The sequence below is a fragment of the Thermobia domestica genome, chromosome 13 (genome assembly GCF_964235325.1).
Source record: "Thermobia domestica chromosome 13, izTheDome1.hap1.1, whole genome shotgun sequence".
NCBI classification, from domain to species: domain Eukaryota; kingdom Metazoa; phylum Arthropoda; class Insecta; order Zygentoma; family Lepismatidae; genus Thermobia; species Thermobia domestica.
The window spans coordinates 201,025,212-201,097,300 of NC_137466.1; the positions used below are offsets into that span (position 1 = coordinate 201,025,212).

Sequence of the window (72,089 nt, forward strand, 5' to 3'; positions counted from 1 at the left end):
ATACGATACGTTTTATGTCCTTATAGAAGACTAATGTATATTGCTTGCTATTAATATTTATATGCCTATGGTATTATACATATCTCATAAAAAGAAATTTTAAAAAAGAGAAAAAAATAAAATTCAAAAATGTATTCTATTTATACCAAAAGTCTCTCTCCTTCTCGTTATAGCAAATAGCTTAGGAACATTAAATGTTTTTTTTTCTTTTCTCAGGGAGGGAGAGCTGTTTGGATGAACCCTTAAAATTAAGTCACTATTTTTAGTTGTAAATTCTGTTGAAGGTAAATATAATTATTTTATATGATAAAAGTATTATCAAATTAAACTACATTGTATCGTGGTGGACATAAGTCTTTGACCAGAAAAATGGCGATTGCTTTCAAACAAATGCAGAGTATGAGAATTAAATCTGTCATATCTGTAGTTTCGTGTGGAGAAGAAACAAACTTGTGAACCAAAGGTTTAAGAACAACTCATGTTATTAATATAAACTTTGCAGATGATTAATAACTTATATCATCATAAAAGAATTACGAAAGACTTGTTTTGAAACGAAGTAAAATAACATATAACTTTGGAAAGGGGGGGCAAAGAAACCTAACGTAACCAGACTAAAGACGAATCATTTACAGCGTAGTGATCGTGGTTCAGAGGTCAAGGCGTTTGACCAGTAAACTAAAGGTTCAAAGGCTCTCCCACCGGGAATCGAAACTGAGACCCCGCCTACTGAACTATCTGATGGGTGGGTTGCCTGGTTCGTTCCCAACGCAAGTAAGCTTGAGACGGACAACATCGTGCTCGTGGGTTTTGTCGGAACACTCCCACTTTCTCATTCCACCAAATCATCCATTATAATTCACTTGTTTCAATCATAGTCTTCCTCAACGTAACAGCCATAATCGTTGGACATTAAACGTAAAGATTTCTTTTTCAAGCTGTTAACCCAAGCCAATACGGATCGATAAACAGTTGTATTTTCTATTGCTCATTAACGTGTTTTCACAAAATATATATACACTCACAATATATATACACTCACAATACCTTAACCTTCAGAATGGAAGGGCAATTTGCGTACAGCTTTCAGTAAATTAAAAAGAGTGTAATTTGCTGTATATTCCAGCCATACCACCGTTATTAACCAATTTAATTGATAATTAATAAGTTTTACCAAACGGAAAGAACTTTTGTCGCTGATGTACTTAGGTGATTTGATTTGTACCTAGATCATGATATATAAATGCATTTTTAGTTCCTTCCTCTCACTGCTTGACTGAAAATGCATTGAGAATCTAGCATACATTACATGCCATATTAGATTTCCTGGGCGTTTTGAGGTGTGAAATACTCTGCATTTCATCAAGTATTAGAGTTATTAATGTGATATGAATTATGTAACATTCGCAATGACATATTTAGTCAGTAGGCTGTTCTATGAAACTGACCTTGTCTCTGTTTCATTGATAATCTGTTGTCAAATTTTTGTTTAGTAAAAAAATAAAAAAGGTCATAAATACTTCATTTAATTCTGAAATATTCTCAAAATGGAAGAAATTGTTAATGAAATCTTTTAAAAAAACTTATTCATTAACTGATATTTAAATTTATATTTAAAGTTATGGAACCGATATTTATTCGGTTATTCGCAAATATCTGGAACAACTCCATCACTATAGATTAACCTTTAAACTACGGAGGTAAATTCATTAACCTTTAAACTACGGAGGTAAATTCTTTAACTTTTAAACTACGGAGGTAAATTCTTTAACCTTTAAACTACGGAGGTAAATTTTTTAACCTCTAAACTACGGAGGTAAATTCTTTAACCTTTAAACTACGGAGTAAATTCTTCAACCTTTAAACTACGGAGGTAAATTCTTTAACCTGTAAACTACGGAGGTAAATTCTTTAACCTGTAAACTACGGAGGTAATTTATTTGACCTTTAAACTACATTTAAAGCGTTTTCGTAAGGGTTTACAAAGAAGTCTATTTCTTCACTACTATTTAATCAAAGACACATGAAACAAAAAGTGTTAGAAACTTTATTGTAGTACCATTTCGAAATCGAAATATCTGTAGTTAAGGCAAGCAACAGGGTATAATGATTCTTTCTTGTGAAGCATACTGGATTAAAAATTCAATTACTTACGCAAAGGGAATATCAGAAGTAACTGGGTATTCGCATAGCCCCTGAAAGGAACATAATATTAATATTAGTACACAAATTGAAAAGAACTGGATCTGTTATTAGTGAAAATGGCACGCATCGTAAATCTTCACTATTGCTGGTTGATAATGACGTCATAGCTCGATGACCTCATACAGCATGATGGTGACTATCACTGGCTAGATACTGATGGTCAATGTGCTAAAAACCAAGCTGTGAGAAAAAAAATCTTATAGCTAAAGGTGTTTAGGATTTTTACTGTCCAACGAATTGTTGATCTAAGCAGAAATGTCTGAAACACTGCCATTGATTTCAGTAGTTTATCATGAGAACATGAGACGACTCTTCGAAACCTTCACCTACGGCCTTCACGACTGCTTTCGTTCATCTTCAGACGAGTTCTAGAACCGTTGGATCCATTCTTTGTCCGAGATTCGGAGACAGGTTACTGTTACCGATGGGGGTTTCTGATTTTTCAAATCATGTTATCGCTTTTCTCTTTGTAAGGCCAGAATCCGATAAAAATTTTCTGGGTAACTTAGTAAGTGACCTCCCAAATTTTGTTCAGACCGGTCAAGGCTGAGGTACTAATTTGGTCAAGGTAAAGGATCGAAATCAACTTAAATTGTATTTATCAGGAACATTTCGATTTATAGAGAAGACATTCATGAAAGGCATATTGTGTGGCAAGGTTAGATGAAAAATTGGTCAAAATCGAAACCGAAAAACGACAAATATCTAAAAAAAAAAAAAAAAAAGAGTACAAAATGTAGAGATTATAGTACTATACAGTCTTAAACATTCTTTATGAATGATAAAGGATGATAGATTAGAAAATAGCATATTTGGTTAGAGTCAAACCAGAAATGAACTAAACTTTCAATTCTCAGAAACGCTACTACCAATTTATAGGTAGCCTAGTTAGCTGGACTGCCAAATTTGATTGATTTTCTTTGGGATCGAAGGCAACATTTAGTCAGACCCACAGGCTAATAGAGAAGATAGTAATAATTGAAACGGTAAACGAGTTGATGGTTACATATTTTGCATTGCGTTGCAATCCGCAAATTTTTGTAAAGACTTAACACTTAATGGATCCTCCAGGATTTCAAGTCAGAGGGACTAGTCGATCACCAATACGTAGAGGCACGAGTTTTTCGCAATGCGCGTAAAACTAAATGTGTCAGAATTAAGTAATTTTCTGATTCTTGACGTTTTATGATATTCTATGGTATTTTCATTGGTTTCCGTTGCGCGATAAAGCGCGAAATTGGCAGTTTTGCGCGAAATTTCTATCAATACGCGATATAACGCGAAATTTTAAAAATATGTTTTCATTAATTTAAAAACTACAGTTTTCCGCTGACGGAACAGTAGCACGTGGCATGAACGGTGTATTTCTAGTGGTTCGGACACAGCTATAGAGAACATATTGCGCATTAGCTTCATCGTCGCAGCTGGATGGGAAGGAGCCGTTTTAATTAGCTAGCCAACGGCATCATTGCAGGCACCTTTTGTCTTCTGCTACTCAAGGTCATCCGCATAAAACACATTGTCTGTCTTGTCATCGGCACTGGCACTAAACTGAACCTTCGTTTGAAAGTCGGGATTTTTAGAATGAGAAGCTGAAGCAGCTGACGCACACTGGACGAAATGCAAAATCTAGCTGTACAAAAGTCCAAAAAGGAAGTTGCTTTTAATTGCACCCATTGTAACCGTAATGATGAAAAAAAAATCACAGGAAGAACAGTAGAAAAGATATGACGTTCTGCAGGAAAATGAATTTGCACGTATAAAAGACGGGTTATGATACAGCAGTAGGTATTACTAAGGCCTGTGACAAACCTCTTGGCATTTCAGCTAAACGAATAAAACACAAGCTCTGGCGTGACGTTGCCAAGTGGTAAAGGGGTGTGGCTATGGGTAAGCAGACAAACTACAGCGCGATTAGGTGACAAGGGATAGACGTGGATGTGTGCAAAATAAACGTGGCAATACCGCTGACCTCTCATTTGCTAGCAGCATTTAAAGGGAACTTGGAGCGCCGCCTTCAAATGCCAAGATGTTTGTCACGCCGTTTGATAGTGGTCAGATTTAGAGGGTCAAGGCTAACCCATCGTGCTCAACGTTTGATCGATTGTTAGGAATCGAGAACTGCTCGATTTGTTGTTGCAGGGATGTACTGTGATTGAAATACAAATTGACTGAAAAATTAAATGAGTTTACCACAAGTAGCACGTGTATAACATCGGAAGCTGCTGTTCGCACAAAAAAAAAGTATGTGATGTTGCATTTTAATGGAAAATAATAAAGATATTCACTTATATCAACCTCGAAATATATTTATGTGCAATACATGAATGTTCTCGTATGCAATAATAGTGACATTAGCTGCAGCAAACTGCAACCTGATAATGTGTTTAATCATTTCAGATATGATGTCTATATCCCAGAGAGAGCTGTTTCATATTTAGCGTGAAGAAAGAACCCTAACTGCCAAAAATGCTGTAGTTCCAACATATGTCTGGAGCAGACTGTGACTGGAGAAGACAAACACAGATGAAAACGAATACATTCAGCAGCAAGTAAACAATTTTAATAGCAAAGTGTATCAAAAATGGTAGGAATCGAATCGTGTACTGAAAGTATTTTTTATCACTAAAAGGTAAGTGGCTGGTTAACAATGTCAGCTTTGTACCTCAACAGCAGCAAGATGAGGTCTCTAAAAACAATACCCCACAAGTTTGCTGCATCTCTTCTCCCAGACAAACGTAAACTCCTTAGGGCGGCAAATGCTAAGTCTTACGTTGAATGTGTCTTCACTAACGAGGAAAAATTCTCTTCTTCGCTGATACAGACAGTTGTTCAAATTCCTTCGATAGCCTTCCGAATGTGCTCTAGAATGATGACCTTGGTCCTGGATAATCATGTTGCTCTCTCTTTAGTTTTATAGGGTATATGAACTTATACAATCCCTTGATCTTTGATTTATGTTAAGTTTAGAGTTTCCTATTGCTGACATCGGCACGTTTTCGACAATTAACTCAAAATTTTGATTCTAAAAAAAAAAAAAATTACAGTATTACGTTTAATCATAAAAAAATAATGTTTTGTCAATACTTAATATTTACTCAGTACTTCGTATTTGGGTTTCCCATTTCTAGCTTCTCCAGGGAAGAAAACACATTGAATTACAATTCTAATTATTTGAATTGTTTTGGTAATAGGATTTGTTATTGGCATTTAGGAAGTTTTGCATTATATGAATAAGAAATTTTGGTTATTGATTTGCCTAGTTTCAACCATCATTCTATCGTATCATGTAGATATTTGATTTATATTATTTTAGACTTTCAAACTGTGCTCTACATCAGTGCTGTTCAACACGTGCTGCTTTCTTTCTCGCGTACCCCTAGACACAGTTCGCCATCCAATTGTGTACCCCTGAAGCTGTTTAAAAAAAAATTAAATCGAAACTAACTTATTAAACTTAACATGGATGATTTGTTGATTAAAAAGGGAGGCAAACAAAGACCCAACAAAAGGACAATCAGTGTGCGAATCAAAAGACTATTTACAGGGAGATAAAATGCACATCCAAAAAAAAAAAAAAAAAAAATGGGAAATTTCAAAACATATAGAAGACATCCAGTTCTACTGAGGTGGATTTTCTCCTCATCGTTCCTGATAATTCCTGCACTGAGGGCAATGTTAAAAATTCAAAAACTAAAAGTAACTTTGGAACTAACCTGTTAATGAGATGATAGAACTCGTTTCCGGAACGCCAACTGGTCGAATCTTCGAAAGTTCGAGAGTCAGAGTTGTTCTGGATTCAAGCAATTTCTGTACTTCGTTTTTATTGATGTTAATGCAGAGAAACTCTATTCACAGAAATATGTTGATGGAAATGGAAGAAGTTGTGAAATAGTACTGTTACTAACTTCAATTGTGCTCTTTTCGAGCATAAATACAAAAGTCACAAATTGACAAGTTATCGAATTTCATTTGCAGTGAACTGTCAACAGACATTTCCAGCAGACCTCCAGAAATATCTTCGCGTACTCCCGGGGTTACGCGTAGCCCCGGTTGAATAGCACCGCTCTACATCAGAGTGAAAATCTCTTAGAATAGTTTTGTCATCTATCTGTCGATAGGTATTAGAGCGAAGATTGCAAGGGATAGCAAGAGGCAATGTTTGATGTGGATGCAGTGTCTAAAAAATAGGTAAAATAGGTTCAGTTTCCTTCCTTAATCATCTATTGAAACCGGAAATGGAAGAAAATAACCATTTCCGGTTTCTACTTTAATTACTACACAGCATCATAGATAATATAGATTTCTGAAACGGATTCAGTGTAGCAAGAATTTGTTCTATCTCCACTCTTATCTCTCTACTTAAACTGAAGTGGTAGATATTTACATCTAGTTCCAATTTCAATATTCATCTTCACAGAGACAATGATGGCGTTGCATAGCACTACGCTGATATAAGGAAATATTACAGAATGAATTGAAGGACAAAGGACTTAATAATACACTGAATATTTACATGTAGGAAATGGGAATATTTTTATTCATAGTGCGTGTGTTTGTATCCTGCAGATGGACCACTTATAGAATTATATTTGATGTAACTATTCGATATTTTCTAAGCTTCAGAATCACGCATAACTTGTGTGCACATATACCTTTACAAATCAATAGTGTTTCTCTTAAGCGCGGGGCCCTTCCATGCGCGGGACCCAGAATGATGTGCCCGTTTTCCCCTACATTTACCTAGGTATACTGTAACGTTTGGCAAGTACATTAACTTCGAATCTAAGTAACTGACATTGAGAATCTGCATTAGTTTTTTTTTTGAGCTATGAGCAAAGATTCATGTTTGTATATTTGACATTTATACCAAGTAACAAACGACGTATTATATTTTCTGTAATCTTTCACAAAAAAAAACTATCTTTGTGAGCATACAAATTTTCTGTTACATGAGCACAAGTACTGACATTTGTTTTTCATATTCTTCCCCTTGATCTCGGTGGATTTCAATCCAAAAAGACTCTTCGAAATCGCTCTAAGCCAGAAAGTTCGACATTGTGTTTGATTACTGTACTAGTGATTTCCAGATGGTCTCCTTTCATTCAGGAAGCGTCGTTGCCAGATTGGAACATTAAAGTGCAGAATGTTTCTATTTCTCGTCAACTATTTTTCGTTCCTCGTAAACACATATAAAGAATTTATGTAAAATATTTTATTATCCTTCATAATAGTCATACCTTTTTAATTAGAGAGAATTTTTTTGTCAACATACTTTTTTGGCAACTATACACAAAACAACACCAATAGTGTATTATTAAAATCACTTAAAACTACAAGTTACCATAACAGGTAGTTTATGTAACTACTACAATTTCAACAATTTATCCCAGAATCTGATGGAATTTAAGTAGCATCAAGCATGTGTCAAAATTCAACACAGAGCCATTGTACTGAATTAATACAGCCATTTTCTTTTACTGTGTAGTAGCAATCGTGCTTTCTTAACACTTTGTCTAACATGGGGGTCACCTGGGACCGGCACGGAACTTTCCGCTTAAGCCGCGTCGGTCATGTGACCGGCAATTTGACCAACTACCTAACTTCTACCTGATAAATGAGAGGAATAGCACTTTGGTAGTATTTTCTGTAAATACTGTTATTATAGAAAATTTTATAAAATAAACCGATAGTGGAGGTCGATTCTGGACGTTGATATTATTAACCTATCGCTACCTACCAAGAAGTTTTACAATATACTTGTCCATAATATAAGAAGAATAAAAGCCCAGATCTAATTACCTGAAATTTATCATCTACCACCATGTGCCGCTGTTGTGCCATCAGTTGTAGTTTAGAATAATTTTTAAAATATTTATTAAATGAATGCAATAATTGGGGATGAAACTGATGCACAACACGGTATTTAATAGGTGAGAGAGAGAGATAGGTTATGATTAAGAAATAAAGGAAGAGTATTAGTTTGATAGATTTAATTAAATTTGTGTTGTTTTGGTTATTTGGATGATGAATTTTTTTTTTTTTGAGGAGCCTGGATATACTGGAGTTAGTTAATAACTGGAACTTAATTTTGCTGGATTGCCAGGGGCGTTGAGTTTTTTTGTTTTGATGTGTTTTAATGATTTTTTTACATTTTTGTTTTACTAGTTAGATATTGGACTTTATTGAGTTTGCGGCAATGAACTGACAGAATAACACTTTTAAGACATGGAGTTGGTTAACGGTTGAATGAAGCAACGGTTTTTTTACAACGATCCTGCACTTTTTTAAGCCTTGTGTTAAATGACCCTGGTCGATGTGTCCCCCATGGTTTTATTAGATTAAAAAATGATGAGTTTAATGTTTAGTAAACCAGGATGTGTTAAGCTAGGTAAAAAAGAACGCAAAATGGCAAGAGGGGAATTAGTTTTGTTTATTGACAATTTTAAAAGTGATAATTAACAAATACATGCTTATTTAACACGTTAGCCAGGGGTGAATTTTGTTGTTTACCGGTAGAGTGCCAACTGTACGTACTTACATTATATTTGTTTTGTTCATATTTTTTAAACATAATGGTAATGCTCAAACATAATATAAGGCGATTTATTGAATCCGCGCGCGTGAAACTTGGGGGTCCGATCGGACCTACTTGTGTATTTTTTGTTTATGAGCTAGGGGATAAATTACAGTTGAACTGGCAATTCTGTTTGATAGTCAATTGTTCATTATTATATAAAGAAGCTAGCCAACTTTGTATAAGAAGTTGATGAGTTCCTGCTGCTTTTAGTGCTAATAAGTAGTTTCTTTGTGGAATGAAAAACGAAGAAATATGTGCAGAACTTAATGTCATTTGTAGTAACAATACAGTGATGTAGACCTTTATGAAAATTCAACAAATTGACGGTGATTTCACAATACTGGCATCTTGTTAAAATAAATTAGAGTAAGTCATTCAAAAAGCAATACGTGGGTCCGATCGGCCGTACAGAAACAGCAAATGCTTGTTAATTGATATTCAGCGCCTCTAGCGGCGTTAATCAGCAACATCTAACAAAAAAATTACAGCATAAATATCTCCTATATTGTATGTGAAACACTACAGATCATTAACACTAGAGGCAGCACTTTAAAATACAAGTACTGCAAGGACAACTCGACAAATTAAAAATCGTGGGTCCGATTGGACCTACGAGGACATTTTCTTAGACCACTCCAGTAGATCCGATCGGACCCACATGGCAGAAGCTGTTTGGCAATGTACAATTTTAATAAAAAAGTTTTGTTTTATTGCATTTTAAATGTTTATAGTTTTGTTGTTAATAAATATAATTTAATAAAGTAATTAAATTTAGCAAATTAAGTTAAAAGTTTATACAGTTATTTTATAATTACATTATTGGTAATACACAGGTACTTTACAGTAGATCGCGAGATGTGTATTAATATGCATGGGTTGAGGTATAACAGACAAAAGCCATTCTGCAGAGAAGCTTACTGATAAAGATTCTAAAAAGATATTTCGGCCAGCATTATTTAGTAACTCATACATATTCATGATTATATTTTGTGATTTTTTTTATTTCACATTATTAATTAGAGCTTGTATTAGAAATTCGAAGTTATCTGGCAAGCCATCTAGCTTTTAAAGAAATTTTACTCACAACTATAAGTAGGATATTTATACTGTATATGTACCTTGAATAAGGGCATCACTTAGGGCTTGCAGGATGGGGGCAATCGCCCCTTCTTCGAGTAAGGAAAAAGGTGAAACTCTATTTACAACGTAGAGCTTTGCCCCAGCCAAGCGATACTTGAAATGAGGCTACTGCTTAGAATGGAAAGAAAGGTTTCAGATCAGTCAAAGAAACTTCACAGTTCTGTAGTTTAATTGCATTTATTGCTAAGACTAGAGGAGGGCTTTCCAAAATGAGTATGGTCTGTGTACATATTTTTGTAGCAAAGCTTTTATAATTTCATCTGCATGTTTTACAAGTTAGTTTATTATATGCCTTACTGTTCAACGATATTCAGTTATTTTTATTGCAGTTATTTTCCTTAAAACGTATAGTAGAATTCTTTCTAAATGAAACTTTAGTGGAAAGCTTTCGTTTAAATTTGGGTAGAACAGAGGTGTCTCTTGAAGGTACGGAACCGGGGATTTTTTACACCCCCTAACACCCCCTACACCTTCCCTGTGATACGCGATATTCTCCCTGAAAAACAGGTCGATACCCCCCAAAAGAGGGTGTACATTTTTTTTATTATTACTATCATCAGTAGCATAAGTAAAATATAGCCTAATAAATAATCTCATCAAAAATATGTTATGTTTTTTGTCCAAACATGTTACTTGCCCGACAGTTACGAATGAAGGTTGATACGGATGACGTAATTTTGCGTTGTTGGTATTTCACCTGTAAAGGAAGTCGTCTCAACTTTTAGACTCGAGAAATTGAATATTTTTCATGCTAGTATACATCAGAAGAATCAGTTTTGTAGATTATAAGAATTTCCTGAATTGCCACAGCTGGAATCGAACTCGCGTCTTCAACATTACGAAACTAACGCTTAAGCCATTACTTTAAGACATCACTGTTGCGGGAGAAGTAAAAAATAGAGCTGCAGTGAATTCAGTAATTACAAACTTCTACGATTCCAGTGTAATAATGCTGAAACTTTCTGATTTCAGTCATGATAAAATAGTAAAGTATTATGCAGAAAGAATAGACCAGAGGAGTCAACTTTACATTGACAACTCATATGTAAGGAGGCGCTGCCGTATGCTCTCGCCTCGGGTCCTGATTTTTCACGGCACGGCATTGGACAGATACTTATATTGATTGAAATCTGCTGTTTCAGGGCACTAGATTATTTTTTTAAAGTTAACTAATTTAACGAACCTTCCTCAGTACGCTGTTTCCTATTTTGACGCGTTTTACTCACTTTTACAGTTTCTCCACGAACACTTTAAGAACAGGGACAAAACAGAAACATAGAGGACAGTGAAAATCACAAACACTATTCGCGCGTTCTTTCCTTGCCTGAAGTAAAACAATAATATATTGTGAACATGCAATTTTTGGTCTTCAATTTTCTATGTGGTGTCAAATTCAGAGTTGGAGTGGGTCAATGGATCGAGTTTTCTGAGTGGGTCAGTGTATCGTGGGTCAAGATCATGTGACACACTGCGACCCACCGTCACTCACCACTCATTATGACCCACTCTGCTCACTGCATTGTAGACAGCATCTTCTGAACAACATATTTTTTCACCCTCGAACCCAACCATAGAAACTAAAAACACGTTTCTGAGTGGTTGCAGCTTGCGATTGTCTAAATCTTCTGGTGTATGTATTGTGTATTATATTAGTAATAAAAGAAAATTGTCACTTTGTTGGAATTGAAGATGAAGAAAATTGAATAACCAGTTGAGGTTAAATTTACATAATGGCAGTCAAGGTGGAACAAAACGAGCCCTGTGGAGCTTCCAACCCGCTCGTCCTCCTCCTACTACTACTTATACTGTAGATTCGTGTAGCAAAACTGCACACGTAAGATAAAGACGGTTTTGGGTATTATTTTAATCTTATTTTAATGAAAAAGTGTTTTGAAAATTTTAGAAATAAAATATAAAAATAAACAAACCTCTTTGGCTCGAGTTTGAACCCACATCAAAAGCAATCATAATTACTAGCCCATTGCGCTAGTACTTTCGGCCACGAAAACCGTCAGTAACAAACACTTCATTTTGGCTATATTTGTACAACGTGGCGAGAAAGGGATAATTCCAACTTACAAGAACCGCGTATTTAGCTCCTATGAGTAGGGTCGAGCGTGATTTTAAAATATGCTTCTGAACACTGGTCAATTTGTTTACGTTTTAATTTCAAGGCCTCCATTTCCCTTTTTCATTTGTTTCTGTTTACTTACCTGAGATGATTATCTCTAAATGAAAAAAGAACTTGAGGCATTTTTGGATATTAATATTTTTAATTGTAATAATAGCAATAAAACGTATACTACTACTTGGCTTTGGAGACACACAGCCTGTGAGTTTTAGACTAGCTAACTACTAGAAACAATACATTTTTGAATCACTGTAGTATGTAAATTATTATATTTTAAAAAATTCAATGTAACTATGTGTGTCTATTCATCATGACCAAAATGCAGTCAAATAAAATGATTTTAGGTATATAGTTAGATCTTAATCCAAACTGTGATGTTATCATATTGCGTCCATTATAATAATATCCTAAGAGATAGTGGGGATCCGAATATTTGCGAAAAAATTGAGTATCTCACAAGCCGTTAAACTTACTTAGCTGAAATTCAGTATATTAACTCTTTATTGAAAATGAACAGAACGTCTCCTAGCACTTTTTAACATTCTCCTTTATGGGTAGGGGTGCACTTTCTACATACGGTAAATAGATAGTGGATTACTTTGTAAAAATAATCGAAAACGATCGATTAGTTGAGAAACAAGTTGAAAAATAAGAAATACAGCCGGATTCTATTACCGGCGGGAGCTCATGTGGTTCGGATTTACGTTCATTCCTACCTTTTGCCGTAAGCGTCGGTGGACCACCGATGGGCAACTAGCGACATTTCGCCAAAAATTATCGCCCCCTCTGCGACGATCCGTGGTGCCGTCCTTCAGTTTTGAAAATAATACCACCAGAAGACCACCAGTACCAGAGACGCGACAAAACGCCAATGAACCACAAAATTACTCCCCAAAATATGTTAAATTACCTATATGTGTGATTTGTACATTAAGGTGAGTCTAAAAACACTAAAAATAGTACCAAAAAGTACCTCGGAGAGGGCTCGAACCACCAACCTTATGATTATCGGACTGGTGTTCATCCGACTCCGCAACGGAGGCGAAGGAAACGTCTCTTGTAAAGGGATAAATCAGAATGCTCCTTTAACCGTGTATATGAGACGATAACTGTTTAAGATAAGATAAAATGCGTTCGCCATGTAATTTTATAACAAAATGACGCGTGTCTATTTACTTTATTTCACATTTATCCCATACTTCTCCCATGCTCACTTTCTAATGATTGACGACACTTGCCATTTAAATTCATGCAATTATCGCACTTATTTCAAGATTTTTCACTTCATGTTGTTGAGGCAGAGGTTATTCTTGACCCCCGGAGCTCACTTTAGGAACAATTCGCCAGGAAAAAATAATATATAATAATCGCATGCACATGACTGGCGATAGTTCGTGTTGTTCCCTTCGCAATTTTCCGCGGCGAATCGAAGGAGCGCGGACCAAAACGAAGTCCTCGCTGCTACGCGGTGGTAACTTGAACACCCCGACGCGAGATATCTGTTTCGACTCGACGAAACCCTGCCGCCAGTGGGGCACTAGCGGTAATTCTTCGACTCGTCGCTATATTGACGATCGACGGTTACCCGCAAGTGGGTCACTAGGTGTTGGTGACGTTTACGGCATGGGGTAGGTTCACGTCTCATATAGAATCGCTGCTGAAACGGACGTTAAACTCAAAATCAACTCAACTCAACTCAACAAAAAACGCAGTGCTTCGCATCATATGTCCATATATGCGTACCATGCGCTTTATAATAATTGCTGAAGCTTGTTTATTATATGGAGCGCGTAGAGCACAGGGTAATCAACCCATAAAGTTGTGAGAAAAATAGTAGTGTAAGCTTAATTAAAATTTGTAATGTAAGCTTCTGTATGTTGGTCTACTTACCTTGATTTGGTAGTCAGATTTCATCCGTTTTTCCACTGAAAAGTATCGATAATTCAACAAGGAAATAATTAGACCATGATAATTTAATTGAAATTCATAATAATTTTGCCCATGAGAAACACTTTATCATTTTATATCGTAAAGGTCAGATTAATCGTTATTGTAACAGAGCGGTGCTTGAGCGATTGACCGTAGAAATTCAAACTCCGATTAGTTAGAATTTGACAACCTGGTTTTTTACAAGTATAAACTCTTTAGTCGGTAGAGAAGAGGCCATGGATCGTGTGTCAGAGTTGATGACAATGGGTTTTGGTGGGTCAGTGGTTCATGGTGGGTGGTGGGTCGGAGTGGTTCATGATGGGTAGTGGGTCAGAGTGGGCCATGTTGGGTGCTGGATCATGGGTCAGAGAGGGTGACGGTGGGTGGTGGACCAGTGGGTCGTCAAGTTTTCGTTGACCCACGCCATCTCTGATCAAATCTGTAAAATCGAAACAAACAAAGAGCAATATTAATACACAAAACTCTCATGATCTTAGCTATTCATGACATAACTTTTGCGTGATCCGAATAATTCTAGTATATCCACAAATCATCATTTGTCATATTTTACCGAAATACGTCATGACTTTTCCGACAACCTGATATTTTACAAATTGTTAATACGCAAAGCTCATTGATCTCATCACTTATTCACTTACTCTCTTATGATCATCACAACCTTTAGGGTACTTCCCGTAGATATAGAAAGGTGAAAAGTAGTATGCAGGCTTGGTGTAGCGTGCAAGTTAACAAATGAAAAGTAACAGGATAAAATTTCCCTCCCCCAAACCCCCTAAAGCGGACTGTGTTGATTATTCAACAAAAAGACTTGAAATCCAATCAGAAAATTCATATAATATAAAATATGTAGCAAAATCTCGACTTTGGAATAATAATAATAATAATAATAATAATAATAATAATAATAATAATAATAATAATAATAATAATAATAATAATAATAATAATAATAAAGAAATAACAGAATTACAAAATCAATTACGTAAACAATACCTCCCAATTAAGAAAAAAATGATTGCCACGACGCTGGGCCGTAACTTGTGGGGGGCAGGGAGCCACTGCCCCTTCCCCCAGAGAAGCTCCCCGCCGTTCGAGTGTGCCCATTTTAAGACAAAATTGTGTTACTCCATTGACGATATGAACATGAAATTGTAAGTGAAGCATCAAACAGGTTTACTACATTACGTAAACAGAACAGCACACAAAAGGTAAATAAAACAAAAATTAGTCGTGGGCCCATTTCAGTAAAAGTGTCTACTATTAGGGGCCCTAAAAATAATATATATTCGTATATTATTGTCGGATTTGTCAAGATTGTCCCCTTAATTAATTTGTCGTGTATGGTACGGGCCCAGAAGCATAATTAACGACCCCGCAGACCTTGCTGTGCGGGAATGCCCACATTCTCCGGAGGGCCCATAAAGAGTGAGAGAAGGGTGGAAAGAGGGGATCAAGAATTAGGAAAACGACTTCCGAGTGATAATGAAAAACGAAGGATAACCATTTCTCCTGTCTAACTTGTAAGATGAATCTTTATTGTGCGGAGAGTTTTGCCCAATGAACACCATACATCACTGACATTATAATTAATTGAGTATGTAGTGTACAGCATGCAAGAAGAAAGAAAACACTGGTCATACATGAATTAGGGACTGCAACCAGAAAGTAGGCTCAAATCTTGCAAACGGTGCGAGATGTTGACAAAATCTCCCCTTGCCGATTTTTATCGAGACGTATTTCATTTGTGTCTGTAAAGGAACATGTACAGATGTTGTGAGGAATGGCAAGGAGATTCATGCTTATATGTGAATGATGCGCAGTGTAGAGAGTTCAGCTAGTTTTTCTTTAAGCAACCAGTTCTGTAATCTCGGAAGATCTATTTCTGTAATCTCGGAAAATCTATTGGTTTGTTCGTTTCGCTCAGAATGCTGTGAGCGAGTGAGTAGATGGTCAAAAAGAAATCAACTTAGGTTTTGCAGTTTATAAGAAAGAATCAAAACAGAAGAAAGAGACATTAGATACAACTAAGATGTCAACTCTTGTACGTGTAGAAGGAAACAGAGAGCGAGAGAGGGACAAAAACAGAAAGAAAGAGAAAGAGAGAGGACGAATGATATATTTCAAGATATAGCGTATTGCAAGCAAAAAAGAGAAACAACTCAAAGTTAAGCCTTTTTCAAAGAGAGACTGAGGAAATCCAAGGAATGAAAGAGGACTCCTTTCTTTCATTTGTTTTAATGCTACATAATCATATAAAGTGGTTTAAAAATGGGAAAACTTCGCTTCATATACGAACTTCTTTCTACTTCTACTTTTTTCTTTTTCTCAGAACGGTACAGTTACGAAGAATTTTAAGAAAATGCTCATACTCTTAAAATATGAAGAAAATCTTTCTGTCAATGCAGCTACCCACATACTACTGCATGTATGTATATAAGTCAGTGGTCGCCAAACTTGTGAATCTTCTGAGATACCATACCGCTTTTAAATTCTACTGTGAGCTACCAACCAAAAGAACTACCAACATTTTAAAAAATCTTACATTTGTTTATTGTCTATAAACTTAAATTTCTAGTAAATATGAAATCAAAGTATCCAAGTTAGCAAATGTTTAATATACACACGAAAACATAACGTTTAGCAAATGTCTAATATACACACGAAAAACATAACGTTTAGCAAATGTCTAATATACACACGAAAAACATAACGTTTAGCAAATGTCTAATATACACACGAAAAACATAACGTTTAGCAAATGTCTAATATATACACACGAAAAACATAACGTTTAGCAAATGTCTAATATACACACGAAAAACATAACGTTTAGCAAATGTCTAATATACGCACGAAAAATAACGTTTAGCAAATGTCTAATATACTCCCGAAAAATATAACATTTAGCAAATGTCTAATATATATATATATATATATATATATATATATATATATATATATATATATATATATATAATTGTTTAAAGAGAGCATTATTGAGTATCTATGAATGATTATACTGTACTGGGCTCGTATCTTCACAACATGCATTTGTGATTTGATGTTCTGTTATTAATTACTTCAAAGTTATCTAACAAAAACTATGGGCGCGGATATTCATCCAATTTGTGCACCCGCTCCCTTGCACCAGACTAACGACGCCTCTGCTTACGGGAATTTGAATTTGCGACCTCTCGCAACAAAGACTTTCGAAACCAAGGGATTCAGTTTTCATGAATAAGTTTCCTTAAAAATATTTGAGTTATGTAAAAATTGGAACACCAATGACAAGTTACTGAAATCAAATTGTTAAATCTAATAAGGAAGCTGATACAGTTGAAAACGTGGAAGGAAATACACTATAATAAAAATATTACTTACCAAAATGATCCTACTTCACCAATCACCAGTGATTACTCCAACTGACTATTATGTGTTTTTGTGATCATTTTATGTACACTTACGATTACTTTTATACACTATTATTATAGGAATTTCGATAGATTGTGAAATATGTAGTTTAACACGCAAAACGTGAAAATGAAATGAAATGAAATCTTTGAGTTTTACGTCCCACGGTTATGCCGGTTAGGCTAAAGGAGACGGTGATGATGAGTGATGAATGAAATTGTGGAATGAAGAAAGTGGGAGGAAACGGGAGAACCCCGAGAAAACCCACGCACACGGTGTTTGTCCACCACAAAGTTCACTTGGCGGGGGCTGGGATCGAACCCGGGACCCCAAGCACCAGAGGTGAACGCTCTCAAAACGTGAGTTTTGATATTTCTTCTCTAGAAGTTTGTTTCAATTGACACACAAATACACTACAACTAAACTGTATTAGAAGTACTAAACAAGATAATATCGTTTTACGACAACACAATTTAAAAACGTATATGATATACACTATTAAAACAAAAATAAGCTAAAGTTCATAGTGCAGTGCATTGTTCCAAGAAAAGTAATATGCAATTCCGTTCTTTTCCCATCTTTTAGCCTGCATTATTTTTGTTTTCTGCAAGAGAATTCTGCCGAAATTAATTGTTGTAGGTTGAATGCAACTGCAAATATGACTTCTGAACTCTGTAATTTTTGCAGTTTATGCCCTTGGATTGAAAATGTGACCTTCTTATTAAAACAGGATTTAAAGTCATATTATCTATCCGATTTCTCTTCTTCTTCATGCGTAGGATTCTGGAAAGAATGCCACCATCTTTCCTCATACTGCTGTAGTGCTCAGTAACATATCATTTATTGAAAAGCTAAATTTCTCTACATTTTATATCGTATTCGTAAAATTTCCCTTTTTCCCTCCTTAAAAAATCTTTGCTAAATTTCCCTACGCCGTGGGAAATTTCCCTCAGACTAGCATCACTGTGCTGAAATACCAGTTCTTCGCACGGGGTAAATAGTTTTATGAAAAGTATTGGAACTTTCCTTCACTTAGAATACGTATTTCAAAAACGCTGTAACAGGTGTCCGTTTATTTGTAATGGAGGAGTTCATGTACCGAGTTTCATATTCGTAGCTTGTAAGTCTTGCGAGATACTCAATTCAGTGGCGGCCTTTACATAGGGTGAACCACATAACCGCTCTACAGTGTTAAACTTCAGCAATCTAGGTGGAAAAAAATTCAAATCAAGAACTTCTGGTGAGCGCTACATTTCGTTTCTAGGATGTCTAATGCGTGTCTGACGCGTTAGAAATGACTTTTGGAAAATAGTATCCATTTCAAGCTGGTTTCTAAAATCATAAATTCGATTGAATGCATATTATGTGGGGGGTGGGGGGGTGGAGGATGTTTGTGTATCTTCTTATCTTCTGTTTTTTTCTTATCATTAGACTTTAATTGAAATAAACATTCCAACGGGGAAGAGGATTCAAGTATTTCTTATAAATTTATTCTCCCCGTACGAAGAGCCGGCATTTCAGCTGGCATAAAAATAAAGAATAATCTTCATTTTTCTAAATGGACTTTTGATTTCTCATTTTAAAAATTTAACACATTTGTTCTCAATCTCATATCCAAAATTTAATTAGTAAATTTGATGACAATAATCACTCTTTTTAAAGCAATATTCATCCTGAATTTCGTGGGTTCGATTATTGCTGTGTTTCTCGTGGCAATAATAAACACCTTAATCGAGGTGTACCAAATTTCGTTCCTTTGAGTTTCAACAGCTGAAAAGCAGTTGGCATTATAATATCCAAAAGTTCAGAAGTGTTTCTCTTTTCACCTGCATGCGCCATTTTGATTTTCCCTCGGGTGAAATTTCCATATATTGTTTCTGTTCTGAACATTAAGTTTAACTTAACGGTGGTTTAATTTCAAGCAGCTACTTTTGAGGGAAGTCTGTAACATTTACAATTTGAATCACTACGAAACTAAGGGATAGATACTTATCCAACATAGTAATTCTTGTATACGAAAAGTGGCCGCGGTGGCTCAGTGGTAGAGCGTTCACCTCTGGTGCATGGAGTCCCTGCACCCGCCAAGTCAGCTTTGTGGTGGACAAACACCGTATGTGTGTTTTTTTCTCGGGGTTCTCCCGTTTCCTTCCACTTTCTTCATTCCACTACTTCATTCATTTCTCATAATCACCGTCTCCTTTAGCCTAACCGGCATAACTGTGGGACGTGAAACTCAAAGATTTTTGTGTACGAAAATTAGTACCAATTCGATTCGAAGTTTTGTAAATTATCTTATCTTATCTTGTACTGATACTATGTGGATATAACTTCCTTGAGGAGCCACTACCATTTAATTTTAGTCTAAGAATGAAAGTGACTATGTTTGTTAGTTCTCACTGTTTGAACCACGAGACGGATCTCGTTTAAATTTTCAACATAGATGAGATTCGGGCTTGGAATGTTTTTTTTTATCATTTCACTTTTAAGGTGCAACTTCTAGGAGGGGAGAAGAAGGTACACAAAAATTATCGAAAATGACCAATATTAGTGTCGAATTCATAGTTTTCAGGGTCGCTGAGATTAACAATGACACTTCCGATGTAATTTAAATCCAAATTCAGCCCAGCAACTTAGGGGAGGGGGAAATATATGTAAAAATGATCGAAAATAACCGATATTAGTACCGAATGCATAGCTTTCGAGGTTGCTAAGGTGAACAGTAATACTTCCGATGCCGTTTAAATCCAAATTCAGCCCTGCAACTTGGAGGAGGGGGATATATATATATAAATGATCGAAAATGACTGATATCAGAGAGATCTTCAGTACTAGTATAAAGTGATTGACTAACGCAGGGGCATAAATAAGGGCCCCGCAGACCCTGCATTGCGGGGGGCCCAAACCATATGGGGCCCCCAACTCGTGAGGTGGTACCGTACGTAAAGAAGGGGCCCACTCTACCCTGTCTGCGGGGTGGCCCCCCAAGCCTTTAATTACGCCACTGGACTAACGGAATATATTACTATTCTCTTTTTAAATTTAGCCTAGCGAAGCGGGTAATTGAGGGTAGTGTCCAGTGGCGTATTTACGATTTTGTTTCGGGAGGGGCTTTGCTAACTTTCGGGGGGGGGGGCTTTGCCTGAAAATGTGAAAATTCTGCAAGATATTTCATTTACTTTACTATACTAAGTAAGATTTCGGGGGGGGATTAAGCCCGGAAGCCACCCCCCTAAATACGCCACTGGTAGTGTCTAATAAATGTAATTGTTTCTCTTTCTTTTTTTTTTCCTTTCTTTTACTTGATATTGTCAGTTTTCTAATTCAAATTTTGTCTTCTCTTTAAAGGAGCATTTTAAAGTTTATAGAATAGTTAAAACAATCGTTAAGTATGTTTTAACAAATATCGGTGAAACTGACAATAAAATCATGTTTGTTGTTCATAAGCAAGTTAGGTTCGAAAAATGAAAATACAAAATGCGTAGCTGAGAGCACTAAGTTTATTTTTCTTCATATTTTTTACGAACAATTTCATGAATTTTTATCACCTCAAGTTGGCAAAGAAATAAAATAAGTTATTACAAATACTTATCTGTTTATTTTTAAAATCTCGCTGAACGTAAAAGCATTTCAACTTTTTTTTTCTTGTAACGCACAATAAGAAACGTGCTATCTCGCTTCTCCTTTTACCGAATTCCCCCCTCCTTCTCGGTGGGGACAAGCTTTTACGTCAGCGGCTCTTCCACTCCCCTCATTTCATTCATTCGCGCTCTTCTTGTGACGTCAGCCGCTCAGTAGGTCACCGTGGCACAGAGAAAGAATTCAACTACAATAATAGTCTACGAGCACTAACGAGGTGGTTTCCAACTTCCTCTGGTAGCTCAGTTGGTAGAGCGGTGGACTGTAGTTGAGACATGAATACCAGTTATCCATAGGTCGCTGGTTCAAATCCGGCCCGGAGGAGATTACTTTTTTCCTTCACTTATCAACTAAGAATTAAATTTTAAGCAATATAACTTTAATACTTTGCACATATTTCTTTGCTTATTATTATTATTAATGTTCCTAGTAGTAGTACATGGAAATGTGTCTGGACCGTAATACGGCAAATTGTGGATGCATTAAAATAATACTTTTGATAAAGTGGATACTTTCAAATATTTAGGATCAATATTAAAAGACGAAAATCATATTCATGAAGAAATTAAATGTCGACTAAAAGCAGGGAATTCGTGTTACTATTCGGTTCAAAATCTCTTGTCGTCGTGAATTCTGTCGAGGAATTTGAAGCTTAAAATATACAAAACTATAATCATGCCAATTGTTCTGTATGGTTTTCGAAACATGGTCGCTTACTCTGAAAGAAGAACATAGACTGAAAGTATTTGAGAGCAAGATCCTGAGAAGAATATTCGGACCCAAGAGGAACGGGAATGGGGAATGGCGGAATCTTCATAACGAGGAACTACATAATTTATATGGTTTACCCAACATTGTTAGGATCGTCAAGTCTAGGAGGCTTAGGTGGGCAGGTCATGTAGCTAGAATGGAAGAAAGTAGAAACACTTTCAAAGTCTTGACTGGAAGACCAATCGGAAAACGACCATTAGAAAGACCTAGGCGCAGATGGGAGGACAATATCAAGATGGATCTCGCAGAGATAGGAATACAAAATAGAAACTGGATGCAGTTAGCTAAGGATAGAAGTCAGTGGAGAGTTTTTGTGAACGCGGCATTGAACGTCCGGGTTCCATAGGCCATAGAGTTAGTTAGTTAATTAGTAGTAGTAGTAGTACTAGCAGCAGAATTTTTACTTTCTATAAGTGATGTATGCCCTGGTAGCAAAATCGGTTGACCCAACGTTGCGAAAATGTGGGAGTGCGACATACCAACAGTGGTCCAACGTCAAGTTTGGCCACTTTGCCAACCATTTCCCAACCAAAAGAGCGGTTCCGCGACATTTAGCCAACGCTAAAATAACGTATTTCTTGATTGGCAAAACAGTCAATTCTAGTATCATTGCGTGAAAGTTGTGAGCATAGTTGGTTGGCCAACCATACACTTAACCAACGTTGGGCCAACGTAAGTTTTTCCGCTATAGGCTCAGACCGACCATCACCCACCGTTTGGACAAAGTCCCACTCAATCCCCAACAGTGCGCCATTTGCTTTTCTGTCTTAAATACGATGCATTATTGACGGTAGACTATAAACATTACAGGTGACGTCTTAACTAGGGATGGCCAGAACCGGTTCCTGGAGGAACCGGTTTTCGAGTCTGAACGGATCCGGTTCTAGAAGATCCGGTTCCAGAACCGGTTCTTCGGGTCCAGATCTAGATCCGGTTCTTCAAATCCAGATCTGGAACCGGATCCGGAACCGGTTCTTCGAATCCAGGTCTGGAACCGGATTCGGAACCGGTTCTGAAAACTGGATATCCAAGAACCGGTTCCTCGCGGAACCGGTTCCGCTAGAACCGAAACTTTGTAACCATCCCTACGCTAAACCCGAGCTGCTGGCAGGCTGTGAACAGTATGCTAGATTAAATGGTGGAAGCGACAGGCGGCGGCAGCTTGTCTCATTTGGCTAAATAAACTGGGTAACTGGCAAACTCATTGGCTAAACAGGCAAACTGGCCAACTGATTTGGCTAAACACCCACTGGGGGACCAAAATTTTTTCTGGGGGCACAAGCGGGTCTGGGCAGGGAAGGCACAAGCGCATGGTCCTCTTTGCATTTTTTGAAGGTGAACTTTGTGCCTCCTTTACGGGTCTTTGGGGGTTTTCAGATCCAGATCTGAACCGGTTCCTAAGATCCGGTTCAGGAACCGGGTTTTCAGATCCAGATATGGAACCGGTTCTTAAGATCCTGTTCTGGAACCAGTTTCTAAGATCCGGTTCTGGAACCGGGTTTTTGGATCCAGGTCCGGAACCGGTTCCAGAATTGGTTTTGGAAACCGGATCTCCGAGAACCGGTTCCTCGCGGAACCGGTTCCGCCGGAACCGGAACTTTGTGACCATCCCTTGTCTTAACCAAAACTGGAATAAGTAAGTTTTATAAATGCATCAAAAGTAACTGAAGTTATCAAATTCGAACTCCAAATCGATCAATTTTATGTGAAGTAACTACTGACGAGCGATGATGTCACAGTCTTAAGAGTATAGGCTGACGTACTCCAGAAGGGTGTCCGGTATTTCCATTTCCGAAAGTTGGCAACACTAGCTAAAAGTGACTCAAAATGTAGAAGGAATTCTACCCTTCGTCTCTTATTCTTGTTCTTGAGTGTGACCAGTCCTGTGCAAGCCTCTTACTATAAACTTTCAGTTAAAAAAAAAAAAGTTAAATAAATTAATCAAAACAAATTTTGTAGACTTATTTTAAGGTGGATCACTAGGTGCTCTCGGTGCTATGCTAAACACTGCTTGAATAATGCGGCGTTGTCAGATAGTGTCGAGTGTTTACTGATGTAAGATAATAAAGGAAGTAATCATGGAATTTTGCTTGGATACTTACTGGAGAAGTTAGTTTTCGACCTTATCGCAATTCACAGTTAAGTTCCGCTTCTCGAACTGCAACGCTAGAATCCAGGAATCATCTTATTGTGACTACCACAGTAAACGTACAAATTTGGCAACAACGCATTATGGAGTTCTGCGCAAGTTTCTCCTCAAAATCTATTTCCTTAAATGTAAATTAATATCTAAATAAAATGTAAAACATAACACGAAAAACGGTCAAACAATATATTTATTTCGTAATAAGACCGTTACTTTAAAATACTTTACACATACAAATAAACAGTTCATAAAACTGAGCACTTCTAGTCAGATCTAACAGCAAGTGCCATCTTGTGTGCTCATTGTCAAACGAATCAAATATTTTCTTTTATTTGTTACCTTTTTCGATGTCAGAAGCCGCAACCAAATGAATCAGTCTGTTGTGTTGTAGCTGAAATCAGTCTCTATCTTATAGTATAAATTATACAATAATTATAATATGTAACATTTCATTGCGCAATAATTAAGGGAATGGTCTAAAATATGTACTGACTTCCGGGTAGTGATCCACCTTAATAAGTTTCACTCTAAAGTAGGGTGACCAACCGTCCCGTAAAAACGGGATTGTCCCGTTTTTTCACTACCATTCCCGGTGTCCCGAAAACTTCTCCCGGGACGCCAAAACGTCCCGTATTTACGTATATTGGGTACAAAAAAAACTTTCGAATCGCTAAAATTTCCTAATTTATATTATTATTTTCTAAGCTATGTGATTATATTGGAATACGTGTAGTTACTGAGCAACGTCATTACGACGTTTGTAATATTGGATGTAGTGGCTGTATTGTTTTCCCTCCTAAGCCTCCCCACTCCGCAGACGACAGTGCAAGGGGCTGAAAGTCTTATGGAAAACAAATGTAACCTGTTTTTACTCTCTGTCTCGGGCGGTGGAAGATTGAGGAGCTGTCATCAGAACAGGACAGTGTTTTCGTGTACGAAAGGTGATGAGAAGTATAGAAATAAAAGTGAAAGTGAAAAGAAAAACTAGTTGTAAATGAAATAATGTTTTAATGAAATGAAATGAGTTTTACGTCCCACGTCTATGCCGGTTAGGCTAAAGGGGACGGTGATGATGAGTGATGAATGAAAATGGTGGTATGATGAAAGTGGGAGGAAACGGAAGAACCCCGAGGAAACCCACGCACACGGTGTTTGTCCACCACAAAGTTCACTTGGCGGGGCCTAGGATCGAACCAGGGACCCCAAGCACCAGAGGTGAACGCTCTACCACTGAGCCACCGCGGCTCCGAAATAATGTTTTAAAGTAAGAAAATGCAAATAAAAGGAGTTGGAATCCGATGCTGAGAGTAATTATAAATCCTGTAGGGGGATAGATTTGAGCGCTCATATTTTTAGTAATGTTTTCAAATATTTCATTTTTTGTTAGCTGCTGATAGTTACTTATTACCTAATTAATTCCACAACCTTTTCAATAGGTCTTAAAACAAAAAAGTAAATTTACCCTTTTTTGTGAGAGATTCAAAAAGATAGAGAGAACGGAGAGGCTAAAAAGTATATTTAGGGGAGCAACCTATCCAGAAATAAAAGGTGTCCCGTTTTTCTAGTTGACGATTTGGTCACCCTACTCTAAAGTCATTAAAAGTTAAACTAAATGTTATAAACAAAATTAAAGGATTTTTATTATTATTATTATTGTGTGAAGAAGTATACAACAGACTTGGTTAGAAACTTGGTAACAATGGTTAAATGTATGAACATCTGGGGTCGTTAGATATCGGAAGTTCATTGTTTGCATTCCTCTCTGTGTGTTTAAATTCCCAAAGGGATCCAGCAGAAGGGAACCCACCTAATTCCTTGAGAAACTATACAAAGAAGAAGATACTGTTCAGAGCCTGCCTTTGGGGGCCAGTGGAAGACTTGCGAAGCATAGAAACAAACTAGAAGCTAAGAAGAGAATTACTTTTTTCAAATCCTTTCTTTACAGAATAATTTTTTTATTTTTTCTCCTTTTTTTTTTAACCCTTTTCAGGTCACCACAAGCCTCAACCACTACTACGAACTAACAACTATTACCTCATTTTTCTTTTAATGTTCTTTCCTTTTTTGTTTTACGAAGTTTCTCCTTTTCTCTTTTTCAATTACAGTAAAACCTGTCTTCAACGGACCCTTTATTAAACGGAAAACTCTCTTAAACGGAAATATTTCACGGTCCCATGAATTTTGGAGAACAAAACGTGTAAAAGTCCTTTCATTAAGCGGAAACTGTGTTACGCGGACAACGGAAAGAAGAAAAAAACATTTAACGGAAAATTCTGAGTTCCGGACTACAGCGTTTAGACTTTCTCTGAGACATATACATTACACTGTCTGCGATAAAATGTTCGTTCTTTTGTTAAATATTTCTGGACAGTGTTGACCTTCCCCAACTACTACTCATATTCACCCCCACAGATTGTCCTTAATCCCCGCAACTTAATCAAGAATCATACGGAATGTCGGAAAGAAGAAAACGAGATAGAGGAAGAAGAGGAATGCGATACCGAGTTCGAAGAGTGTAGAATAAATACATATCGAGATGCTCTCAGAAGTTTAAAGGAACTGCAAAAATTTTGCCTTACGGAAAAATGATTCTGATTCACTTAGTATAATTTCTCAGGCTAAAGTGTATGCGGAAAGTCAAGCAGCCAAGCAGCAACGTACACAGATAACCCTGCTTGGCTATTAGAAAAATAAAGAAAACGTGTGCATAGTATATTTTGTATTCATTTTAATTTTTTGTGTATTTATTCGTAGAAGAAAGAAGTACTGTAATCGAACAATGTACATACAGCAATATATTTTCTCAGTATGCCCCTTTATAAGCATGTATTAAAAAAAGAAAAAACGAAAGAAAGGATAGGTCTACCTCCACTAAGCGGAAACCTGACTTTAACGGAAATTTTTGCAAGTCCCGCTCGATTCCGCTAAAGACAAGTTTCACTGTACTTCAAAACCATAACAAGTTTTCTCCAGATACAGTGAAACCTGTCTATGTTGGCCACCATCGGTTCTATTAAAAAAATGACCAACTTAGACAGGTGGCCAACTTACAGAAAATAAGTGTGATTAGTGTATTTTTTAAGAATAGGATTTCTAGTATTACTTTATTGTAAAATTTTAATAAGCAATGACACGACAGCTACTTTTAAATAATATATATTAGGTCATTTATTCTTTTATTCTTTTTGACACATATGCACATTCTAATTTTGTAGACCTCTTATTAATGAGCTACAAGTGTTTCCCTCGGAGCAAAAGAAGTTGTGAGAAGATCTTCAGGAATTCATATCTCAAAACCTCCGCTATCGCTCGACAAGCCGTCAGGTGCCAATAGTTGACAATTGAGATGGTGAGCTTGAACCTTGAGAATTTTCCGGACTTACTAAAGCTCTCCATTGATGCAAGGAGCCGATATGACTAATTGTTTGACCAAAACAGATAGAGTAAACAAATATGTAGAACCATTTCCTGAATTCCTGTACGTGCCATTTTTTTAATTCGTATCTTCCTTCACCACCGCTTTATCAGGGTAGTGTTCTGGGCATTGAACTCCAAGAAACAAATTGTGGGAATCCATGCTTCCTTGTCTGCAGTCACAAATACAGAACATCTGCTTCTCATATAGGAATACGAAAGCGTTAAGAAAAATAACGAAACAATATCTTGCGTGGCCAAGATACGCAGCTAAATTTATCATTGTCATCATAGGGTAAACATTGCTTCAATGCGGCCAACTTCCAAGATAGACATGGCCAACTTACAGAATAATAAGTAACGAATGTCTTATGGAAAAATGCAGGTTCAAAACGAACCAGGCCAAGGTGAGCAGCTGGCCAACTTAGAGAGGTGGCCAAGTTGATATGTTTTACTGTAGTTACTATTACTGCTACCATCAATAAAGTAAGCTTCCTAGCGTAAGGGACAAACCACGATCAGCTATACCGACTCATACGATAGATCAACCGAGTGGTATGTGATCAGTGCCTCGTCTTAAGGAGCAACTACTTCGGCCATTCTAAAAGGGAGACAGAGTAACGTTCCCTTTTAGAACAAAACGAAGTCTTTAAGTTTTACGTTTCACAGTAATGCCGGTTAAGCTAAAGGAGACGATGATGATGAAAAATGAAGGAAATGGTGGAATGAAGAAAGTAGGAGGAAACGGGAGAACTCCGAGAAAACTCCCACACACGGTATTTGTCCACTAGAAAGCTCATGTGGCTCGAGCTGAGATCGAACCAAAGACTCTATACCAGAGGTGAACTTTCTACCACTGAGCCATTAAAAACCACCCTTTTAATAAACAAAGCCGCTTCTCAGTTGCCTCACAATCTTATAAGACTCACGATCAGTTAACATCACAGTTACGGCGTCCTCTTCGAGCCGAGAACCGAATCTAAACTCGATGTCAAAAGCATGGGCTATATAACCTCTCGACTTCAAGAAAACGCAATAATAATAATACAGTAAAATATGTATTAAACGAAAAACGAAAATCTGTCTGAAACGGAAAAATTTCACAGTCCTATGAATCTAGGAGTAAAATACCTGTTCAAACGGAAAAATTTCACAGTCCCATGAATCTAAGAGTGAAATACGCGTTGAATTCCCTTTATTAAACGGTCCGCGGCTTTGGCAAGGGAGACCTGGATTCGATTCCCGGCGGGAGCTCATGTGGTTCGGATTCCACGTTAATCAGTAGGTCCACGTCTCATATAGCCTCGCTGATGAACGGGACGTTAAACCCAAAATCAACTCAACTCCCTTCATTAAGCGGAAACTGCATTACGCGAACAATGGTAATTAAATCAAACCTTTCAACGAAAGCTTTCAAGTTGCAGAATGCAGCGTTTAGAAAAATTTGTAAACATCCTGTACGAGGTCAGGTTAAATAATACACTACGTTGTCAGCAGAATAGACGGTGATATGAAAAGCGGAACAGACACAACGGATACAAACGCCTTAAGTGGGAATCATAGAAAAGGAATATGGCATTGAGTTGGACGAAGAATGTAGGATAAAAACCAAGGACGCCGATTTCTCTGTAAATTTCGGGGGGCAAGGGTATTCAGATGCAGACGAAATATATATATGAGGAGTTTAAGACAAATTGCATTCAAACTATGCTAAATATTGTAAATTCACAAATATAATGAGGGGGCCTACATGAGCTTTGGGTGGGCCCGGGCCCCCTGTCCCCCAGGATCGGCGCCTTTGATAAAAACTTACAAAAATACAGTCAAAAGTTTAAAGGAACAGCGTTTTAATATGCTTTATGTGAGTTCTTAGGCTAAAGTGTTTGCGGAAAGTCGCGAACAGCCAAGCAGTACAGAGAGCAGAAAACGCTACTTGACTATTGGAAAAAAATAAAATTAACATATGTACAGTATTTTTTTCTGTTTATTGTACGTTTTGAGTGTATTATTATTTTTTTAAAGTGCAATTTCATTCCCATCCGAAGATAGGTGAACCGCAAAAGGTAACGCTTTTGAACAAAGTGTTCTCAATTAATAATGAATTCTGTCTACAGAAAAGACTACTTCATCTCCCCATTCATTTCTCTCGCGTAAACCATATTTGAATACGACGCTATCTTCCTATTTTTCTCCCACAACTGCATTGAAATCTCCCATTACAATTACGTATCCATCCCTCTTCTCCCTGTCTATAATTTCTTCTACGTAAGTTTCTTCTTGTATTTTGTCATGAGTTTCCTCTGTTTCTTCAGTTGTATGCGAAGCCGTCGGTGTGTAGGGCTGCATCACCACTACATCCTTCTTTTTCCTTTAAGTTTTAACATTATAACTTTCATAAACAAATCCTACTTTTACCACCTTTTCTTTTAAGCTCTTACTCAGAATTATTTCTGCATCACCTTTTTCATTACGTAAGTAAAATAATCTATATATTTTTTTTGGCTCTCAATTTCCCATTACCTTCCAATCTAACTTCAAAAACTCAAACCAAGTGTACATGATTTTCTTTCATTTCTTGTTGGACTCATGTCAGCGTGGTCCAGGGTTCGATTCCTGGCTGGTGCTTTCCCAATTTCCGGCGTCCACCCAGCATCGTGAAGCAAACTGGGGAGTCACGTGAATAAAAGACGTGACGATCACTAGGTCTAGAAAGCTCCCGTTACGCAGGTTAGCGATAGGGCGACGCGGCGCGTCGCTATGCTAGACGTAGTTCCACCAGTCGCTAACAGATGGCGTGGAGCGGCTCAGGCTCACAAATCGGGCCATTACGCCATTTTTGTTGTTGTTAATTTTCCTCCCTGTATGTTCCATGTTCCTATTCTAAACATTTTGCTCTTACGTGGCTTCCTTTCTCGACCGATCTTCTTCACGTTGTTATTCTGTTGGGTAATAAACATATATAATTTTGTGTGCTTTGTCTTTTCATTACTTTAATTACTGAAAAGCGTGACAATCCATTGGGACACCCTATATATAGTTTCTGCTTAGTTTGCAACATTGCTTTTTTGTTTGTATCTTCCCGTGCTGCCATCTGAAGTCAATAGACGAAATGAGAACGATTTCCGCGTTCACTTCCAGACAGCAAACACAAGATGAAAGAAGCCAGCAGCTTGGCATGCCTTCAGGATGTTTTGCCGTAGAGGAAGCGTAGAAACTCCTTCATCAGCAAATATCGGAAAAGCCTCTTTCAACAAAGAGGGATTCCATATTCACATGGGAAGAAATATTCAGATATGCAATATGAAGAGGTTGGACATTTTAGAAGGCGCTTACAAGACAATCTAAGCCAGGAAATGAGAGGTTCTACTCATATTTTCCGTAATATTTGAGTCTTTCTAATCACTTTCAGGATCAACCAAAATTGTTACGTTTACAGATATGTAAAAATGGGATCAACCTAAATTATTTCGGGCATTGTTTTTTTTTTTTTTTTTTCGTACGTTCTGATTTAGGTTAACCCGAAATATTTCCTCGTGATATAAATCAGGGCACAGAGCAGGTCTTTGCAGTTGGTTTCTAAGATCCTAGCATATAGAGGAAAATCAATCTATCCTTTAAGCAGACGCCTCCCAATATCTTCTTTCAGATTTCTCTGATATTTTGCAAACTTTGCGTGCCGAAAATAAAAGAGCATGATTCCTTCAAGTAATCTTTTAAATCACGCTATGAGAAAGATATTTATATGTTCGTTTTAGAGTATTAAAATTGTCTCCCATTATCCATGCTTATTTATTTAATTTGATTTATTATTCATTCTGTAGACCAGGGGCGTAATTAAGGGCCCCGCAAACCCCGCATTGCGGGAGGCCTTAAGACATCAGGGGCCCCCCAAATCGTGAAGTGGGAAGTATGGAAAGGGCCCCACTCCACGCTGTCTGCGGGAGGCCCCCAAGTTACGCCACTGCTGTAGACCATATTATATGTATGTTTGTCTGTTGAGTCTTCTAATTTGAATTCTTAAGTGTAACGATATTTTACACCAAGGAATTTGATTAAATCAAAGTCAAGGTAACAATTAAACATAAAACGAATATATAGACTTCTGCTCTACACGGGAAGATTATTATTAAAATCCTCAGTATCATTCTTTCACATACTATTATTTCCTAGATTAAAAATTACTTGAATCCGTGGATCGATATGCCAAATTGGCTTTGTGATAGACAAACACCTTGAGTGTTTTTTAAGAGTTCTTCCGTTCTCTCCCACTTTCTTCATTCCACCATTTACAACATCATATATATTTGGGCAGACAGTGCTTTAATGTATGCACTTTCCCAAGAAAAGAAGAAAAAGAAAAGAAATAGTTAATAATTATTACTTTCTTGTTTCGAGGTAATATGGCGTCGATATAGGAACAGCCATCTCGAATTCCAATTTAATTCAATTTTACTTTTATACAAATGTTCGTTTTTAGTTCTTTTGTAGTATGATCCAAATTCTTTCTGAGTGTACACATTTTTGATGATAATAATGTTAATATTTACGATGTTCATAGCTGAAGAACAACTAGTTTAACACGGGCGATTTCCGGCAATATGCCTGCGCCATTTTATTTTACAAACTATAGTGCATATCAATTTGCTTAAAACAATTTTAAACTTTTTAACAATTTATAGTGTAATAGCTGACATGGCTAATGGCTGCAGCAACTAATATTTTCAACCACAATAGTGGTTCAACAACAATAGTGGTTCTTGTTTATACAGATCAAGGATCTTATAAAATAGAGGATCTGCCCTTACAACAAAATCTTGAAGCCATACGTCACAGTTTCGCCACCCCTACTCTGCCCACTCCGCCCAATAGGATCGCAATGTTTTGAGCCAACAATCATGACGGAAACGAAAGTAGCCAATCAGACGATGGCAGAAACGAGAGTAGCCAATCAGATGTGCCGATGCTCGGTTGTTTTTTTGGCTTCATCGATTTAATAGGATGAAGATACATATGAGCAGATCCTCTATTTATAACATCCTTGATACAGATAATTACAAAGGAAAGCTGAGATAGAGATGGAAAATAAATGTTTCCTGTTTACAAAATGAAGTTTGATTAATTAAAGGATACGAACCAGGTAAATAAAACGAATATTACCAATTGTTTTCGTTAAGAAAAAGAAAAGAAATAGTTAACAATTATTACTTGGACTTAACATACAACTATAGACCTAAGTAACATCCTGCAGAAAACATATAACTAAAAACGTACGTTTTATAATATTTTCTGTATAAGTGTTCCATTTATACGTACTTTCCGTATGAAACAAAGAACTGTATATAGACGGTCAGGTTCTGACATAGAGTTGGACATAACATATAGCTGGCGTGTGTAACATGCGTATACATGCGTATGTAATATACAGAAGACTGTTTGATGTTAGACATCCTGTAACGGCACGATGTAACATCTAAGCGGGACAAACGCAGTAGGGATGTAGCATATGAATAACGTATGCTCCGTATAGATTTCCGTAGTAAACATAGGGATTCCGTATAATTGTGCAATATACCGTTATTCGGATAACAGATTTTTCTCAGTGCATGAAATCTACGATTGAAAGATTTCATTTCATAATAATTACTTACATCGCAATGAAAAATATAGACAAGACATTAATTATAAATTAAATACTAAATTGGACAAAGTGAGAAGAAGAAGCATAAAATGTTAAGTTTGTGCATAGTTAACAGCATTTACACTTTCAGTTCTTCATCAGACACATCTTCTAATTTATCTTATTGGAATTTCCTGATTTCACCGTTGGTATACAGGGTGGTCCAAAAGTAGGTATACACCCCTGCATTGATCAAGTATAACATTCTAGCTTATAGGTTTATTTGCTTCTGCTGTTCCGAGCTTAAGGTATAAGTAAAAATACATTAAGAACAAATTATAAAGAAACGAAGTCTACCTGATGGATAACAATAAGAAATGATATAAAAAACAATCAGTTGATCAGTACGGAACTCTATACTTACTTTTAGGCCCCCCTGTATATGGCAGTACTAAAAAAAAGGAAACATTTGGCTTGAAAAAAGCCAATATTGGACAGCTTTTCAGACAGTGTATATTCTAAAATCTGCACCAACTCGAACATAAAATTAAAAACAAAATTATTTTATATTTTGATAGTTATACCATTTCACTCTCAATACGGAGAACTATTCTACAAAACCGCCGTTACACATAATTTCAACAAGCCTTGAGGTCACTTGCCTTGCTTTGAGGCCGTAACGTTACAATACCACACTAATACATTCTTTTGCATTACCATTCAAGCTTTCTCCGAAAAAATAGAGTATGTCTGGGGAGAGGCAAAATCAAAATATGAGGAGGCTGCATTGGGACACTATTTTGGTATATTGGTAATAGCAATTTGTTTTTTTCTTAGCTCTGTGAGAGCAAACTCCCCTGTAATTATGTATGGAAGATACACTGGTACCACCAGACGTATTGTGTGTTTGTTCTTTGCAAGTTTGTGTTTTGTGATTTTTTTTTAGCTGCCGCGATTTAATCATACTACCAATTAATTGAGTCAAGCGCTGAGAAGTGAAGTTCGTAGCTATTACAGAATCTAGCTATTTACCGGTTGCCGAAGTGGCTGCAACTGCTAGTGGACAATAAGGAAAGATTACAGCAATGCAGGTACCAATGAGGTCCCCAAAGTTAAAAAATAGGAGTTCCCTGCCATATGCTTAATGTTATTGAATCTAGAAGCAACGCTCGTTTAAACTGGAAATATAAACCTCTGTATTTCGTCCAGTTTTAGAAATGACTTTTCTAAAAGTGGTATAGTACATCATCACTATTTTGCGGTGGAAAACAGATTTAATATTTAAAAACATTCTTCTTTTTTTTTTTTACTTTTTTTAAAAAAAAGTGGTTGCACAACTATGCAACCTACAGCACCAGCTGCGGCTGTTAAATCTAATAACGAAATAGATTTGGGTCTGTGAGAACGCGTTGTTAGAATCATCGGATCCAGTGTTCGTAGTTTGAGGGAAATTTCCCTAATCTAGGGAAATTCCGTAAGTAAATTTAGCAAAAAGGAAAAAAAAAGGAAGATGTTCGATAAGACGTGAAAATCCAGGGAAATTGTCGCGCTGGCTGATTGACCAATATAAATGACTAAATATTTAAGAAATAAAAATGAAATGGAATCTGTGAGTTTTACGTCCTACGGTTATGCTGGTGAGGCTAAAGGAGACGGCAATGATGAATAATGAATGAAATGGTGGAATGAAGAAAATGGTAGGAAACGGGAGAACCCCGAGAAAACCCACGCACACGGTGTTTGTCCACCACAAAGTTAACTTTTTTTTGAATAAATAAACCAATACAATACCAATAGTTTATGTGTACAAAATAGCACAATTTGCATCCATTGTTAGTTCAGTATATTTGAGTTTTTTTTTTTTTTTTTTTTTTGTAAAACAAAAAGTGAAGGAGAAAGTAGAAAAAGTAGAATCAAAAAGCAAATGAATAAAACAAATGTGATTGGGACTTCCTTTTAATATACGTAACTACATTAATCTTATCCCATAACTTCTGCCATAGGAGTTCGACATTCAACAAACAAGGTGGCGTGGGAGACCCGGGTTCGATTCCCGGCGGGAGCTAATGTGGTTTGGATTCCACGTTAATCAGTAGGTCCACGTCTCATATAGCCTCGCTACTGAACGGGACGTTAAACTCAAAATCAATTCAATTCACCAAATTAGGGAAAATTTGATTTTAAAAAGGGAAAATTTTGAGTCAGTTGAGGGAAATCTTAAGAGGCTTCATTCCAGCGAAATTAAAATACCGCTAATTTTACAGTAATTATGTGATATCTTCAAATAGATAAAAGATAATCGAAATGTGGAACAAGAGCGCCCTAAACAATATCATTTTTACATGAGATACCGTTATCACGACTCACTAATCTGCTTTCGATTTTGAGCCATTTTCAAAACCGGCATTTATTTTCGCGTTTCTAACCGGCTGAAAACGGAAAGCCACTAAGTGACTTGTGACAACGGTACCTCACGCAAAATATTATTGCCTAGGGCGCTCTTATTCCACATTTCAATTATCTTTTATCTATTTGAAGATATCACATAATTACTGTAAAATTAGCGGTATTTTAATTTCGCCGGGATGAGGTCTCTTAATAAAACCTACGAAAACTGATAGGATCTTGGGAGGAAATGGTATCTCCTACGAAACATAACGGCTATCGATGATATTCTCAGAATAGGCAAAAAAAGAAAAAAGTATTTATATAGTTTGTTTAGAGTGAATGCGTAATCACAGAGCGTAACAAATTGCCCTTTCCACTTAAACATATCGAACGAAGTAAAAAGCTTTTAACTGAAAGAATGGAGAATCCATTTACTACATCAGCAACAAATTCAATAGATTCACTGCTATTTTGGGATCAACTGGAATCTTGCATGAGAAGAGTTTTATATTATCTTTATTGCTGTACCCCAGTTTGTAACTTTCTTTTTCATATTTTGTTTATAACGACAAGAATTATTGTTCATTAATGCTCCAACTCTTTCATATAATGCATGACAAAGAAGAAATTTTTAAAAAATATATTACATGTATTTATGTAAAATAATATTACAGGGAGATTTTCTTCACCAATTGAGTCATTTTATGGCTAAATCTAGCCATTTGCACATGGCGTTTAGCCAGTAAAAATGTAGTTTAGTTATTAGCTATAAATTTGGTTAACAACAATTATAATTTCCATTCGTCTCTAGCGGTAATTCAACATTTTAGTCAAGCAAAACTTCTTTAAAAATATGAATAGAAATAAAAAAAAAAAAAAATGTGACTTCCTCCTATTTGCAATGGACTACTCGTATCATTATCGCTTACGTGATACAGAGTAATGGCAAATTGTTTCACGTATTTAAGATATTTCTGACTTCGAGTAGCTAATTGACTAGGGTTGTGTGGTTTCAATATTTTTATGCTAATTCAACAGTACACTCATATTTCAGGCTAGGGCTGTGTATTTTTACTGATGTGCTAAATAAACATTGCACTAATATTTTTGGCTAGGACTATGTACTTTTATTGTTGTGCTAGATCAACAGTGCACTGGTATTTTATGCTAGGGCTGTGTACTTTTAGTGTTGCGCTAGTTCAACAGTACACTGATTTTTTTGGCTAAGGCTGTGGACTTCTAGTGTTGTGCTAGATCAACAGTGTAGATATTTTTGGCTAGGGCTATGTACTTTTAGTGTTGTACAAGATCAATAGTGCATTGATATCTTTGACTAGGGCTGTGTACTTTTAGTGTTCTGCTAAAGCAACAGTGTACTTATATTTTTGACTAAGATTGTGGACTTTTAGTGGTGTGCTAGATCAACAATGCACTGATATTTTTGACTAGGACTGTGTGCTTTTATTGTTGTGCTAGATCAACAATGCACTGATATTTTGACTTGGACTGTTTACTTTTAATGTTGTGCTTGTGCTAGATCAACAGTAACCCTGATATTTTGTCTAAGACTGTAACTTTTAGTATTGTGCTAGATTAATAGTGCATGATATTTTTGGCTACTGCTGTGTACTTCCAGTGTTATGCTGGTTCAACAGTACACTGATATTTTTGAATAAGGCTGTGTACTTTTAGTGTAGTGCACTGATATTTTTGGCTAAGATTGTGTACTTTTAGTGTTGCATTAGAGGAACAGTACACTGATATTTTTGACTAGGATTGGGTAGATTAACAGTGCACTGATATTTTTGGCTAGAAGTGAGGACTTTTAGTGTTGTACTAGCTCAACAGTGCACTAAGATTTTTTTTTTTTTTTACTAGGGCTGCGTGATTTTAGTATGGTGCTAGCTCAACAGTGCACTGATACATTTTGCTAGGGCTACGTGCTTTTAGTTAGTATTGTGCTAACTTAACAGTGCACTAGTATTTTTAGCTAGGGCTATGTACCTTTAGCATTCTGTTATATCAATAGTGCAGCAATATATACCTAACATTACTGCAAGAATTAGGTGCTAAGGAAGAATTCAAGGGATATTTAGTACTTCTTTACAATTATGCGACCAAAGCGTTCTGTGAATTAAGAGTAAAAGTCTTTGATTTGAGAACGTCGGGAAGAATATTACAACGTTCTTTACATATGTACACAAAAATTACGAAACGTTCTAAATTTTTATTATTAAATTCTGTTAGCTACAAATTTAGCCATAGTTTTAGAAGATTTTAGGCGTTTTAGAAGAGAGTAAACCATTTAACTACTTTCTCAGATCTCCTACTTGGTAACAATCCCCTTAGAATACATTAGGCTCCCTTAGAAGACCATTAGATCACGGATAAAAGTGTGGTCGTTGCAAGGTTCTTCCAATTCTTAGAAGTAAGGAAAGCCATGATTCAGTGTAGCAAAATATTCGATCACGCCAAAGACATCATGATTTAAGCCTACTCTTACGCATATCATGTTTAGGGAGGGCTTTAGGATTTTAATTTTGGGTAGGCCTGCTCCTTCGTTTATGGATACATATTTGATTGATTAACGACAGTAGGAAATTACTTTTACAGTAGTGGTTGATGCTATTTGTTAATTAATTAATTAACTAACTAATTCTATGGCCTATGGAACCCTAAGGTTCAATGCCGCGTTCACAAAAGCCAATTGAATCCAGTTTCTACTTTGTATTCCTATTTCTGCGAGAATCATCTGAATATTGTACTCCCATCTGCTCCTATTTCTTCCTAAAGGTCGTTTTCTGATTGGTCTTCCAATTAAGACTTCAAAAGCGTTTCTACCTTCTTCCATTCTGGCTACATGACGTGACCACCTAAGCCTCCTAGACTTGATGATTCTAACAATGTTTCGTAAACAATATAAATTATGTAGTTTCTCGTTATGAAGTTTCCGCCATTCCCCATTCCCGTTCCTCTCGGGTTCGAATATTCGTCTTAGAATCTTCTTCTGAAACACTTTCAGTCTGCATTCTTCCCTAAGAGCCAGCGACCATGTTTCGCAACCATACAGCACAAAAGGCATAATTATCGTTTTATATACTTTAAGCTTCAAATTCCTCGGCAGAATTCGCGACGACAGAAAGTTTTGAACTGAATAATAACACAAATTTCCTACTTTTAGTCGGCATTTAATTTCTTCGTGAATCTGGTTTTGGTCAGGATAATTATCTACCATTAATACAAATAGTGGAAAATGTATTTCCTCTTTATTTTGTCGTTTAGCTTTTATATATTTTTCAAAACTTTTGGGTAAGCCCGTGCCTATCCGGCGTACCCGCTGAAGCCGCCACTGATGATGTTGCTAAGCTCAATACTTTATTTATATCTATTGATTGCGTAGATGTCTCATTTTTGGACTTTTTTATGTACATGCTAATATTATTATAGAAATGTATGCAAATAACGAAAAGATAGTTCTATCGATTTCTTAATGAACGTAATTTGCATTTGAGTTCGATTTTGGTATACGTGGAATGCTAAAATAACAACCAAGGGTTCTCAACAGCGAACATATTAATTCTGTCTCCAAGAGCATTTTCGCTATTTATTCTTGGATTCTCTTCGTTTTCTTCCACTCTCTCTCTCTCTCTTTTTACTTCTCCCTCCTTTATGAACAACGGATGGTGCTGAGTTGGTCTAATTAATTAATTTTATCAGCATTGCACAGAATTTAAAGCCTCGAACGCACATATCTAGCGCTGAATTGCCTCGCTATTTAAGTAGTCTTAGCTATGGCGTTTTATAAATTTGTGCCAATTACAATCTTCGGACAAACAAAGGCGATCGAGTTTTTTTAGGTCGCTCCAAAATGGAGGTCTTATTTATTTAATTTTTTTTTTAATGCATTCTAAGCTCCTTAGAGGTTTATTATTTCTTTCATTAGTGCGAGAAGAATAAGAATTAATAAATATAAAACCAGGACTCTGCATATTAGAAATATCCATTCTTTTCCCCTTTAGAAGCGAAAATATCGAAAACAGTCATACATGTTTAATGAACATATTAAATACTAAAGTTGACACTTTCAACTTAAATTCCTGCATTTTATGAATATAAAGTCCCAAATTAGAGTACTATACGATTTACTCCTTTCCGCCGCTCTTTGATAGCTGGATGTTTCGGAAACGCTAAAACACACATTTTCTTATTTTTGGATCAAAAGATCCAATATATTTCAGGCAAAAATTTTTTTGTAGGCCTTATATCTGGAGAACTGCATGTAGTGTAGCCAAACTCAGAATATCAGTTAACTCAGTGTAGTGTACTTACACCGTAGAAAATACGAAAACTCGATTTAAGGGACATTCGAAAATTTTGTGGTCCTTGAACCAAAAACTAATTTTGGGCAAGATCGCTATATTTTGATGCATTTTTTGAATATTCCTAAAAATTCTTGGCCAAGATCATAATGTTTTGATGCATTTCTTTTATCATTCCTAAAATTCTTGCTAATGGAGAGTTTAAATACTGAATATCACACCTCCAGATTAAGTGAAACCTCATGTTAGTCATTAAAAAATAAATAATAAATAGTCGAAAATTTAAATGTAATAGAAATTGCCCACCTTTTCTGCCTTTAGGAAAAAAAAAATCGGAAACGCTGAAACACATTCAGTTCTTTTTAACGGGGAGTTCATGTGCAGAGTTTCAACTCCCTAACTTCAGGAGTTCCTAAGTTCTTAAAATAATAATAATAATAATAATAATAATAATAATAATGAAAAATGAAATGAAATCTTTGAGTTTTACGTCCCACGGTTATGCAGGTAAGGCTAAAGGAGACGGTGATGCTGAAGAATGAATGAAATGGTGGAATGAAGAAAGTGGGAGGAAACGGGAGAACCCAGAGAAAACCCACGCACACGGTGTTTGTCCACCACAAAGTTCACTTGGCGGGGCTGGGATCGAACCCGTGACCTCAAGCACCAGAGGTGAACGCTCTACCACTGAGCCACCGCGTATAATAATAATAATAATAATAATAATAATAATAATAATAATAATAATAATAATAATAATAATAATAATAATAATAATAATAATAATAATAATATAATTCTTTGTTTCAGCTGAGGATGTATTTTTTTAAAATTCTCTCTTAAAGTTATCCCTGACAAAGGAGTGTTATGTCCAAATTTTACATTTTTAGCAATGGAAGTGTGGTGAAGTTGACGAATAATTTTTTTCGCTCTTTTCTGTAGCCTGATAATACAGATTAAAAAAGAAAATTAATCTTACTAAATTCCTTTGCCTGAAATGTGAAGATATAAGAGTAGTACTTTCCGAAGTAAAACCCTTGCTTGACAATGATGCGTTACTTAATTTAATTATCTACTGTATTGCTATCAAATCGAATAATGAATTTTAAACAAATCATAATGAGACAATCTAACACAAGAAAGCAATTGAACAGTTTATGATAAAACCTGATTTATATTTGTTTTAATTATTATTATTATTATTATTTTCATAACAACATCAGCATTTCGAAGTATAATTTTAATACGGCAGGTGTTTTTTCGTTGAGTTGGTTTGTTCAGGAGACAAGTGGCGTTTTTTAAGTTGTGAAACTGGAGGTTTGGCCTTATGATCCTCTTAGAATGAACATTAATTTTTTAAAAAATACAGAACAATCACAACTCAATTGATATGTGTATGTCATACGAAAATTGTGAATCTGAATCAGATAGATTAATACAAATTAAGTTGCACAGATTGGCTTATTAGCAAATTAGCTTATATAATAGTTTATATAGATTTATTACAAATTCTATTTAACGAATTACAAACTCTTTATTCGAATAATGATTTTTTTTTTTCAAATTTTTACAACACAAATACTCTGCAATGTTCACCACTATATTAAATTTGAAACAAGTTCAGATGAGTTTCATTGATTGTGTGCGACAGTCACGTACACAGCAATTTATTTCGGGGAAATAAAAAGCTTTTCGGGGGCGGGCGGTAGTGCAAATACAATATGAGAATAACTTGTATTAAAATTTTGTAAAATCACCTTTCAAATTAAACTCAATGTACAGAAAAGTTGAGATTTCGGGGGGAGAGGAGAAGGTCCGTACCCCCCAGGGTCCACCTCTATGGGTACGTCCCTGATTATTATGTACGTATATTATTCTTGTGGCTGATTTTCCTTAATCAAATGAAGGATAAGATCAATGACCGGATAGACAAATCAGCCAATTAGTTTTGTCATCCAAATAGTTTTATGAGCCAAATAGTTTTGTCATCCAAATCGTTTTATGAGCCAAATAGTTTTGTCAGCCAAACCGTTTTATGAGCCAAATAGTTTTGTCAGCCAAATAGTTTTATGAGCCACATAGTTTTGTCAGCCAAATAGTTTTATGAGCCAAATAGTTTTGTCAGCCAAATAGTTTTATGAGCCAAATAGTTTTGTCAGCCAAATAGTTTTATGAGCCATATAGTTTTGTCAGCCAAATAGTTTTATGAGCCAAATAGTTTTGTCAGCCAAATAGTTTTATGAGCCATATAGTTTTGTCAGCCAAACAGTTTTGTAACACCCCATTTACTGGATACCATTGACCCAGAGATGACATGGGTTAATGAAAACTTTATCCATGACCCACTGAGCCACCACCTATCGTGACCCACGACCCACATAACCCACTCTGACCCATGACTAACCGTAACCCACCATCCACCATAACCCATCACCATCAACTCTGACCCACGATCCACGTCTTCCTCTCCACTGAATAAAGAGTTCCCATTTGTAATAAAACAAGGGTGTGAAATTATCACTAATCGGAGTTTGAATTTCTACGGTCGTGGTAGGTCAGAGTGGAACATGGCATTCTACTTACATTCTTATAGTTGGAATTCTTCAAATCATTTTTGATTACTAGAGGGACTTCCGATCTACTTTTCATGTTAACCAGTTTTATTGACAACTCCTATCTTCATTCTTCACCGAAGTTTACAAGCAAGAAGAGAGTGAAAAGAGCAAGAAGCGGAAGTTGAATCAGAGATCTATTCACTAAATGTAAAGCAAGGAAGGAAGTTGAAATTCAATAGACTAGAGTAGTATGAAAGCTACAGATTCCACATAAAAAGCCGAAGTAGGATGTGAAAAGTGACAATTTCTCACATCTTCGAAAACTCCAACATCATTCTGTGTGTTCAACATAAGGTGAAAAATATTATTATTACATAAACTTATTTATTCACAGTGAAAACTTTTGTTATTGTGAATAATAATAATAATTAAAAGTTTCCGCTTTACTTCTTCTTTTATCATTATTTTACAATTTTAATAATTAAAATATTTTTATTTCGGTTTCTTTCAATTTTAAATCCACCATTATTGATTTATTAATTCACCTGGTGTATTACGATAGTCCTCACATTTATCCCCAAACAATAAACTGATTGAGACATGCAATATTTCCGAACTTGTATTTTTTTCTTAATAAAAGAATATATATATATATATTTCGCCGTTTATCCGGTTAAAGGGTTTTGTCCTTTATTCGGGGGAGTGGTGCATAAACATTTTGGACTCCATAATATTATAGTAGGTCTATGTAATTTTTCTTTATTCATTAAGAACTAATTTATTAAATAATTTATACATATATACAATATTGATAATGATTAATCAAAGGAACGATAACTAAACAATAACAATAATAACAAAAGGTAATAGGTACACAAAACAAATATATAAGGCGATAGGTGCATAATGAGTATATAAGTGAAAAGTAGAACAATATTATATATAACGGGAAAAGGCTAGTAACGAAGTAGAAATCATAATATATTAACTGAAAGGACGATATGATGAAATGATAATGAATGAATTGCACTAGACGCCATATCACGAGGTTTTGTTAGTGGACAGATGCAGTTATCTTCTGTTCCTGGGGCCACTCAGGAACTGATGAAGACAGCGGAGGCCCTTATTAGTTGGTAATCACTGTGCGTATGATGGATAAACATGAGGTGATAGATGACGTGGATGATATATGGCAAAGATCTCGGGGTAAAGAATACAATTGAACACATTTCCTCATAAAATTAGCCATAAAACTAGCAGTGGTTTCGTAACTATAACGTCTCAAATACACGCAGATGGTACCAAGTTCCACACTGAGCGAAACCAAGTATTTTATTTTATCACTAACCTTATAGAAATTATCTGTTTAAAGACAGTTAATTTGCATTTCTCAAATTGACAATGATGTATTAATTTATTGATGTGTCTACTTTACATATTCTTTTTTTTTTTTTTTTTTACTGCTTTTGTCTTTTACACATGTTACCAAGAAATACAGTTGGTTTCGTAGTGTAGTGGTTATCACGTCTGCTTTACACGCAGAAGGTCCTCAGTTCGATCCTGGGCGAAACCAAGTATTTTATTTTATCACTAACCTTATAGAAATTATCTGTTTAAAGGCATTTAATTTGTATTTCTCAAATTGTCAATGATGTATTAATTTATTGATGTGTCTACTTTACACATTCTTTTTTTTTACTGCTGTTGTCTTTTACACATGTTACCAAGAATTACAGGTGGTTTCGTAGTGTAGTGGTTATCACGTCTGCTTTACACGCAGAAGGTTCCCAGTTCGATCCTGGGCGAAACCAATTATTTTATTTTATCACTAACCTTATAGAAATGATCTGTTTAAAGACATTTAATTTGTATTTCTCAAATTGTCAATGATGTATTAATTTATTGATATGTCTACTTTACACATCCTTTTTTTACTGCTGTTAAACAAGGGACCTCCTTAGAATAATATCTTTTACACACATTACCGAGAAATAGAGGAGGTTTCGTAGTGTAGTGGTTATCAGGTCTGCTTTACACACAGAAGGCCCCCAGTTCGATCCTGGGCGAAACCAAGTATTTTATTTTATCACTAACCTTATAGAAATGATCTGTTTAAAGACATTTAATTTGTATTTCTCAAATTGTCAATGATGTATTAATTTATTGATGTGTCTACTTTACATATTCTTTTTTTAACTGCTTTTGTCTTTTACACATGTTACTAAGAAATACAGTTGGTTTCGTAGTGTAGTGGTTATCACGTCTGCTTTACACGCAGAAGGTCCCCAGTTCGATCCTGGGCGAAACCATGTGTTTTATTTTATCACTAACCTTATAGAAATGATCTGTTTAAAGACATTTAATTTGTATTTCTCAAATTGTCAATGATGTATTAATTTATTGATGTGTCTACTTTGCACATTCTTTTTTTACTGCTGTTGTCTTTTACACATGTTACCAAGAATTACAGGTGGTTTCGTAGTGTAGTGGTTATCACGTCTGCTTTACACGCAGAAGGTCCTCAGTTCCAGCCTGGGCGAAACCAAGTATTTTATTTTATCACTAACCTTATAGAAATTACATGTTTAAAGACATTTAATTTGTATTTCTCAAATTGTCAATGATGTATTAATTTATTGATGTGTCTACTTTACATATTCTTTTTTTTACTGCTGTTGTCTTTTACACATGTTACCATGAAACACAGGTGGTTTCGTAGTGTAGTGGTTATCACGTTTGCTGTACACGCAGAAGGTCCTCAGTTCGATCCTGGGCGAAACCAATTATTTTATTTTATCACTAACCTTATAGAAATGATCTGTTTAAAGACATTTAATTTGTATTTCTCAAATTGTCAATGATGTATTAATTTATTGATGTGTCTACTTTACACATTCTTTTTTTTTTACTGCTGTTGTCTTTGACACATGTTACCAAGAATTACAGGTGGTTTCGTAGTTTAGTGGTTATCACGTCTGCTTTACACGCAGAAGGTCCCCAGTTCGATCCTGGGCGAAACCAAGTATTTTATTTTATCACTAACCTTATAGAAATTATCTGTTTAAAGACATTTAATTTGTATTTCTCAAATTGTCAATGATGTATTAATTTATTGATGTGTCTACTTTACATATTCTTTTTTTAACTGCTGTTGTCTTTTACACATGTTACCAAGAAATACAGCTGGTTTCGTAGTGTAGTGGTTATCACGTCTGCTTTACACGCAGAAGGTCCCCAGTTCGATCCTGGGCGAAACCAAGTATTTTATTTTATCACTAACCTTATAGAAATGATCTGTTTAAAGACATTTAATTTGTATTTCTCAAATTGTCAATGATGTATTAATTTATTGATATGTCTACTTTACACATCCTTTTTTTACTGCTGTTAAACAAGGGACCTCCTTAGAATAATATATTTTATACACATTACCGAGAAATACAGGAGGTTTCGTAGTGTAGTGGTTATCAGGTCTGCTTTACACACAGAAGGTTCCAAGTTCGACCCTGGGCTTAATCATTTATTTTACTTTATCTCAAATCTTTAGAAATTATTTTTTTAAAGACATTTAATTTGTGTTTCTCATATTCTGAATGATGTACTACTTTGTTGATGTGTCTGGTGTTACAGTTTTAGAAGTCCTGGCGTTACAGTATTTATACCTATGCAAGCACACCCTACAAGTGTTACTCGTTATCGATCCATCACTCTCCTCAATTGTGGTTACAAGTTGCTTGCCCGTTGTTTACACAACAGACTCTTCCACTATATTGATATTCTCACTGGACCATTTCAATATGCACGAGTCGGAGTAATAACTATATATATTTATCACCCACTTCAAACTGTTCGAGATGTTATTGCAAATTTTCAGACTCACACTACTAACTCATGCTTCGCTTGCCTTAGATTTTAACCAAGCCTTTGATTGTGTAGATTACAACTATTTGTGGTCACTATTGAAGCATATGGCCGTCCTAGACTTATTTGTCAGTTCGATCCGCGTGGTGTATGATGATGTTCAATCGAAATTAAAAATCAATGGATTCCTGGCTACAACTCTTAAACTCAAACGCAGCGTTAGGCAAGGATATCCGTTAAGGATGACTCTTTTTATAATTTCCGTCTGTCCCTTACTACATAGCATTGCGCAACGTATCACGTTCGCTACCGACACAAAAAAAATATACTTCCAAAGTGTACGAACGTCTCATATTTGGGATGCATTGGTTTTCACCAAGGACCAGGTCCCATATGTGAGACAGTCGGGCTCGTTCTAGCAGATGGTCTGTCGGTAAGGTAATTTTCTTATGACCGGCCTATAGTGGCGGTTTATGTCTATGAATGGGTCCCTCGTAAAATCCGCTGTGTCCCATATATGGGACGTTGGTAGCCAACGTGGTATCCATTGCCTTACTATCCGCAATGTTCCTGATAAGGTATATATTTTTGCTGAGTACGTGCATGTTTTCCTTTGTGATCCACAGGATTTAGAATTAGTTGAAGATTGCGTTCACAAGTACTATGAACAGTCAGGAGCACGTCTTAATCGCCTGAAATCAAAACTCATGCTATTAGGAAATGGTTCTACGAATGCATGTACCCATTTTCCTCAGGTAGTGAAGGTTACGAAAGTACTTGACATTTCTTTTTCCTGCAATTTGGATAAGATTATAGCAAAAAATTTTGAAGATGTCTCTCTGTTTTACAACATACATCTCGTCACCTGTCATTGATATCTCGTGTCTACTTTGTGAATACATATGCCTTTTCCAAGTTGTGGTACATCTGTCAAATTTTGCCTATGCCTACATTTTACATTCAGAAGTTTACGAGTATTGGTAACTGGTTTGTGTGAACAGGTATGATTTTTCGAGTACAATATCCAATTCCATGTTTACCATATGGTGCCGGAGGAGTCAACTTGATCCATGTTACAAGTAAAACGAAAGTTTTATTCTCCTACAGAGGATTCCAAAACATTCAAGGCATTGGAGATCAACTTAGTACTACCGTTCTTTCGTCTCTCGTAGCTACCAATGATGGAGTACTACCTGTGAACTTATCGTAGATTCCTCACGACTTTTGGTAATTTAAAGATGTAATAATACGTAATTATTTCTACGTATCTGCCCGTGGCCTCCAAACCTTACCTCACAGAGTGAAACATCTTGTTTCCACAAGAACAATCAAGCCAATGTCCTCACATAGTTACCAAATTCCTATCTGCGCATTGGCAACGTATTTGAAGGACTGTTTCATTTACCTTTCTGTCAACCTCAGCCCGCTCGTTATGGTACAGAACTGTTAATAACATTATAGATACTAAGGGTAAACGACATCACCTTCAAATTACAGATGACAACCAGTGTTATGTTCGTGAAAAAGATATTTTAGAACACCGTCTCACGACCTGCAATAGATCAATCTCAGTTTGGAAAATCTATAAAGAATGGTTCAATATTTGTGTAAAATAAGCATGGAATCCATTACTTTTCAGATGCTCTTGTTCCCTGATTTTAAATGTTTTCCTAATGAGAAGCAAAATTCTGTTGTATGTAGGGTTGCCAACTGGAAAATAATAAAACCGGTACCCCCTCAAAATTCTCTATGATAAGGTCTAAGTGTAAAGTATCTCTGTTCAGACCCATCAATGGAAGGAAATGTATTATCGTGAACAAAAGTGCATTAGCACCTGCATTCTACATATCCATTATCCTTAAATACATTCAGTAATAAGCTCAATAGATACATTGTGTTATAAATGAGAAACTGAAACCGGCATTGATAATTATATTGTATTTTCCAGTAACTGCTACTTCTTTAAAATTACCGATGAATCGAAACAAATGAACAAAAGTATATAAATCTTTACGTGACAATTTCGGTTTTGGAAAATGGAATTTATTCTTTAACTTATACTTCAACTGCAGGAAATTGCTTTAAGTAGTACTTTTTCACTCTCAATAAATGTATAAAATTCCTTAAAAGTAAATTTCAAATTTTTCCTGATCATTACTTTAAAATTATCCAAACAGATGAACAAAATATATTAATCGGTGAAAGGTGACAGTTGTAGATTTACAAAATGCAAGTTACTTTCTAAATCTATGTACTTCGAACTAGATGAAATTGCTTTGAATAGATAAAATTGCTTCGAACTAGATACAAATTTGAGAAAAAAAACGGTCATAAAGAGCTGGTAAGAAGTTTGTACCGGTCACTGGCATTAATCAAAATAACAGCAATATATCCGGCCAGGCCGGTGAAAAACCGGCCAGTTGGCAACCCTAGTTGTATGGTTTACTCTGTCCCCTAGCTCTTCTCAATCACATCACACGTACAAAGATTTCTTGTGTTTACGATATGGTAGTCTAAATTCCCACCACCAAGAAAGAAAAACTTCTTTGCACATTACCTGAATTACCTCTTGTATGGGTACGCACTATAATTGACATGTAAAGTTCTTGCTATTTACTATATATATATATATATATATATATATATATATATGTATTCACTATGGAACTACAAAGTGTATCAATGTGCAATCTTATTTTTTGTACTTTCCGTTGATATGTAACATTAATTAATAGCAATAAACAAGTGAAAAAAGTAGTTATCAAATCTGCTTTACACTCAAAAGATTACCAGTTCGATCCTGGGGGAAATCATGTGATTTATTTTATGTCTAATCTTATAGAAATCATGTTTAAAGAAATTTAATTTGTATTTCTGAAATTGTCTATGATGTATTAATTTATTGATGTGTCTGCTTTACAAATCTTTTTTTTCTTTCTTTTATACTGCTGTTAGAGATTCTTGGAATAATATCTTATACTCATATTAGTCTGAAGTAGGCCCTATAGGTGATTTTGTAGTGTAGAGGTTCTCACGTTTGTTATATACGCAAAAGGTCCCCAGTTCGATCCTGGCCGAAACCAAGTATTTTATTTTATCTCTAATCTTATAGAAATGATCTGTTTAAATAAATTTAATTTGTATTTTTTAATTTATGTATTATGTACTAATTTATTGATGTGTCTGATTTTTACATCCATTTTGTTACTTCTTTTATTGGGAGGAAACGGAAGTACAGCGAGAAATCCCATGGACTTATTAATCAACAATGTATAACATTTTGCGTGGTAAAATATATAGCATGGTCAGTTCAAGTTTTCACCACTGGACTTGAAGGCTTGCATATGAGGTTCCGGGTTTGATTCACATTGGGAGAACATGGAAATATTAACGCGTTACAGTGGTTCGCATTGCTCCTTGAACTGTAGAGTGTCATCTTAGGGAGCCTTGATGTTGAAAAAAGAGGCTAGAATGGAATACCAAAATATTTCTTTAAAAAAAAAATAAAAATAAAAGATTAATACTAGAACTATGCTACTACTAATAAGGGTTAACTAATAAGTCAACGATGTGTACGGAGAAATCTAGAACTAATGTCATTCAAAACGGTTTATTATTGGTTTATGAAAGTTAGAGAACGTATTACTACTTGAGTGTCATTCTAAATACTATAATTTTAATAATTCAATGCATAATAAGTAGATATTGTGTTATCAGCTTTTTTTTTTTTTGTCGTACTTATATATTGTAGGATACAGAGGATGTTTAGCAGCCCTATCTGTAAAGTGGTGGCTTTAGCGAATAGGCCGGGTTTTCACGGGCCTATCCAAAAATTTTGAAAAATATATAAACGCTAAAAGATAAATAAAGAGTAAATACATTTTCCATTATTTATATTAATGATAGATAATTATTTATCAACCACTACTGTGAAAGTAATTTCTTACTGTCATTAATCAATCAAATGTGTATACGTATTCATAAGCAAGGGAGTGGGAATACCCAAATTAAAATCCTAAAGAGGCTCCTGTCAGTGCCTCGGATAATATGTGATTCAGCTCTCACTTCAAACACTAGCATTCTTTCATAAATTCTATGCTAAAAGGGGTGTTACACTCTAATCAAGTCATAGAATATTTTACTAAAATAAAACAACGATTATTTCGTCGTTATGATGCTCATATCTCACTTTATGTGTTAAACATTATTTTAAAGCAAAATTATTTTCTGCTGTTCAAAATATAAAAATAATGTGACGCGATAAATGTGTTCTTCTCATAATATATTCACATTATGTTACAGCTCGAATGTAATATATGGCTCTAAAAGTTCCCGTTTTATATTTCCTTGTCATTTCGATGAAAAAAAAAATGGCGGCATATGATAGAAATCGTGACAAATTTTGTCTGTAAAGAACTTTTCAGTTCAAGACAGTGACCAATAGGAATATCAAACAAGACAGATTCTGTTACAAAAACTTTCCTTTATTTTATTTTTTTTATTTTTTAAAGAAAACTTTCGAGCTTTGATTAATGTATTTTGTGAACTTTGACGTGAAATTTCCAACCATACTCTCTCTCTCTCGGCTTCTTTAAACCACAAAATTATAAATCATTATTACATTTCTTCTGCAAAACATTTCCTCTGCATAGAAGTGGCGGAAATTCATGACAACTTTCAGTTTCTACATTGATGGCTTTTTGATCATTGTCCGCCAGAAAAATGGTCAAGATAGCCTACCCTTTTTGTCATCCTGTGTCAGGATAGACTACTGGCATTGACCTGAAATTGGAGGTTGGTGTAAAGGGACAAGTTTTGCCGATAGATGTCACTACAGTCTTCGTATCCCTCTCATGTATTTTTTAACTTTCACAACAATTCACGATTTCTCTTATAAATTTCAACCTACAGACTTCAAATTTTGAGGGAAAGAACTTCATAACCTATCGAAGGCAACAATCCGTGCCGATTTTTTTATTTGTAATTTTCTTCATTGTTGAAATGGCTTGATTGTTAAAATGTATATCCAAACCTTTAACAATGGAACTTTTCAACAACGAAGAAAATTATAAATAAAAAATCGGCACGGATTGTTGCCTTCGATAGGTTATGAAGTTTCTCCTTTAAAAATTTGAAGTCTCTAGGTTGAAATTTGTAAGAGAAATTGCAAATTTTCGTGAAAGGTAAAAAAATACATGAGAGAGATGCGAAGACTGTAGTGACATCTATCGGCAAAAATTGTCCCTTTACACCAACCTTAAGTATGTTTAATATGTTTTTTCGCCCAACAGATATCGACACTGGCAATTGTATCCAGTTGGAACGCTCGAGAACCTTCGCCAGAAGATTACATTGGCATGTGCATCGGTCTCCATTGATACATTGACCGTTGTAGCTACAGCGACCGCTCGTTGTTCCATGCGCCTCAAACTTGTCAACAATGCGTTTATTGTTAGGCAGATTGGTGGTTTACTCTCCACTCCATTGACGCAGCACTTCGATGACATTCCAAAACCAAATAAAATACTTCAAAACGTAGTTACACTGCTCCAACGTCAAGCGTGCTCCTGCCATTTTCTTATCTCAGTAACCGTACTGACAGTACCGACATCTGTTGAGTGAAATACCGTACTACAACATAATTCTAACTGAAAACAATTGACAATGCCGACATCTGGTGGACGAAAACCATACTACAACATACTTAAATTTTCAGTTGAATTTTCAGTGCCAGCATCCCGATACAGGGTGATAAATAGTGGATACATTTTTCTGGCGGACTCTAGAGTCAAAAGTGGTTATTACTGTGTTCAAACCGGAAATGGTTTCAGAACTGATCGCCACAAAAAAGTGAAAGAGAACGAATAACTTATCTTTATATAGATTCTTCGTTGTAGGAATGCGTTCCATCGCCGTACGTAACTCTTTAAAACCGGAAGTCGTAGAAATTCACTACTACTTCCTCTTTCAATACCGAATTCCATTCGGCAGAAATGGTAATAAGAAGCGAGAAACGGTATTTTGATATAAATTTAAGATCCCAAAAACAAATTCCACCTTCTTTGTTACAGTCTTGTATTAGAACCGGAAGTATTAGAAATCTATAACAACTTCAGATTTCACTATTAGATTAATTCCTATTGTAAAAAAAAAAAAAAAAAAAGACGACTTGCTCTGTCAGTCACCTTCCTAATACTTTACAGTTAGGTTAATAGATGTCGCAAGATTTATTATCTCATGTCTGATTCCAACAGATGTCACTAGCGTGCAGATAATTTGTACATGAGCTGAAGGCTTGCGGGAAACAATAATTAGTACCTATAGAGGAGGAGTTATCAATCATTTCCACTGGCGTACCACTATAAGTCTATGTACTACCCAGCAGTGGATCGCGTAGCACAGATTGAGAAACGTTGCTACACAGCATTAATTAAAACAGAGGCTATCTAATGTGAAACTTCCACCTCTGTTGAAACTGAGAGTGGCGGACCTGCTTATGTCCACAGAGCGTTGGCTTCGCATTCGGGAGGTCGCGGGTTCGAATCCCGCTGCCGACCATCCTGACTGGGGTTTTCCAGGGTTTTCCTCAGTTCTACCAGGGAAATGCCGGGATGGTACCTACTAAACAGGCCCTGGCCGATACCTTCCCAAATCCTTTCCATTGTTGTTGTTGTTGTTGTTGTTGTTAGATATCCAGTATAAAATGGTCTCTGAGCTGTATCTGGTGGTTGTTTAATAAATAAATAAATAAAATAAATAAATATTGGAAGCCTACTCACTTCAGTGGCGGATCTAGCCGAAGCCGGACGTTTTTTGAGGACAAAAATAATTGAAGCTATTATGTATATAGTTTTGAAAGTTAGCGTTGCCCTTTATTCTTTATTGCAAGATTTTTGAAGCATTGTATATAGTTTTAGTTGTACTTTTATTGTTATGTAAAGTAGTCGTATTGCTATATGTAAACATTCCTAAGCTGCGTGATACCTTTGTTTAATGAATAGGAAGCTTTTGTAAACGTAACAGATGGTCTTATGGAGCTGTCACGTATTTTCATCATTCTGTCAATTAAAGAAAGAAGAAAATGTCAATTTAATGTAACATATAGATGTCGGACAATACTTTAACTGTTGGAAGTCAGAGAGACATGTCAAATAATTTAGTTTAATGTATTTAGAAAACATGGGAAAATCTGGATAAAGAACAATTGTTAAAAGCAGAGCTATATGTTAGGTAAGAATGGCGGGGGTGGGAGAAAACCCTTTGATGAGAAGAGTAAGGAAAGAAACATAGACACCTGCTTGTATGCGTGTGACCCAGGTTTTTGGAGGGGCGAAGTGTACTGTCGTTTTTTGAGTAAAAGATTTTGACTGTTTAAGATGAATGTTGGGAGGGGGAGAGCCCTTTGATATATACTAAAGAAAGAAACATAGACACCTGATTGTATGTGTGTGGCCCAGGTTTTTTGGAGGTGCAGGGGAACTGTGCTGTCCATGGAGTAAAAGATTTTGTTTAAATTGGAGAGATAACAGTCATTATACTGAAGGAGAGAGAATGTAAGAATGAGATAGTTACGTGTCACTTTGTGAGAGTTATTACATTGCCACATACTGAGGGACAGCACATACGATTGCATGGGAACTGTAGTCTCCTTTTGAGCAAAGGGTTGGTTTTAATGGGCGTGGAAGTTGTTAGGGCAATAGTTAAGGACCTTGACACCTACAGTGAATTTTTGTGCAGATGAGAAAACGTCATGTTGCTTGCGACTCACCTGTATGTCTAACTCTTTTTAGAAAAGAAAGAAAGAATTGAAATAGTTAAAAAAAAAAAAGATCTTTTGAGTTGTTAACATGTAAATGTGACTTGTGAAAGTTATTTGAGAAAACGTATCTGACATTTATTGTTGACGCTTGAGACCCCCTGTAATTTTGAGTTGAACGTAACTCTTGTTAGACAGAAAAAATGTTCCATTTAGCATGGTACCTACCCTAATAGAATGAAAAAGAAAAAGCCCTTTTTCTGGAAAAGATTCTTGTTAACTTTAAAGAATAGCTATTGTACTGCTTTAAAAAAAAAAAAAAAGAGAGAGAGAGAGAGAGGTTGCGAATAAGAATGCTATTATGCCATTGGTTTAACAGAGGGAGAAAAGAATGAAAAAAAGAAAAAAAAGTATTGTTGAAGTTAGGGATACTATCATGAATGGATTTTTGTAGTTTTGAAAAGGAGTGTGAGAAACTTACGTGGAAAATAAGCTAATATTTGCAGTAAAAATTTAAATATTTCGTTGTTATAGATTTGTTTGAAGTTTTAATTTAGTTGAATTTTTATGCCATATAGTTTAAAAGATGAAGATGAGAAGAGATAAGATTGGTTAGATAATATATTATAGTTGAGAAAAAATAGATTAAAATGTTGGAAAATATATATGGTGCGAGCTGCGGATTGAACCATGGATGTTTGAAACATTAAAGATAAATATTTTATTAGTGATGTGATAAATGGATTAAAATAATTGGGAAGAAACATAAGTACTTTGAGAATTCGAAGGAACACAATATGAATTGAATGTATTTTGAGTTGACTTGATGTTAGTTTTGCGTTGATTTGAATAGCGAGGCTATATGAGACATGGACTTAGTGAATAATATGGGTATAAAGCGAAAATTACAAACTTATATTTTTGTAGTTGAAATATTGAAAATGAAATTTTTGAGTTTACGTTTCATGGTTATTGCAGGTTAAGCTAAAGGAAACGATAATAATGAAAGATGAGTAAAATGGTGAAATGAGAAAGTTGGAGGAAAATGCAAGATGAGAATACTTAGATGCTTTTTTACACTGATCTAGTAGCTAGGGCGCACACCTTTGATACGTGTGTGGGTTAGGCTAAAGGAGACGATGATAATGAGAGATGAGTGAAATGGTGGAAACGGGAGAACCGCGAGAAAATTTACGAGCACGGTGTTTGTTTATCATAAAGTTTACTTGTTGGGGTGGGGATTGAACCTGCGTTACCTTAGATGGAATATTGTATAACGTGAATTATAGATATGTAATGTATTAGTGAAAAGATTATGATTATAATGGGTGTATATTAGGATATGTATATGATGTAAGCTGTGATTGAAGCTGAGACTTCAAGCACGAAAGCTGAACGTCTTAGTATTGAAGGACCATGATGTAATTTATAGTTGAAAGAAGAGAATTTGAAGGAAACATTTGTTTATGGACATGAATCAAACTGTTTAAATTAAAGTGAAAATACTAATGTACTGAAGGTAGGTGCGATATTTTGATGCACTATGTTAACAGGAAGTAATACAAAATGAATAAATAAAGTGAAAATTATGATTGAAACATTAAAAAAAAACACGTTTTGTTATTATCATAGTAATAGGAATGAAAGTTAGATTTTTAGTTGAAAAAATCTCAATGTATGATGCTATACTTACAGAGGCAGAAAAAAGGGCTCTTACACTGCTGAATAAGATAATAAACTGAAAAAGGGTAACCTTTGGTTTCGTTTTCGTTTTGCAGAACCTACAAAAGTGTATTGTATTTTTTTTGGCTATTGTGAAGTATCTAGACGCTACAAGTTGTATTTAAGGGAAAGAGTTTCTTTTATGTGAGAATTTATTGTTTGTAGAGAGATAGTTGCGTAAATTTTGTCTTGTATTGAAGGGAAGTTGTAGGGGGCAGCCTTTTAAAAGAATTTTGCCTTTTACAGAGAAAAATTGCTTTAAGACATACAGTAATTGGACGTAAGTGTTTGCAGGGGACGCTAAGATTTGAAAAAAAAGAAAGCGTAAAATGTTTGGCGTTAGTTTGACCCTTTTATTTGTGAAAAAATATAAATATGTTGTTTTGGAGAACACGCTTATTTCTATTTTAGAGTTTACTTGAGGATAGTGTGTTTGCGCGTGAGAGTTGTGGAAAGACCGATTAGCTGCTAGAAAATATCTATATTTGGAAGGTAAGTTGAATTTTGTTTTTCTTATATTTATTCTATAAAGAAATGACGAAAGAACTTAATTTTTATAGATAATTGAAGTGGGAATATAATATCATTTTTAATGTAAATTGTAACATGAGCTTATTTTTATTTGTTGACTTTTAAGAAAAATAAATGAGAAATATTGAAAAGCTGAGGGTGGAATTAATTTTTAAATTTATATAATAGCATAGAACTTAATTGTAAATCACCCAAGTAATTTTTATTAAACTTTTAATATATATGCTATATAGAGAATGATATTATGTGTTTGTGAAGGAGGTGTTGAATTTATATTAAAATTATTTTTCTTATTTTTGTTTTAGATTTTTTCCTGGATCGATTTTACGAGATCTTTCGAAGGAATTTCGAGATTTGAGGTAAGAAATAAATTATTTTATTTATTTTTAAACTTAAGAGAGGAAAACTGTGGAGCTTATTATGTTTAATTGATTTTTTGAAAAAGATTACTTTTAGTTGGGAACATAATGAGTATAGTATGTGTAGTCTAGTTTATTGAGAGGAAATCAGGAAATGATGGAAAGATGAATGCCATACAAAATGAAATATATGAGTTTATCGTCTCACGATTATGCCCTTTAGGCTAAGAGTGAAACACGATTAAGGCAAATGAATGATGATTGAACAATTGGTGAAATGAGAGTGCGCAGAAAAAACTTACGGTCACGATGCTGTCCACCAGAAAGTTACATGTCTAGGGATTGAATCAGAGACCTTAGGCACTAGAGGTACCGTTGAAACATATGCATAGGAAAGGAGGAAACGATGGAAAGATAAAAGCTTATGATTACCATAGAAAATGAAATGTTTGAGTTTAATGTTCCACGATTATCCCCTTTATGTTAATTATTGGAGACGTGTAATTAAGGCAAGTGTATGATGATTGAACAATTGGCGGAATGAAATAGTGGGAGGACCCTAAGAAAAACCACTAACAGAATGTTGTTTAATACAAAGTTAATTTGCTGGGAATTGAAGGAGGGATTGCACGCACCAAAGGTGAGCGTTATAACATTGAGGTAACGTTGGAACATAACGAAAGGAAAGCAAAAGACGGTGCAAAAATAAAAGTTTATAAATGCCATAGAAAATGAAATTTTTAAGTTTGACGTTTTACGTTTTATTCGGGTTAGGTTAAAGGAGATGATGAGAGATGAGTAAAATGGTGAAATGAGAAAGTGGGAGGAAGCGGAAGAACCCCGACAAAACCTACACATACGGTGTTTGCGCAGCATAAATTTGACTTGTTGCGGATTGGGATTGTATGAGGGATTGAAAGCACTCGAGGCGAGCGTTATAGTATTGAAGTACCGCAACATGGTCTTAATAAATATTGGAATTTATTATTAGAAAGAGGATATGAAATATAAACTTTTAGTTAATTGATGAATTGGAAAAAACAAAAGCAATGCTATGTAAGATAACGTGGAATTGAAATTAGTTGAGTTAATGTGATGAATTGAACTGAATTGTTTTACGTTTAAGGCAGGGCTAGCTTAATTGGAAAAGTGTAGTTTGCCATATATTTTTTGCGTGTAGATAGAAGGTTACGTAATAGTGCCATGGCTTTAAAGTATTGTTATTATATAACAGTTTCGCGATGAGAGTTTTTAATATTGGAAACACTTAGCAACATTTATGACATGTAAAATGCCATAGGTGCAAGTGTATGATAATTATTTTTGCAGGAGAGATAATCGAATTATTAGTAATTTATGGTGTCCTGAAATGAATTATATTTGTTACCTAAAGAATTGGGTAAAACCCGACCTGTGATATTATTATTATGGATTGAACTAATAACGTGCAGACAAAAGTTTTAATGCCTAAATTTAATTGAAATTGACACCTATAAGGACTTTTATTGGCAATATCACTATTTGAGGGAGTGTGTTCGCGACTTAAATATTATTATTATTATTATTTTGGAATATATATCGCATTATACGTCTTGTACAGCTTTATGTAAGTGACCTTATGGCAGAAACAATAAAAAAAAATAAAAATGCAGGAAACATGAAAGCATTGGGGATAAAGTATAATCATCTGCTTAATAATTATTAAAATAATGATTTCAATGTAGAATAAAAGATAAAATATTTAGTCAGAGTGAAAGTAAATTCATGTTTTATATTATAGAAATATAAGTATAGAAAAAATCAAATGAGAAATATTGCATGACCGTATTTAAAATGTGGGTATAAAGAAGATTTTAGTTGAGTTGAGTTGATTTTGAGTTTGACATCCCGTTCAGCAACGATGCTATATGAGACGTGGACCTACAACTTTACGTGCAATGGGAACCACATGAGCTACCGCCGGGAACCTAACGCTGGTTACCCACGCCATATGCGCGTACGCTAACCGCTTAGCCACGGAGGAGCTTATGAACAAGATTAGTTTTTACGAAAACTGATTTTTTTTGTTTTCTTATATTTATTTATTGAAAATATTGAATTGTTTTTATGGCACTTAACACTTTATATTAAAGGGTAATGCGAGTTAGGGTAAAAGGAGATGATAATTAAGGATGTGGAAGGAAACGTAAGAATTTCGAAAAAATTACGAATATAATATTGTTTATTATAAGATTAGTTAACTAAATGGCTTGTTAGGGAATGTCGTAGAGGGTATGTTGACGGGAAAGAAAGGGAGGGGGCGAAGAAGACTACAATTAATGACTGATATTAAAACAGAAAGATTATACGCGAAGACGAAAAGGTTAGCGGCGGACCGTGGAGCATGGAATTTTGTTAACTGCGGCAAGTTACCTGTGAATAAAGGCAGAATACCTATGATGATAACTTAACCAAAGAACAGAATTATGGAGCAAATGTACTAGAGGAAATTACTTTAGGATTTGTGTAGCAAAAGTAAAATAAAAACGTAATGATAACTGAATATTGTCTTGCTAGTATTGTAAATAGGAATGTTTCCTAGGAAAAACTCTTGCTTAATTTTTGTGAAATTTCATATAAATGATACGAATATGTACATACAATCGTAATAAGGACGTATGTTATTTGATATTTTGGATATCTAGGGAGAGACAGCCATACAAATTTTTTGTTGGGAGGGTTACAAAGTAATTTTGTTAGAATATGTTTGAAACTGGTGATTTTTAAGGTCTTGTGGACATTTATATGAAGGTTACTTTTTAAAAGTAAGGTAAAAATTGTAGAAAAAATTAGTTTGTTTATGTTTGAAGGAATGAAATATTACTTTTGTTGAAAATATAGGTAAATTGCGTTATAAACATGATTTAGGGAACTTAGCTCCCCAGAGTTTTTACTGATGGAAAACAAATAAATAAATAATAGAAGTTTGTTTAGAAGAGAACAAATAAAAAATAATTAGTCAATATTTGTATTGAAGATCCAAGTTTTAAGAACTAATATTTAAATAATGAAATAACTTTGACAGTTCAAATTATAGGCGCTAAGCGAATAACTATAAGACTGATAACTGAGTATTCAATGTACAGTAGCTATTTATTTTGAGAATAGAACAGTGAATTGTTACTGATTGTTATATAATTGATTCAATGAATTATTGAGAGACATAAAAAATAAGGTGACACTTATTTTAATATATTTTTAACAGCACGCATGCTTAAATATAATCTGTGAAATTTTATAGTATTATTTGATATTTATAAGTGTTTATTTTTGTTTCTTGCAGGATGGCAGAGCAGTGGAAAGTTGAAATATTAGATGATAAAGAGGAGTACGATGAAGTTCGAATATTAGATGATGAAGAGGAGTACGATGATGTTCGAATATTAGATGATGAAGAGGAGTACGATGATGTTCAAATATTAGATGATGAAGAGGAGTACGATGATGTTCAAATATTAGATGATGAAGAGGAGTACGATGATGTTGAAATATTAGATGATGAAGAGGAGTACGATGAAGTTGAAATATTAGATGATGAAGAGGAGTACGATGAGGTTCAAATATTAGATGATGAAGAGAAGTACGATGAAGTTCGAATATTAGATGATGAACAGGAGGAGGCGATGCAAAATGTGGAAAATGATGAGGATGAGGTGGGGGTACAAAATGTACAAGAGGGGGAGGAAGACAATATGGAAATTTTAATAGACAATGACTTTTGTAAATCAATAGTTAGCTTGCGAAATTTTTTAAAGTTAGCAACGGAGTGTACAGTGATACAAACATTTGATAAAATAATAAACAAATATAATAATGTAAATATTGAAGACAATTAATTGTAAAAAAAACGAAAAATGTAAAAAAAAGAAAAAAGAAAACAAATGTAAATATAAAAAATAAAAAGAAAAAAAAGAAAATTAGATTAGTCAATATAAGTTGTGTGTTTTATTAATTCCAATATGATTACTCTAGGTAATTTGAACTGTGAAAAATCAGGTTTTAAGGTTGGTTGGTTGGAAAGCTTTATAGCGACCACATTTTTATGGTTTTCTCTTTCAGATTTCCGCTGGATTCTAGAAAGACTGGAACGATCAAATGCAATGGAGTAAGGTATTGTATATTTTTTATGTATTTAACATCTCGTAATAAATTACTCGAACACTTCGTGTGAGCATACGAAATATGTTTGACAGGGATTTAAGAATGTTTTGGTGCTAAAATTACAGGAAAAAAAGTCTATAGAAACCTTATAAGAAGAAGACTGTTGAAAATATAATTACCAATTGTTGGTTAAAGATGCTTTCTGAACTTGATTAAATTAGAAAATGTACAAATAAAAGACAAATTTTAGGTAATGCGAGCTGGAATTCAACTAAGCATTCAGCTATCTAAATATTTATTATTATTATTATTATTATTATTATTATTATTATTATTATTATTATTATTATTATTATTATTATTATTATTATACATTTGACAGACCTCGAAAATAATTTTGACTCATGTTTTCTAAAATTATGCTTATCTTATTCTTCCTATCCCTTGCTTTCCTTCTACTTTTTTCCTTTTATACTCATATGAAGAAAAAAAAGACAATTTTTCGTAAACTATATGCAATCAAATTGTCAAACATGATCTCTTACTCTGAGGGAAGAACATACACTGAAAGTATTTGAGAAGAAGATCCTAAGAAAAATATTCCAAGGTAAGAGGAATAACAATGGGGATTGGTGGAAGCTTGATATCGAGGAACTACATAGTTTATACGGTTTAACCAACATTGTTAGCGTTGTCAAGTCTAGGAGGCTTAGGTGGACAGGTTATGTAGCTAAAATGGAAGAAAGTAGGAACACTTTCAAAGTCTTGACTGTTAGACTTATAGGAAAACAACCATTAGGAATACCTACGCACAAATGGGAGGAAAATATTAAGATGAATTTTGTAGAAATAAAACACTGAAAGTAAAAACTGTATGCAATTGGGTACGGATAAAAGTCAGTGAAGAGCTTGTGTGAACCTCTGGGTTCCATAGGTCATAGACTTGGTTAGTTAGTTAGTTTTATATGCAATAAAAATAATATTAAGAATAAGAAAGATAAATAAAATTCACCTCTTTTCTGCTACCCGTTTTTAAAATAATTTTGTTTGCCATTATATACAGGTTATTTGTCCCCCTTAAAAACACTTTTGAAGCTTTATAACATGTGTATTGCTAAAGTATTTTGATTTTGATTGAAGGAACACTGAAGATCGAGACCAACTTCTTTCTAAGTGCAATATTTACTTAAAATGATTATTTGTTTGGCTATAGGGTTTATTTTATTTTTATTTCATGAAAAATTTTCTGGGAAAAAAAATGTAAGGGTGTTAGGCTTTAAAATTTTGTTAGATAACTTATGATTTTCATACGATTTTTATGTTTCACAGTTTACCGATTATTTCCATATTTCATCGATTGCTGCATTTTAATAGATTAATTTGAAAAATATCTCATAAAAATAAACTGAAATGATATTTTTACTCTTTGTTTTGTATACAAATTTTAATTGAATGGACATTACTAACTATATTATCTAAGAGTACTCTATTATTAGATAAAGATATATATATTTAAACCAAAAATCATTATGTGTACAAGACTCCACTGAATATGTATGATAGTTAAAAAAAATGAAACCCTATGTACATTTTTCACTAGTGAAACTCATGACATAAACGAAAATCACTGGGTAATATTAAAATGATGTTGCACAAAGTAAAGCCTGAATCCATTTGGGTAAGAATAAAGCTGAATTAAAAGCTTTTGTAAGCGTTATTATGAATGAAAAAGACATTGAGATTTCCTTACGGCAAATTTAAGATTGAAATACGCAAACCAGAAATGTTGTGTATTTCCTCAATAGTTTATGAAGGTTTACATACAATTTAAAACGCCAAGAATTCCATAGTGAACACACAGGTTACCTAGCATAAAAGAGCGAGAGAGGGAGGAAAAAAAGAAAAAAAGCTTGCTTGAGTACAGGCTGCAGTAGGGGTTGGTAGAAGGGTGCGGGAGGTGTGGCGTGGTGATTTTGTGTTTGTAGTTTGACGGAAAGAGTGCGTGCGAGAGAGAGAGCGAATGACTGCAAGGATGCATAAATGCGTTGGGTCCGTGAGAGGAGAGGCGCGGGGGAGTTTTGTGCTTGTAGTTTGACGGAAAGAGCACGTGCGAAAGGCGCGGAAAAAGAATGTATTTTTGTATTGCTGTGTGTGAGACACACAGAGAGAGAGAGAGAGAGAGAAAAAAAAGAATACGGGAAGCACACATACATGTGTTGGTGTGCGTGAGAGGTGAAGCGCTGGTATAGAAGGTTAACCTGAATGATGCCTCAGGCGATTTTTTATTGCTAGTTGAATGGAATGGAATTTACGGTCTTTACAAGGAACGGAGAAAGCTTGATTTTGAACACGAAAAGTGTAAGTTTGTGTAACCCATGAGAAAACGAATACCAAATGATTGAATTAAATGAATGAAAACGAATAATTTGTTTGTTGAAAACAGTGACGTATATGCGCGCGGTTTATTGAGATTTTAAGTGTATATGTAAATGCTTTTGAGTGAGTATTTTTTTTCTTTAAAGATATGTGTGCCATTTGAAACAACACAAATGGATTTATCAGATATGTGTATGTAATGCTAGATTATAGTGGATGGGAAAGCACATGCACAATATAGAAATGTTAAAATGTTGATACTTACGTAATACAAATTGTCTTCTTTGATGTTTGAAGCACATACGGGAATTGTATAGGAACAACTAAAATATGGCGGGGGAAAAAAGACGGGAAGCGACAAAATATTTTTTATCGGTAGGCGTATGAGGTAATCCCGGTTGTACAAATAAGACTAACCCGATACGGTTTGATGTTATCGGCACAAAAGCCTGTTTACTACTGTCATGTGTTGCTATATAGGTGGCGCTGATGTAAAAAGACTAAGATTTTTTTCCATATAATAATTTTAAATGGGTGTAACTCCTAAACGATTGATTGTACGATAAAATGGACTACAGAAATCGATTTGTCAGGTCAAAATCTATATAGAAAAACACCCTACATGATAAACTTGAACAATTTTTATTTTTTTCAAATTTATATACCGGGTGTTCAAAAAGTACAGTTTTTTATTTTTTCGCTTTTTACGGCTAACTATTGGTCGTAGAAACAAAAGAAAGATATTTTCTTGATTGTTAGGACCTAAGGAACACTACAATTTCAGTTAGAACATTGTAACTTTAAAATAATTTTAAATGGTCATAAATCGTAAACGATTGATCGTAGGACAAAATGGACAACAGAAATCGATTTGTCAGGTCAAAATCTATATAGAAAGACACCTCACATGATAAACTTGAACAATTTTTAATTTTTTCGATTTTATATACCGGGTGTTCAAAAAGTACAGTTTTTTATTTTTTCGCTTTTTAGGGCAAACTATTGGTCGTAGAAAGTAAAGAAAGATATTTTCTTGATTGTTAGGACCTAAGGAACACTGCTATACAGGTTAGACCATTGTAACTTTAAAATAATTTTAAATGGTCATAAATCGTAAACGATTGATCGTAGGACAAAATGGACAACAGAAATCGATTTGTCAGGTCAAAATCTATATAGAAAGACACCCTACATGATAAACTTGAACAATTTTTATTTTTTCGATTTTATACGAGGCATGTCCAAAAAGTACATTTTACATTTTTGGCTTTTTACGGCAAACTATTGGTCGTAGAAACAAAAGAAAGGTATTTTCTTGATCGTTATGACCTAAGGAACACCACTATACAGGTTAGAACATTGTAAATTGAAAATAAAAATTTAATGAATTTGCATAAACAATATGGCGTCGATTTTTTTGAAACTTTGGAAATATGTTTATTACAGGATATATTTTTATATGAATAGATAAAATGAATAATATTACTAAAATAAATACCATTTTCGCGCGTTTTTTATCGCGACCGGTGCGCGCCGCGCGGTATTTGCGCCCGGAAAAAGGTTTTCGCGACGCGGGACGCGTAAAATATTGCCGCCCGGAAACTGCGCGGGGTATTGCCGGTTATAAAAACAAACAACACTCGGTAACTTGCTATGGTACATGTAGACACACGCACAGTCTTATACACACTAATGTGAATGTTATGGTACAAGTGGTGTTGTTTCAAGAAACAAACATGGCGGATGGAATTTAATGTGTTTTCTTTGCATTAATGATATGTATAACTAAAAATATTTACAATTAATGTAGTAAACGTTATTTTTAAAACAGTAATAATTGGAAATTTAAACAAGTTAACACGAACTTTCCCGAACTTTTACGAAAATTGCCGAACTTAACCGAAGTTTTCCGAACATTGCCGAACATAAACCTAAGAGTTTATTTACAATTTGTGTATATGTTGGTACATGTATTACACAAATGGTTCCGAACTTAACCGAACATAAACATAAAAAATGTATTATTATTTACCGTCAAAAATAATTATAATATTAACATGGAGTATAACTTTATTACTTGTATAGGCTACAACACAGTTTGTAATCTCGAACCCAAACGCATTTCGTTTTGTAATCTCGTACCCAAACGCATTTCGTTTTGTAATCTCGTACCCATACGCATTTATTTTTATAATCTTGTACACAAAGGCATTTGGTTTTGTACTTTTGTACGCAGGTGCTTTATTATATTTTAAATTAGTAACAGTAATATCACACAATATGATGTAATTTGTAAATTTTATTGACTCGTTTGCTTGCAAACTCATTATTTATTTATTTTCTTGTAATATTCATTGGATCGCTTGCTAAGCAAGCTCCGAGGAACTATGTTCCGAAAAATACTAAAATGTGAGCATACCATATCTGATTACTGATATTTTAAGCATAAAGAATATCAGTGTGCTATAACCCATTTACTTATAGATATCTTTTCACTACAGTATTCTAATGTCTTATATTAATACCTTTACTTAGTTCTAAGATGATTGTTCACCTTGTAGAAGACATTATACCATCATTATGGTTTCCAACTTGGGATAATTTATTGTAGGAACATAAAATATGATATATACGTATAAATAACCTTATATGAAGCATACGTATTCTTCCTTTAGCTTATATAGAATACAGATACTTCGTATTATATCAATATTTCTTTGGAGAAATAAAACATATTATTGTAAATTGTAACGCTTTATTGTATTTATATTGTCTACAATATTGTATTTTCCAATATTGGCATATTGATATATATATATATAGATATATTTAAATAAGATATTTACTATACTTAGAATATTCTTAATAACTTATTGACATATTTACATTATATATACGTAGAAGTACCAACAGATAGGAAAACTTATTGAGATATTTGATGATATTATGACCATGTTATGACATCTTGATACCTTTAGACAGTCTACTATTTACATATACACAGAATACCAATCATTTGACACACTTAATACTTTGATAACCATATGGCAATGTTCTATAGTCAGTAATACTGTTATGATTTAATCGTCGTCTTTTATTTTGAACTTTCTGATGTGTTTTAGTTTCAGACTTGGATACGATGACAAACCCTGGCTTACGAACAATTCTTCCTGGATTGTGTAACTGTTTTTTTTCTCAGCTTTATCCCGAACTAGTTGATAAAAATGATCAAAGTTAATTTCTTGTCGTGTACGATGATTTAAAGTTATTCCTCTAATTTTAAATACATAATCTACTTTCCCTGTTTGAACTTCTTTCATTCCATAGGCATAGTTTTTTGGCCCTAAGCCTATAAATGCATCAATTTCCCACCCATTAGGAACTTCATTAGTTAACTGACCTAAATAGGAACCCAAAGAAAGTGGGGTTTTTTCATTACGTGGTTGTACAAACATAATACTATCAGTGTCACAATACAATACACGATCAGGATCTATAGCTGTTACTAATTCGTAAAGTTTTAGACGCGCCCACGAGGTGATGAAGGCTGCAAGGACAACATTGGAAAATTTCCATGGCTTGTTTTTGTTTTCAATGTTTTTATATGATACAATGAGATGCCGCTCTCCAATAGGCAATACAGTTTGTACCTCATATTGTGGTGCCCATAGATAACTTAAAAATTTTTCTGGAGTATCTACAATTACAGATTGAGATAAATCTGTTCTTTGTCCCCATTTCCCATACAAGGAATTGAGAAATATTTTGGAAATATATCTTAGACCAGAATTTGATTCAATGTTATTTTCCGTTAACTGAATGCATTCATGTTCATAATAGTCTGCAATATATTTCTCTTGATCTTGTTTAGTTTTGCACCAGCTAGGAAATCCTGAAGACTCCTGTTTCATTTTTAAGAAGGAATTGACATAATCTTTAAACAGATTATTTTCTAATCCGGATAATTTGAATTCGCAAATTTCGATAATTTGTAAAATTTTGTATCCGAGATCTAAAGCTACATGAAGTTCAGGAGTACAGTATGTACCAGTAAAAACACGCTCGGCATCATTATGAATGCAATTGTTGTCACTTTGTTCCATGCACGTACGACATAACCCAAACAAAAGGCGATCATTACATGTATATGGTAAAATTGGAAAATATAAGTCTTTCGGAGGTAAGATACTACATTTGACTAATCCATAAATACTTTGCACTTGTGGAAAGTCAGGCCCTTGTATATTATAGGTTTACGTGCCATCACCCAGGGGTAAAGACTGCTAACATCATAATATGCCACACACACTCATCGCTGGTACATTCGTACAAGGCATTAAAACATTCTGTACGTTCACCATCAAAATTATTTTTAGGTAGCAGATGATCAATACTTTTTTTCAGTATTTTTATTACTATGTAGTATGCGATTTCAACTTTTATAAGCTGTGGTATTTGTAGTACATGTTTACTAAAAAAATCTTTTTTGTTTTCACTAGTGTTATACTTTTAGGGAAATATTAAAATATACTGTTAATAAAAATATCAAATAAACGTTCATAATACAGTTTTCCATAAACTTTTTGTAAACATTCTTTCTTATTTTTTCATTAATAATTATTCTCTTATGTAATAAAAAAGTCAATGTAAAAAACTTGTCCTAACAATATTTGCATATACTAAAAAACAAACTCGATGTTAAAATTTCTTCTTATCATATTATAACGAGATAATTTGTATCGTTTAATAATTACCTGTACCTTGGGCCGAAAGTGCTCATACACAAGCACTATACCTGATATAGTGTTAATTTAAAAATAACAAAAGAAGAAGGTTTTTAATATATGTAAGAAATATACATTATTGTACATTTCGTTGCTATGTAGTTGTTGATAGTTACCTAACAAATATGTACGATTGAAAAGCAGTTTATGTGCCTATTCGTTCATAAAGAATCAACGAACAAAACTGTTTAATACGTATCACCGTTCTGTAATTTCAGTATAAAAGGTGAGAATATGAGTAAAATGTACTCACAGAAGATATTTTGAAGTGTGAATAATTACTACCACAAAAACTTGACTCAAATTATTAGCCGAACCAGGTTAACGATTACCTTTGGTAAGAACGTTATAAAAATTTTGGTTTACCTCACCCGGGAACTTGTAAATTCAATTCCCGAAGTTAAGTAAGGGTGAATTTACTTCTGCAAAAAAAAGTTAATGACTACGAACTTGACAAGACTGAGGAGTGGTAGAATAATCTCAAGAAATATGAACGTGGAAACAATGGAAAAAGAAATCAGTGATAGTGATAATGGTGAACAAAGTACAGCACCAGGAACGACACTAGAAGATCGAATATTACTACTCTTAGAACGGCAAGAACAAAGCCGAAAAGAAGATATGGAAGCCTTAAAGCAGACGATGGAGCAGAAGTCCGAGGAATCCATCAGACAATATGAAGAATTAAAGCAGACGATGGAGCAGAAGTCAGATGAGACGAAACAATTTATTCTTCAGGCGATGAATGACATCACCTCGCAATTTGACGAAAAGTTAAAAAGAATATCTGAGGATTGTCAAGATAGTCACAGCCATCTAATCCAAGAAATCAGTGGTGTGAAAAGGGATTTAGAAGCAATAGAATCTTCTGTACATCAACAAAAAATCCAGATCACGGATAACTCCAATCAGATACGTGCAAACACGCAGTTGATAGCTATCTTACAAGAGGAAATTAGGACACTACAGATCAAGGACAACACGTACCCCAATAACACAATTAATGATCGTGTGGAATTCCCTTGTTCGCCAGAGACGACCTCGCCTTCACCCGTATCTGATGAGGACATTATTTTGGAAGAAAATCATCCGAGGAGTTCAGATGGGCGGAAAAGAGACGGTGTAACTACACATCACGCCATAGGTAGTAATTGTCACTCAAGAAGAACACGGAATGATAAAAGGAAGGTAAAGTTAAGCGTAAACATGAGTGAAATACGTGCAATGAGTAAGTTCAGTGGTAAGTGTAATGAGAATGCTACTTCTTTCCTAGAAAAATTCCAGGATGAGTGCAATATAATGTGTATAGATAGATCACAATATATGAAATTAATCCCTCATTTATTACTCCCACCATGTTCTTTATGGTTTAAAGCAGTGCGAGATCACGTCAATACGTATGACGAGTTCAAAGCAGCGCTAATCGCAAATTATGAAAATGACTTTTTGCTCGCAAATAGAGATGCCACGATTAGAAATCAACATTTCAATCCTCGTTTGCACAAATCTGTTGTCGATTTTGTTGTAAATACATACAATGAATTAAAAATCGTAAATCCATTGCAATCAGAATCTAGAATCATAGCATCAATTCGAAATTTGTTACCGTTCAAGTTACAACAGATCCTGTTTTCTACACAGTGTATGAGTTTCAACCACCTACTAATGCTTGTTCAATGTTACGAAACTCAATACCACGCTCAGAATCATCAACCAGGAGTAGGCAAAATTAAAAACAATTCAGATCACTTTGTACCTGTTCGTAATCTAAATATCCGTAATGCGAACGATACGGAACACGATCTAAATCGAGTGAATTTAAGCAATCCGAACGAGCAAAATAGGCAAAGATATGTTGGGAATCCACCTAACCTAATCAACCGTGGCAATCCTTATGTTAGACCATATAACCAAAATAGACACAAAAACAATCGAAATTCATGGCGAAATTCTAGAAATGTTATAAATCCTATGTATAGACATAATCGTAGTTCAAAAGATGTCACTTTGTATCAAAATCAAAGTCATGACACGATTCATGTACAGAATAACAATGTGAGACCTAATCACGATTGTGCAGTACAATGTACTTTATTAGAATCATATGCAAGTACGAATTTAAACTAACTGCAGTTGATGAAGTAAGAGTTAAACCGATATCAGCTACTGATTCTTATGAATATGTTTGTGTAAAAATAGATTTATTTTCTTCCTTTTGTTCGTCTGAACGTAGGTTATGTTTAATTTTTGATTTTTACTTAATTTAATTTTCTTTAATTCTCATTAACCAATGATAATTTTCAAATGATTTTTAATTCTCTCTTGTTAATGTGAAGAATTATAATTCGATTTATAATTGATCAAAGGCAAAGGTTATTTATATTATATGGATTTGTGTTGAAAATTTGTTGTCAAAGATTATGTTAAGAATAAGGTTCATTCTATTAAGCTATTTATCCGACGACTGTCTTTATGCGCTACTTTATATGTTACCCGAATAAGATTCTTCTATATTCTGATGCCTTATGGATACAATGTATATTATGAAACGTCATCTAACGTAGTTATTATATAATGCGCCCTGGAGAGATCAAATATTATTTCCATAACATAACCGTTTTAATAATGATTGAAACTGTTAATCATTGTGACTTATGTTTTTAAAAAGTAATTTGCTTCTTACGATTTTGACTTCGCACCCTTCATTAATTATATTATTAAGCGACGACGTTTTTTTGTAATAAAAGATGAATATTAATGGAATGAAAGATTTTATTATAAATGTATCTATATATATGAAATTTAATGAAAATACATACGAGGGGCAATCAAAATGTAGAGAACATAAGTAATGTAATACCATTATTGCAAACGGACCAGTGGTTCTTAAATATGAGTCAAGCTCGCTTGTAACTTTTATATTTAGTCCCATCGTCGGGCGACATTTTATATAACGAGATAATTTGTATCGTTTAATAATTACCTGTACCTTGGGCCGAAAGTGCTCATACACAAGCACTATACCTGATATAGTGTTAATTTAAAAATAACAAAAGAAGAAGGTTTTTAATATATGTAAGAAATATACATTATTGTACATTTCGTTGCTATGTAGTTGTTGATAGTTACCTAACAAATATGTACGATTGAAAAGCAGTTTATGTGCCTATTCGTTCATAAAGAATCAACGAATAAAACTGTTTAATACGTATCACCGTTCTGTAATTTCAGTATAAAAGGTGAGAATACGAGTAAAATGTACTCACAGAAGATATTTTGAAGTGTGAATAATTACTACCACAAAAACTTGACTCAAATTATTAGCCGAATCAGGTTAACGATTACCTTTGGTAAGAACGTTATAATATTAAAGTATTAATATAAACAATAGTTCTTTTCTACTTTCCTTTGGAAAGTTTTTTTCTATGTATTTCAAACATGATTATTTTATTCTTTTTTTCTTTACAAATGTTATTTCATTTTTTTAAATAATTATGTAATTTGATTTTATGCACAATTATAAAATAATGCAAGATAAATTCCAATGCGTGCAAAATTACAACTAAATCCGTTTGCACATAACATTACAGACTATTTGTGCGTACAAAAATTACAAACTAGGTATTTTTATTTTTTTTTCACATAATATTTTTATTTTTCACATAATTTAAAACTGATTACATATAAATAAATATGTAATGTTATATTCTATTTTAATTTTAAATTCATGTACATGTAAACAATTTCATCATACTAAAATTTTCTATTTCAAATTATAATAAGTATTGTTTTCAAATTTATTGTATTTACAATGTATAACTTTTACTTCGTTTACTTATTTCACTAACACATCAAACAAATTAAAAATTATAAAAATTGTAAGCAAAATCTTTTTCTAAGAAAAGCTCTGTAATTAAATCAACATAATTTTTGTTTAATAAAATATTATATAACATATAAATAAAGGTCCAATCATCTATTTCAATATCATGATATGATGAAAAAATTTCATACAGTTCATCAAAAGTATGCCCTCGTACCATAACACGCCACGCATTAAAGCACATCATTTCATAGTCACCAGTAATACAATCATGGTGTTCTATAATATGAGAGTTTTCGAAACACCCTTCACATACAAGTTTATATTTTGGTTTCCATCTTGAAATACAATCCAACACACACTGTTCATTCACAAAAAAAGAAGTACAATTATACAGACACGGTCTGATTCCTGTAAGCATTTTTGTCACTTTTTAAAAACACTTCCACTAACTCAGAAATATAAGTATCAAAA

General features: G+C 34.6%; 9 non-coding genes across 9 annotated transcripts; all 9 read left to right on the forward strand.

Annotated features, from left to right (window-relative positions):
- Positions 1 to 21,284: 21,284 nt before the first annotated feature.
- Positions 21,285 to 21,377, forward strand: TRNAY-GUA (transfer RNA tyrosine (anticodon GUA)). The gene is made up of 2 exons: positions 21,285 to 21,321; positions 21,342 to 21,377. It is a non-coding gene; the product is annotated as a tRNA-Tyr (tRNA).
- Positions 21,378 to 43,763: 22,386 nt separating this feature from the next.
- TRNAV-UAC (transfer RNA valine (anticodon UAC)) lies at positions 43,764 to 43,836 on the forward strand. Its single transcript has one exon. It is a non-coding gene; the product is annotated as a tRNA-Val (tRNA).
- Positions 43,837 to 44,001: 165 nt separating this feature from the next.
- TRNAV-UAC (transfer RNA valine (anticodon UAC)) lies at positions 44,002 to 44,074 on the forward strand. Its single transcript has one exon. It is a non-coding gene; the product is annotated as a tRNA-Val (tRNA).
- A 188-nt stretch (positions 44,075 to 44,262) lies between these two features.
- Positions 44,263 to 44,335, forward strand: TRNAV-UAC (transfer RNA valine (anticodon UAC)). Its single transcript has one exon. It is a non-coding gene; the product is annotated as a tRNA-Val (tRNA).
- A 164-nt stretch (positions 44,336 to 44,499) lies between these two features.
- TRNAV-UAC (transfer RNA valine (anticodon UAC)) lies at positions 44,500 to 44,572 on the forward strand. Its single transcript has one exon. It is a non-coding gene; the product is annotated as a tRNA-Val (tRNA).
- Positions 44,573 to 44,735: 163 nt separating this feature from the next.
- On the forward strand, positions 44,736 to 44,808 carry TRNAV-UAC (transfer RNA valine (anticodon UAC)). Its single transcript has one exon. It is a non-coding gene; the product is annotated as a tRNA-Val (tRNA).
- A 164-nt stretch (positions 44,809 to 44,972) lies between these two features.
- Positions 44,973 to 45,045, forward strand: TRNAV-UAC (transfer RNA valine (anticodon UAC)). The gene has a single exon. It is a non-coding gene; the product is annotated as a tRNA-Val (tRNA).
- A 166-nt stretch (positions 45,046 to 45,211) lies between these two features.
- TRNAV-UAC (transfer RNA valine (anticodon UAC)) lies at positions 45,212 to 45,284 on the forward strand. Its single transcript has one exon. It is a non-coding gene; the product is annotated as a tRNA-Val (tRNA).
- Positions 45,285 to 45,448: 164 nt separating this feature from the next.
- TRNAV-UAC (transfer RNA valine (anticodon UAC)) lies at positions 45,449 to 45,521 on the forward strand. The gene has a single exon. It is a non-coding gene; the product is annotated as a tRNA-Val (tRNA).
- The last annotated feature ends 26,568 nt before the right edge of the window (positions 45,522 to 72,089 follow it).